The sequence below is a fragment of the Rhea pennata genome, chromosome 8 (genome assembly GCF_028389875.1).
Source record: "Rhea pennata isolate bPtePen1 chromosome 8, bPtePen1.pri, whole genome shotgun sequence".
NCBI classification, from domain to species: Eukaryota; Metazoa; Chordata; class Aves; order Rheiformes; family Rheidae; genus Rhea; species Rhea pennata.
In genome coordinates this window covers 2,491,642-2,562,515 of record NC_084670.1, presented here as the reverse complement: position 1 = coordinate 2,562,515, position 70,874 = coordinate 2,491,642, and the positions used below count along the sequence as shown (strand labels likewise).

Genomic DNA, 70,874 nt, shown 5'->3' with positions numbered 1-70,874 from the left:
CTGGTGGGAATTTGCTGTTGGGGTCAACAGGGTGGGGAGGGAGGGAGGGATAAAAGAGGCCTAATCCTGTGAGATGCTGAAACCCTTGATGTCCGAGGTCAATCTGTGTAAATGTACTTATGAATCACTTCCAGTGAATAGATTGTCCGTCCTCTTTGAGCATCTGTTTCCTCTGGCTGCACCACACAGGATGTGAGGCTAATGTTGGTTATAAAAATCTATATGCTTGTATTTCAACAGAGGGCATTTTACTCCTAGATAGTATTTAACAGCTTGTCCTTGTTTTTAGTAATACCATTTTAGTGTGTCACTCTGCAAGACTAATCTTTCTTTGATATTCTGTTTTCTTTTCTAACTGTATAAATAATAATTGCACTGAGGGATCCGGATGTTTTAAAGCAAGCACGTGATAATAAAACAATTTCCCATATAAATCTTAAAGGAGAACTTTGCTTTTAGTTTTGTTTTAAAGTATTAAGAAATGCAGAATATTTCTCATATACATGTGTAAAGTCTATTTACCTTTACAATTGGACTGTACAAAGTAATGTAAATATAACTTAGGCAGCCCAGAGTGTTTTTTTTATTCAATCATTCAAAGAAGAAATACTGAATTCTTAACCTGTGTTTTGCTATTAAAGTCTAGTGCAGAAGAAATATTAGTTTCTAATTTTTTGTAGCTAGAAGAATGCTCATTAGAAACAATCATTTCAAAAAGCCCATTTTTTTCTAGTAAAGTCTGATAAGCCAGAAGTGTCTAAAGACAATTTGCATTCAGCACATAGCCCCCCAACTAGGATTCAGATTTTTCAAATGTCTTTAGACACCTAGATCGATGCAGGTATCGTCCGTGACTTCACAGGTTAGCTGCCTACCTCCTACTGACGTTCAGGGGATGGGTGTCTGACCATCTTCACCGATTTTGGGGAAAGTTGCTGATGATTATTTGTGCCTCTAGTCCCAAAGGACATCTTTAAACCTGGTAGAGGTAAAAATGCGTTCAGAAAAACTTAATAATGGTATTTTGGAATACAAGACCCATCATGTTCGTTAACTCCTGAATGTGGGTCAGCATCTTCAGACTTTGGAAATCCACGACCGGCTGCATCCAGCGACTCCCACCCTCCCGCCCCCTCGCCTGCGGGTTGCGCCCTGGCAGCGCAGAGAGGCCGTGCTGGGCGGAGGGGACGAGAACGGCCCATCTGCACCGTTGATGGCTCTGACCATCAACGATGTTCGGATCACAACTTGTGCTTAACAGAAAGGCTGAAATCCATGCAGTGCTCCTTCTGTCAGGCATGACTTTCCCAGATGCACCGTCTGAGAAACGATGCAGGGGTGACACTTTCTTTAACCAGACAGAACCAGCTCTGGTAATTCTAATCAGTCTGAGTGTTACGATCTTTACTGTATTTGCTCCGTTTTCCCTCATTTATCTTAGCGTCTTTGCTAATAAAAGTCCAGAGCCATTGTATAATTTGCAATAGCAACATGCACGTAAAAAAGCAGTATTTTTCTTTAGCTAGCATAATACCACTTAAGTAAAACCAAAGTTTGAGTTTTGATTTTTATTTATTTATTTATTTTTATGGTTTGTAACCATAACATCAGCTAATTTTAGAAACAACTTATTTAGGTGGACGCTTGGCCGTGAGTTTGGGAGCTGCATGTAATGGTTTGTGTTGAAGTGCTGAATGCTCGGTGTTGTTGTAGTCGCTTTTCTGTCAAATGGTTTAACTAACCAGAAGGCTAAGGTAGAGGGAGCACGTTCACTCCCCGGAATGGAATTCCCTCGCACTTTCTTAGAATTTTCCTTGGGAAATAATGGGGATTATTCAGAGCTTTTTTCCAGGTGTCGTAAGACCAAGCAGAACAGAAGTATGGGTAGCCCTGAGGTCAAGTTCTTGTTTTCAGAGAAACGAGCATGTTCTCATGCCTTTTTGAGCATCATGTATTAATAAGACACAAATCCAGCATTGCTGGGTAAGGCTAGTGATCACCATCTTCGTGAGACTGCATGTCCTTAATTCTCTTCCAGTACAGCTGACATAGCAGGAGCATCCAGGTAAGATCCCTGATTAGACCCTATGTAGAAAACAATTTTATATAATACAAGTACATTGTTATCATCTTCACTGACAGGTTTAACCTAGCCCCCCCTAAAAAAGTCGGTGGAGAGACTCCTGTGGGTTTTGGTGAATTGTGTACAAGATCATGGCAGAAAACAGCGCTATAATTTTACATGTGTATTTCCAACAATCCTTCTGTCTCTGGGATTAGAGTAGAGTACCAAGTTAGCTGAAAGAATATCCAATAATGAAGTTTTATAGTAATAGCTCAGGACTCGTGCTTTCCTAGCAGCACGTTAAAGGTATATGTGCACAGGCACAGCTGAGGCACGGTACTGGGAAAAACGCTGCCCCCGCGCTTGGGGGGCAGCACAGCCAGCGACAGGCTGATGAAAGCATGTGGGTCTGCCTTAGCATGCAACGGTGATGTGTCTGGGGGGTTTGGTTGGTTGGTTTCATCAAAGATTGGACTTGGGCTAGCTTATTACTTGTGTGTTTTGTTTTGTTTTGTTTTTTTAAGTGGCAAGATATAGTATAAATTCATTGTGCTGAGGCTTAAAGACCTTGTTACTGATTTTTAAAAGATGTTTTAAAAATTAAACTTTTTCACTAGCCCTGATCTATTTGCCTTTTTTTCTTTTTAATGTTCTGTTTTATAGGTAAAGTCTTCTTCACATCCTAAGCTGTGTCTGGAATGGACGGATTTTGATGAAATATAAACAGCTAGTGTCCGTTTTGTAATATATGAAATGCTGTGGCACTGTTAACGATTTAGTGTGTTTCACTGTGTTAACTTTATTCAAAATGGTTCCTCAAATTTGGTGGGCTGTAAGGTGTTTCTTAAATGTATACCTTTTTGATCTGGTGTGGAAAAATGGCCCAATTAATTTTAGCATCATCCTCATGTATTTACAGTGACTGCTACTGACAAGTGATATGAGCAGCAGTTCCTGACAGCACTGATATCTGTGCACACTCCTTTCACTTCTTTCAAGGACAAGCATAATTGCACCGATAGACAGAAATAAACACAGAGTCAATTTTGTGGATCACTTCAAGTAGATCTTGAACTTTCTGTTTCTTTGTAGGAGGCTTTGTGTAAGTAAATCAAAGGGCAAAAACATATTTTTTCTGCCTGTTTATCTGATGCTTAAGTGAACATTTTTGTTGTACACATCTCTCCTAAGTTACGGTATAAGGTATTATAAGTTACTGAAGCTAATTGTATTCTCAGCACTAAATCTGTTTGTAATGTGCAGGTAATGAGGAAGTCTGTAGGTAAACTCATTATGAGGATCAGTCAATATGTGTTTTCCTGTAGCACTTGTAGTAATTACATTAGGTTGATAGCATTTCCCTGGCTTTCTAAAAACTTCTAAATTGAAGTAACAGGCCATTTGTTATTACTGTGTTTTTGCTTGGAGAAAGAGTGTAGGAATAAGATTTAAGGTATTTTGTTCCCATTTAAATATCAAACATCAGTTTACCCAAGACTAAACCTTTCACATTTAGTTTTATTAATCATGCTTGATGGCCAGTTAACTCGTCTGACCCCCGTACAGAGAAACTGGTGTGGTGGATATGAAAAAAGGCAAGGCAGTAGAAGAGGCTCCTGATGCTTCCCTGTGGTTGCCCATGGGTGCTGCAGCATTAGCAGTCGTTGAGGTGTCCCTGACCCCCTGGTCGCTTGAGGTGCTTGGTTCGGTTCAGCGTTAGGAAGAAGCTTCGGGGTCAGATGCGTGCACTTCTATAGCAGCTGGCATGCAAGAACCTCACATCATGTTGCTAACGTTAATAAATCTAGTTTCCCGATGCTCCTGCGGAGCGGCCTGCTGGAGCTGTGCCGTAAGTCAGCAAAAGGAGCTGAACCGTCGGGCTGTGTCTCTGTGTTCCCTTCTTCAGTCACTAGTTCGTGACTCTGCGGGAGAATACGCAGTCTAGCTTATTCCTTAAAGCCGAACAAGTTGGCTCTGTGGCTAGCTGCTCTGTCTTCTCGGGCAGTAACCACGCTTTTGGGTATGGCGTTGCTCGAGGGGATGAAGGACTGGGAGAGAAGGCAGGGCCTGCCTAGTAAAATCGCAGCACGTGGCAAGCGTTGTTTTCTGTGGCTTTCTTTCACTGCTGTGCTTCACTGTAGCATAGCAAACTGTGTCAGGCAACTTGTACTAGAAAGAGCTGCTCTTCAGGCTGCTAAGCCCCCTGCTCTGGCTGCCAGCTCCACTGACTTGTCTGCAGTCAGCAACTCTAAGTCAACTGCAGGAATGGGGTAAAAAACTGAAATCACTTTGTGGTTTTTTCATACTTGCATTTCTGTAAAGTAGGCAGCACACTGCTGCTGTGACTGATGCTTCACTGGAAGTGCAGAGTACCTCCCATCTAAAAATTAAGCCTTACAAAATATTTCTAGTTCAATATCACCAAACTGGAGCCTTATTCCTGTTGGCTCTTTATGACCAGAAATGAAAGAATTGAGACATAGGCAGAATGTTTCTGAGTTGAAATTGTCTCGTGTAATTCTGCTATCCAATAAACTGGACATATACGCAAGTGCTGTGTATATAGCTTCACAGGACTTGTAACAGCTCAGAATGAAGCAACAGGACAGAAGATTCTGCAGTCAGAGGTAGGATGGAAAAATCCTGCATTAAATATGACCTTTCTGAAGGGAAAACCTGTCCGAGCTGAGTAACCAAATTAGACTTGTGTTTGACACACTTTAGGTGCAGACCTTTCAGCTAAAGCACATAATCAATAAGTGGGAAACTTGCTGTTTGGAGATGCAAAAAGTACCTCTAAATGTGCAAAAAGGAGGACTGTGATATTTTAAACTAGATGCAAGCCATGGGATACAAGATAGATTATATTCTGCAGTTGAATTTTGTCTTCTGCTCCAATATTAGTTTTGCATGGATGGCTCTGTCAGGTTTGTATGCAGCCCAGGATTTCTGTGTGCTTATGTGGAAGGCCTGAAATTCATGTTCACTTCTTGTGATCCAAAATCCAGTGCTGTTTGTGTGGATCCTTCTCAATAGACACCAGCACAAGAAGGTTGACTCCTTCCTTGCTCGTTCTACTCGTCTCCTCCAGCGTCAGCAACGGCTTAGTTTGTACCTCCTCGTGCAGAAGCAAGAGCACTTGGCAAAGGGAGGTAATGCTCTCGGAGGGATCGTGTTTCCTATCTAGAGTTCTTCTGGGGAACGAGACATGCCACACAGATAACCTCCTTCCCCACAGCCTCCCTCCATGCGTCAGTGTGCTCCGAGCCGAGGCCACGCGGCACTAAAAACCGGGACTGTGACAATAGGAAACAGCTGCTCAGTTCAGTGCTTTCTGGCCCGAAACCCTCATCTTTCTGCTCCGACTTCTGCTGCCAAGTACAGAGGGCAAAGCTTTCAAAATCCCGCGCCGCAGTCCGAGGTGGGCCCTTGGCGTGAGGATGCGGCTCTTGCTGCTGGCACCGCGTGCCACCAGACAGGGCCCCCGCGCTCCCCTCCCCTTGCGTTGCGGCTCTTCGGTCCCATGCACCCTTTCCGCGTATCGTAATCCCGTAACCTCCTCCGTCACACCTCCTCTGTGCCAGGGTTATCTGTGTGCATCGTTTCCGCCCCAGCAGGACCCATCTGTTTGCCGTTCTTGCTTCTTCCCCATATCTGGGGTTTCCTAGCCCCTTCCCCCCTGTCTTCCCACCACACACTCTTTCTACAGCTTTGCTCCTTTTTTCTCATGCTGTTTTCCCATGCTGTTCTTTCCTTGTCACCCGTTATTATTTTTCTAGAAAGTAAGTCATGCAGAACGTCAACATCTCAACATAGGAAGCGGTCCACCCATTCCCTAATATATTTTTTTTACTCTGTTTTTATGATTTTCTTCCAGAACTATTGGCCACTTAAGTTTGAATATTCCCTGATGTTTTGAAATTGTCAGATCTGGCTCTGAAAAGTTACTGAGAGCAAGAGAGAGATGTCATCACCGCTGAACAAAATGTCTCCAAAGCTCAGCAACCCAGTACATCTGTTTTTGAGATAAATTTAAGTTGTGCTTTCTAATACTTCTTGACCAAAATGCATTTTAATATGGATGAAATACTGTCAGACTTTGGAAACTTAGGCCCAGGTCTTCAAAGGTAGATGCCAAATTCTCATTAATTTTAGTGCCTAAAGACGTGTCTTGGAACTGCATCAAAAAACTGGTAGCTGAAAACTGGATGGCGTATACTAGGACTTTGTTCAACATTTAGGTAAAATAATTGATTTAATTTTCAGAGAGAAATTTCTTTCACCATTGCAGCTGCTATGAGGCACATTACACCATTTTAGAAAAGTTCAGAAAAGCAGTCTTCAGAGAGTTCCACTCTGCACAGTTGCTGGAAACTCGATTATGAGACAGATCCAAATATGATACAGTGAAGAAGGTTCTGGGGCTGAGATAGCTCAGAGAAGAGCTGCTGCCAGAAAGTGCCATGAAAGCTATTAATGGTCACTAGACAAGCTGTTTTAAGTAGTAATTGTTGTTAAACTGGAGCAGCAAACATAGGATGATGCCTTCACGATACCTGGGTGCTGTCAGTGCGTTGAACGCCCATGTGAATCTCTCATACGTAAATGCAGCGTGTTGGGTTGCTGCAGCAGGTCCTCCTGCCTGGTGTGTTGAAGGCGAATTCGCCTCCCCGCCCTGGAAAAAACAGTGTATTTGCCTTGGTATTAGAAAGTGCTCTGTGGCTCTTCCTAGGGTTAACCTAGAGGTGATCATGATCAGAAGCAAGACCGGTGAACGCATATGGTGTATGTACCAGCAGCTCCAATATTGCTATGATCTGCTCATTTTACTCCTGGCCCTGGCACTCCTAAGAGATGCATCTGTTCCCAAACCATAGCGATTAAACCTTTTCCACGTATAGGGTATTCTAGTTATGAAGATACATTCACAGAGTCCCCAGGGAGCTTATGGTTTAATCGCTGTTTATGTGGCATAGAGTCAGTATTGTACAGGTCACATAAACCAGATGCATCCCACCTTGAGGAATTTACGGTTTCAAAGACTCCAAAGTGCGACAGTCCATCAGGATACTTGAAATTCCAGTTAATCTCTTCCTTCCACTTTGTTTTAAAACATATCTGTTTAAATATTGATTTATACAGAACTGTTCTTCCTTCATACTCCAGTGTTGCATGAGAGGTAGTGATTGACTTTGGAAAAACAGATTTTGAGGCAGCATGTGACTAAGCAGCAAGGAGTCACGGAGGGCAGCTAGAGTCCATCTGTGCACAGCAGGGCCCAAAAGGAGGTAACAGGGCAGGGAATGGGAGAAGAGGCAAGAGGAAGGCTGACTCGGTGGCAGAGCACGGGGCCTGGGAGGCACCCTGAAGGACAGCTGAGTGATAGCGCCAGCCAGAGCCACCGAGAGGCTGATGACGTTAAATGCAACGTAGGGAACGTCATTAATCTGAAGTCTAATTCAACCAAACTGAGATATGCTTGATTAGGAATTGCTAGTGAAATTGGATGGCTACTATTTTGCAGAAAAAAGACTAGGTGGCTTATGAAAGTAGTTGTTACTCTTAAAATTAACAAAATGATTCTAATTACAAGTGTAAAACTATCATCAGATCCGTTCATTCTTCAAACGGATTAATCTGAAGATCTTCTGCGGTCTCTGAACGTCTGGCACTCTTGGACAGTGGCATGTCCAGAGTCTCTGCTCTGGTTATGTTTCTCCGAGAACACTGGAGTTTTTGCTTCTTTCTGGACCGCCTTTTTCGTTCTCCTATAGAAAGGCCTTTTAAGCTATAATGGTTGGACATCTGATCCTTTCCTTTTTTTGTTGAGAGAAGAATAATGCATCTGAGACTGAAGAAAACTATCTCAGATGTTTGATACCTCGTCTCGTCTTATTTACAGACTTTTTTTTTTCTTCCTTTTTTGAGGTGGTGGGGCAAAGTGGGTAGAGATCTTTGCACTCATATTCTGACCTTCCCTGCCTTCCTGAATGGTGGTATTTTCACTTAATGTGGGTATGGAGGAGATAGTTTCATATTTTTGTCTGGGATGAAACTTGTCACCGATGGATAAACATTTGAAGTAAAATCCTGTTTCCATTGATAAAAACACAAAAGTGGCCTCACTTTGGATTGCAGCACTGTTTCATTCAGTGTTTTATCTATGTAGTATTGAGTACACGAATGTGATACTGGGCATGTGTTAAAATTTTACTAGGTTCAGAAATGTCTAAGTTGCAAAAAGGGCCTGGAATATAACACTGGATTTTTTTTAAAATAAATTTTGCAAAATATCTTTTCATCTTCACCACCATTCTATCTTGCCAGTTGTATTCTGGGGATTCATATCCTCTGTAACAGATCATACACATGAGAAGCTCAGATTGTGGCTATGTTTTATAAAGCTTTTCTGGAAAGAGATTTTTTTTTTCCATAGGAAAAAGCAGTGGTGTTTACCTTCTTTTCAGCTGAATGCAGCTGAGCAGTGCTCTCATGCTGGCAGGGATTATGGGGATAGTAGACTAAACCGTGCTTCTCCTCTGCACCAACACAAATTATACATCTGACATGGTTACAGCCTGAGCTGAGAGTAACGTTACGTGAGCAGCGATGTTCTGGCTGGGCCACAGTGCCATTTGGGCACATTGGCACTGGAGTCTGAAGTGAGCATGGAAAAAAAGCAGAAGGAAAAAAACAAACCGACCCATTGGAGAGGCCTCTGACAGCTCTGTGCAAGTTGCTAACGCTGCTCACCCTCGCTCGCTTGCTCATCATCCTCTGGGCTCTTCGTGTTTTCCAGCTGCTCATTCCTGTCAGGTAAGCGCATGATCTAGATGTGTTTTTACTGGAATCAGGAAGCCTGGCTAAAGCACCAGTCATCTTTTACTCTATGTCAAGCTGCAAGGTTTTTATAATTTAGCTTTTCTGACTTCCCCCCGCCCCAACAGCCTTTATTTAGAGACATTTGTAGGGACCACATTTCCTAGTAAGTCTCTAAGTACATCTTTGCAGGGGAGAGGAATCACGAAAGGTCTTATTCTGCTGTTGTAGGTTGGCACACAGTCCGCAGTTTGGCCTCCAGGAAGACACTGGAAGGCGAGGAGGAGGTCGGGGAGGAAATCAGCCTGTAAGAACACGTGGAGGGGTGTTTCAGCTTTTCCAGCCAAGGGACTCATGAGGGATGACCTCCGGCAGCTGGTGTTACTGTAACTTGGTAGTGCCGTCGTCCTCGCAGCCCTCCTCTCCCTGCCCGTTGGGGACAGGCACCGCGAGAGGTCCACCCCGTCCAGCGCTGCCGGTCCTGGGTCAGTTCCTCCTCCGCAGCCCAGAAGGGCTGTGTTTTGCCTTCTAAAAGCATTGCTTCCTCAGAAGCAGAGCGGAGTTCAGCCATGCCCACGTGCGGTAGCACTGTAGGTTTAGCGCTAAATCGGGGCGCTGCATCTCCGAGGGGTTCTGCCTCTGAAGGGCATCCCCAAGAAGAGAGCCGTCCGAGCAAGGCTCCCGTGCGCCCTCCGCCTTGAGGCTACTGAATGTAACTTTAGTGAAGTAAACTGACTGCTGTGCGGGCATGCAAATATAGCAGACATATAGAAGCACTTGAAAAACGATTAAAAAAAAAAGGAAAGAAAAATCAACTGATAAGGGGCTGGAAGATGGTGGAGAGGACAGCAGAGGCAGAACTCATTGAGCGAGTCTTGCTGCTTTCCTACTATAACGGGCTAAAGTAAATGGGTACAAAAGAGAAGACCATTTGTCCAAGGAGATAATAATCCATCATTTTATCATGATTCCTGCAAGAGGAAAGTAAATTACAGGAGGAGTAAAAAGGCAGTAGTTGTCTTATTTCCCCATAGTTTTGTTTCCTTCCTACAGACATTCTCCTTGTTCTCCCTGAAACCTGGTTTTGTGTTCCCACACAGAGGGCTTTGTCATTTAAAAGAAAATTAGATCAAATGCATTTTAATTTATAAACTGAGAGGCAAAATGATCAGAAAAGAAGTCAGATTATTAGAAAACAAGTTTGTCCTTTAAAATATTGCATAAGTGAAGTACAGAAAACCAATCTGCTGTGTGAACCTTTGTTTCTCAGAGGCCGCATAAGTACAACCTGTGATGTAAATGTTACTATAGTAACTAGTGTTTTTATTTAAAAGCCCAATAAATAGACATATCAAGCCCATATAACTTGTCAAAGTGTAAGTTAAACTGCAAAGCCTGCTAGTTAAAGGAACATTTTTTTTGACATTTTTGCTGCAGTTTCCCCGAGCGTACTCAGTATTTTCTTCTAGCCAAATTGCTGTTTGGCACTCCAGAAACATGCCTCACTGATGGTGACAGTACTAGTTACCTTGGGCCTCCCGTGCAGCCATGAGAAGGCGTAAGAGGGGATAAATATGCCTCCTAGTGAATTTTATGTACATCATTCCCTTCTGCCTCCCCTGAAAGCCTATCCCTATTAGCCAGAGCTACCTAGCTATAAAAAGAATTAAGAATACATCATAAAGTATCATATATTCCTCATGCTAACACACTGATTTCGCTCAACAGGAGAGAGCTCTCCTGCAAAGCTGGGTGCCTGCTCTGGTCCCCCCGTCCTCGCGCTCTCTGCCGGGCACCGCTCGGCCCCTCCTGGCCCTGGGCTGGCCACGGTCAGGGCCACCGTCGGAGCTCGCTGTCCCCCGAGGTGTCAGCTCCGTCCTGGTATCGTCTGTGTGCTGCATGCTTTGATTATAAAATGAGTACAGATTTGTGCAGATGGAGAATCATGCCTCATGAATATCAAGGATGTATTTTGCTTTTAATGAATTTATGCTCAGCTCTTCCATTTTGAAAACTCCTCTGTGTTTGCTAGTATAAACTAATGTTAGCTGTTTGCCTAAAACAAGTGTGGGTCCTTGCTGCCTGGCCCGCTGATACTCTTAGATCTCCTGTGTTGGACAGTGATGCTTTTATGACTAGCACGTTGACGTTGTTTAGGGTTGACAAAGCTTGCCAGCAGGAAGGCTGTGCTGCGTCATACTTGATGTCGCTCATCTCCTAAAGGATCGTGCTCAGAAGCATTTGGGAACATCACAAGGTGAACTGGTTCCCATGAAGAGCCTGGGGTCCACCCCTCACCTCTGCCAGCTTTGAGCTCCGTGCAAGGGGTTTTGGGGCCCTTCAGGCATTAAGTGTGTGGGATGTGTCCTGCAGGGTTCCTGCCTGCTAGGAAGGATGCAGTTTGGTGAAGGAGATGGGAAGGGAACAGCGCTGCCGAGTATGAAGTTGGGATGGCTGCCAACCAGATGTGAGCCCCAGGCAGGCTGCAAGAAAAGCCCTGAGAGAGGAGTGGAAAAATCGGGGCAAAAGGAGGAGCAAAGGGGTGTGAAGCCTGCCCGTACTCTGACCCTAGTGAAGGGGGCTCATGTAAGGCAGCCGCCCGACGAGAGCACACGCACCCAGACTGTGACCAGACCCAGACTGTGACCCGTGTGGCCAGAGCAGCCAGAAGTACCTTGTGAATTTTTTCCTTCCATCCACTCTGAACCCTCTGTTTCAATTTGTGCCCATTTTCTCTTGACCTCCCACCATGCACCACTTTGAAGAGCCTGGCCCCATCCTCTTGATAAGCTCCCTTAGATATTTGTGGACTACTTGCCTGCTTGTGAATGAGTTTGGCACTGATCTGTCCAGATGATGATGTGTCTTTCCAGCAAAAATGCCTGCAGCATGTAAGTATTTTTAATATTGTTTGTACAGGCACTTCCGACAGACTCACTTGGTAAACTGGGAGATAGTTAATAGAAGTAACAACAGAAGCTTAACAGTACAAGAGAACATAAAAATCAAGAAGTCTGATGTGTCTGTCGATTTGAATTATTAATGTGAGAAGAGAGCGTGATGCAAAAGTGGATGGTTTGTCACATATGAGTCAAACATTTTACACTTCTCTCATGAATAATTTTCAAAGTTTTTGTTACCCTCAGAGACTTATCAGTTTTGTGTAATTACTATCTATATGAGTCACTAAATTACTTCATCCTCTGTAACTATTTTCTTGCCTTAAAAGTTTCCATATAAGATGGCAGTAGTGGTTTATATCACAATCTGCACATATTTAGGGCTCTCTCCATGTTAGGACTGGAGCATTTGCACACATTTCTGCAAGCACCACAGTATGCAGTTGCACATGAGTATCCTGAGGACAACACTCCTTGCATTACCCAGACAGTGATTTCTTCACTTTGGCTGGTTTCCCTCAGGTGTTTAGTAACCACACGGCTGGACTCACCACGAAATGCTACGTCAGTCTTGCAATACTGGCGCCCTGCAGCCAGAGCGTGGGTATTGTGTGAGGGAAACAACAGTGAAAATCGCAACAGTCTCAAACCAAAGCTCTATGGAATCCTGGTTTCTTAGGGTTTTCACCTCTCTCCTGGTATCCTCCCGTTGTCTCCCATGTGCTTTTTGGAATGGAGAACGTCCTCTCATAATGCACCAGTAGAGTATCTAAAACGAGTTTCTGGGCTCCTGCTAATATTGAAGAACTTAAGAGAAAAGGTTGAGGGCTAACATAGTTATGCAGATGAGGCAATTTTTTCATTAATATGCAGTTTGACCCCAAAGCAGACTTGTTAATTATTTGTCAGTAATTTCACCCAGATTTGTTTCTCATAGGAGAAGGATTTATTCCTTTTTAGGTGCTCGTTTAGGGTGTCAGAGGTGCAGATAAGTTTTATTCTATCCTGTAGAGACACAGATTTGGGATCTCATGTCCCCAGTGGACATCTTAACTGCCAAAGGACAGTTACAGCTTAGTTGTTCCACTGCTCACAGACCACCTGGTCTTATTGCGCCATCCCTTGAGCCAAAGATACTAATTCTGTTGATTTTAAAAAAGATCAAGAGCTATTTGTGCTACATAGGGCTGTTCAAAAGTTTCTCTTGATGCTGGTATAAAAAGTTAGAGAGTGAATCAGGGTTTGACGATCCCTATTTTGCTGCTAGCATCTCTTTTGTTAATGTGATTCATTCCTCTGTGCCTCCAAGGTGAATCACTGTCAATGAGGTTTAGACCGCGCGCAGTGAGTGACTGGCCTAGAAGGTAACCGTGTGCTTGGAGAGCTGCAATTGCTTCTCAAGTTCGAAGTGACACTTTTGCTTTTAGTCCTAAAACAAAATGAATCAACAGGGGACTTCTGAATAATGGGGTGGAATTATCCTGCTCTAAATCACAGAGGTGGGTCTCCTGGATTGTCTTTACTAAATTAATACAGCTACACTTGCATCGGTCTGGAGGGAAAAGCTGGGCGCACAGCTGCTAGGCTTTTCCAGCAACAGAGATGTGATATATTTAATTATGTGGTTGTATTTGATATGTCCAGTAAGTTTAAATGCCTATTTAATTGTCCTCTCTTCTGGTTATAGGAAGACTCTACTTCTTTTGATTCTGGAACTAAAATCTTAGTTTGTAAGTGTATTTGATGCCAACTTACCAGTCAAAATACAGGACTGCAATATGTGTTTGGCTGTAGAAACCAGTGAGATGAGTCTTTCAGGAGAGGGAACATATTTTTGTACAGAACATATTTAATCACCGCCTCTGCTATTTTAAATTTATAATGCAGATTGCAGAGAGCATTTCTGTGGGTGCACAAAAAAAGTCTAGTTTTGTTGGTGTTTTTAATGGAGAAGCAAGCTTTTGGTTGGCTGATTAGATTTGGGTGCTGGAGGAGAGGTGCAGAAAAAAGAGCGTAAACTGCTCTTACAACAGCAAAAATGAATTACTTATGAAAATAGGCTCTTGGGGGGGGCAGTATCCTTCTTTGCATTAACCAAATAATGAAAATGGACTTCTTCCTTCTAGTGGTTGTTAAATGATTTAGAAAAAACTCTTCCTGATAAAAACATTCTTTCATTTATTCTTCAAGTATTCATTGTCTCTTTTTTGTTGTTGTTATTTTTATCAGAATTTTGTCTCTCCATTAAAGAGCTTCAGGGAAATTTTTGAAGTGCTGCACTTTCCCGTTAGAGAAACGTGACCCAGACATAAATGATGGGACTGAATAATTGGAGGAATCAGAGGTGGATACAGGAGCCAGAAACTGCGCTCAAGACAAAGCGAGGTCAAAAGCTGTAGAGGCTGAAGGCTATGCAGAATTGAGGCAGAAATGGGATCAATAGCTGGCTGGCAGGTTGGGGGAGAGAAGCCAAGGTATACATCAAATCAAAGGAGGAGTTAAAAGCCTGATCAGAGGCTAGTCAAAAGGTCAGAAAGCTTCTGCAATTCTGCAGGATGGGACCTGGGACAAGGAGCAGTAAGGGCTGGCACAAACGCATGCAGGCTGGTCAGTAGATGGAATGAAAGCTGACACTGGAAATGCATCCTGCAGCCAGCAGCGGCTGCTGGTATTACATAATGTAAGGTACTGGGGCAAAGCACCAGTGAGACTTGGAGCTTAATCCTGATCTGGTCTCAAGTCCCACAGCAGAGAGACTGCTGGCTGTAGCACTCGGTGCTCGTGTGGGGTCTGATGCATTGGTGCTGTTTGAGATGGCTGGACCAGCTCTAACTGAATGGAAAAGTGTCGGCAAAGATGCTGGAACCTGCTACTTTGTTTTTAAAAGAAACTTGAAGATTTGGCAAGGCTCTGGCTTTGTCCGGAGAGGAAAGCCTAAATGTCCCAAGGGAGAACGTAGGTAGGAGAGTCTGAGCAACCCACAGCACCCCAAAAAGAACAGCTTACGTTGCAGCCTGTTCTACCTCCATGGCCTGGGTCTACCCGAGGTTAAAAGAGCTCTCCTGATTGCGCTTCTTCCCTAATCACACAGGACCAGTGAGCCTGAAAGAATGTTCCCTATATGTTTGCATCACCCAAAAAATAGATCTAGCATGCCAGAGCATTAGCCTGTCTCCATACCTTAATCTGGACACGTGCTTGAATGGTTCTAATAGTTTAGTTAATAGTTAATTATATTTTTTTGCTAGTCTAAGTGCTTTATCTTTCAAAATTCAAGCTCTCCAGCCTCTGCTCAGCTCAGAAGGGTATTGCCATTCCTTTAGAATATTTTCAAAGGACAATGCTCATATTTTTTTATATATCTGGAATACAGTACTTGATTTTTCTGTAGCAGTTCCATAGTTGGTCTCTTTTGGCTGTTGAAATATAAATCAGTTAACCTGGCACAAATCAAATTGGCCATATTAAAAGCCAAAAAAAAAAAAAAAAAAAAAAGGAAAAAAAGAGAAGCATTGACATGCTATAAACCTAAAAGTGGCTTAGCTGTGCTCTGAAGTGACCAATTTAACATGATAGAACTGAAGCTGAATTTCTAACACTTTTTTCTAGCTCTTTCTGAAGCATAGTTGCTCAGTTTGCCTGAAGTTACTAGGGTTCAATTTGCTCCAGATTGCTCCATCTTAATTCAGCTCTGTAAGCCTCCAAGAAGAACTTTTGTTCTGTCGTCTTACTTAGTCACTAAGATGTTACTGTTGGGGCAGATGGTTGTAGAGCTTTCCTCACTAGAGGAGGAAAATAATTGATTTTTTTTTTTTTTTTTTTGTACTTGAGTAGGAGGCTTGCAAGTCTGCTGCAAGCCTAGAAGAGGTTTAGGTGCAGTACTACCAGGTAGCACTGTTGGCATCGCAACAAATATCCCTATGAAAGTCAGATTCTGCAGTAGATTACAGTAATTTTTATTCATGACATGTCAGAGGGCACAAAAACAAACTGCTTCAAGGCTCTTTTCTGCAGCGCTCAGTTTTTGCTCAGATGCTATCACTGTCTGCCAGCACAAGGGCTACAGTCAACATGGTTGGTGGGAGGGAAGGAATTGTTTTAATGCTGGATTATTTAAATAAACAAACAAACCTTCAAGGCTAAATAACGTTAAGTGCTTTTGTTCTGTCTGTGAAACTTCACATATTGTCACGTGTTTCTTGTTCTCAGTCAATCGCAGAGCATACGTGTTGTTCGCCAAAGTCTCTTCACGTGTTTTGGAGTAACACTCAAGACTTGATATTTCATGGTGTTCTTCCATGTGTAACTCCCCGAAAGGCTTCTAGACCTTTGTTGCTTGTATCATGCGTCGGGTGAGAAAGTCTGAGATGAAATGTGGAGGCTGACAGAAAACAGATTTTTTTTGTTTCTCTGTACTTACAAAAAGGTACTCTGCAAAAACTGCTCCACTTCCTCCGTCAAAGGGTGATGCCCCAAGAAGAGGGGATGCTGAGTCAAGGCTGGAGGAGGAGCAGAATGTCACAGGCCACTGAACTATAGGGAATTCCTCTGAATTCAGACTGGCAGAGGCCAACACCATGGGCCCAATAGGGAAGCATAAACTCTGGCAAAATGGAAAAGGTGCAAAGGCTAGGGAGCTTATTCAAAATATGGTTATAGGAGCAAAAGAGGGAAAATAGAGGGTCAGTTAGGAGACCATCCCAGATGTCTGTATACTAATGCAGAAAGTTCAGAGAAACAGGAGAAACTGAAAAGCTTGTATTGAGTCAAAATGATAACTGCACTTGCAAAACAGAAACTTTGTGAAATAATTCAGATATGGAAGGAAAGACTTACTCAGGGAGGTTTGAGGGCATGGGAAGAGTGGAGAGAAGCTTTTATCATGAGTTTGCATACATTTTTACTGAGATATGGCATATATAGGAGGTAAATTTATTGAAAGCATTTGGGCAAATATTCAAAGAAAAGATGAAGAGTCTATTATATATTGCCAAAGAAATCAGGTGGGTGAGGACTTTTTAACTAGAGCTGGTTAACATCTTGGGAGAAGACTCTTCCAGGTTGCTTTTTTCCCCCCCTATACTAAAAGAGAAGAGCTGTTAAGCATGTGAGGATGAAAGGGCACAACAGAAGACAAAAGTCTTTCAGAAAGAAGACCTCAGTAAACTCAATCACTGTGAAGATCAAGTGGAAAATAAGTCTAAAGACAAGAGTTGTCAAGGAGAGCTGGCCATTTCTTGAAAAAAAAAATACAAGAATGGCAGTTAAAGCAAACTGTCACAGTGAGAATGAAAGGTAGGAAAGTTAGTAGAGGAACAAATAATGATTTCTTCAGTAACAGGAAACTTTAGAAAATATTAGCTTGCTGGGTTAAAAACACTGGAAGTTAGGTTAAATTACTGAAGAGGACTGTAAAAGAATAGCACAAGCATGCAGGGATAAATTAGTAAGCCCAAGCACAAAATGGAGATAGAACCAGAAGGGTCACTCAAGGGGGCCAAGAAATATATAATTAGCAATGAGAAGAATTCCCGCAGGCAAGGAAACACGATAGCATCTTATCCTTAGTGATGTTTTTGATGCCGTCTGAAATGACTTTCTCCTAAGCAAGCTAGGGAAGTCCAGTCTGCATTGGTGCTGGACTGGATTGAAAGGAGCTTTCAAAAACCAGCAGCCAGCAGTTCATAGAGTGGTAGAAAATCGGTGCGGTAGTTGTTCGGGGGTGCATCGGAAATCTGGTACTAGTCAGTATCTTCAGTAAATACTGGAATGATTGAAAATTACATGTATTAAATCTTTAGATAACAAAATATTAGGAATGGTTGCAAACACTTTGGAGAGCAGAATTATTACTCAAGGTGATTTTGACAAATTGGTGAAATGATCTGAAATAAATAGGTTGTAATTCAGTAAAGACAAGTGCAAAGCACTTAACTTAGGCAGGAATAATCAACTGCGCAAACAAAAGTTATTGAGGAAGGATCTGAGGGTTAGAGATGTGCAAGCCGAGCCTGAGTCAACACAGGCATGCTGCTGGGAGGGAAGAAAAGCAAACATCATTCTGGGATGTGTAAACAGGATTGTCTTGTGCAAAATACGGGGTTATCCTTCCCCTTAAATAGGACTAGTAAGACTTTAGCTGGAGTACTGGCTCCAACTTTGGGCACTGCTCTTTGGGAAAGACACAGAGTAACAGGCACGAGTCTAAAGGACATCAGTAAACCTTACTGGGTCTCTGGAAAGGATGATTTATAAGGGAAGACTGAATAAACTGGAGCGAATCAATTCACATAAAGGAAGACCAGTGTAAGACAATAATATAACTTAATATAACTGGCACATACAAAGGGACTTCTGAAAGGAGACGATTAAGTGTCTTCTGTCTCTCCCAGATATGTGAGAATAGGGTTAAACTGCAGGAAGCAAGATTCAATTTAGATATTAAAAAGAAAAAGCTGTAAAAGTAAGTAGATTGCAGGTGCTGATTACACACATTTTTTTCTTTCAAGGACCTCCAATGCTGGACAGGGAAATGGAAGAAAACTTGTTCCTTGAGCTTCAGTCAAACCTTTGTCTTGGGATGTTTTACTCTGAACAGAAAATTATTTTCTAGTGGTTCCTCTTTGTATGTGGCCTAGCAGTGACATGACAGATTAAATAGCTTGTGATAGTTTCTGCTTACGCTAAAACCAGAATACAAAAAACGTCAGCAGCTTCCTAACCTCAGACGGGAATTGTATGTAGACAGATTTCCCAAATTGTCATACTAGAATTCAGAAATATTCTAAAAATAAAATTTATATTCAATTAGAGATGGCGGTTATTTTAATGAGGTGAGAAATCGGCTAATGCTATTCTGAGGAAATGGATCATGAATTATGGAAAGTCAGTAAACAAATTAAAGCCAGTTGGTAGGTCCAATAGTGTGATAATGTGTTCAAGCTTCTTTGCTGAGAAGAACTTGCAGAAGGTGAACAAAAATATTGTTCTTCATATTTATGAAGCAGAAATTATTTTTACGTTTGTTTGTAAATAATATTGCTGAAAAGAAAAAAAAACTCTATTGCACATTTCTGGGACTTTCCAGTGTGTTATCTTGGTTCTGAACACTTGTTGCATTTTCCGAGAAAAAAACATGAGCACAAGCAAGAGCAAAACCTCTAAATCCTCTGGCATCCCAGCACATCTTTTCTAGTTGTGCTCAGTCCTCAATTTAAATCCCTTGACATAATTTCTGGGTTTTGTTTTTTTAACTGGCAGTTCCTGTCAAATATGTGGTGGTGTTTTACGTACGCATCAGCGCTTTTCTCAAAAAGCTCTTTATTCACGAGGGCAAATGCTGAAGTGCAGAACAGTCAAACCGTGATTTTTATTATCCCCAGATATCCAGTACTGGTAGGAGATGAGCCAGCAGGCAGTGGATTTGTATGCCGTAGCAGAACCAGGTCTGCAGGAGAGCGCTGACGAGCGGACTTTGTAAAGAGCAGGGGATCCACGCGCGGGGATGCCGTGGGGGCCTCGCAAAGGGGCGCCTCGCTTCGGGCACCGTCGTGCTGAAGGGTAACCCCGCGCAGAGAGAGGCGAGCGCTAAGGTAGGACAGGAATTTAAACACGCTTGTGTGGAAGAGGGGGCAGCAGTGAGCGGCTCGAAAGGTGGGTGAAGTGGCTCGTTTAAGGCTCGAGGGAGGCACACTGGTAGCGAAGCACCTTGGGCCTACGAGAGCCCTTCCGGATTATTTAATCCAGCTCTGTTTTACTGGAGGCACCGAACTGTATAATAATTCTTCTGGCAACTTATTAAGCACTCGCTCATAAACTTTTTTTTCCTCACTCTGTTATTCCCATTAGAAGGCTGTTCCAGAACTGCATATTCTGGCCAAAACTAGACTTTAATGACTAGCCGAAATGTACTTGTGGCAGGGTTGTACCTACCTGATTTCGTGCCAGTACTGCCCGTTGCTTTGGACATAGTTCCTTCCTCTCCCTGGGGTTTGCTCCTCAGGTCTTTGCCTCTTCTCCCCCCAAAGCTGTTCTCAGTCTTGTATATTTTAGAAATCAGATTTTATCATGCCCTTTCCTTTCTTAGAGAAACTTTATATATTCCTTCTTTTTGCTCTTATTGTACTACTACTTAACAGATTTAGTAAAAATACCTGTGGTGCAGCTTGCCTTTTCATGTGCTAGCTCTTCCGTAACTCCATCTTCATGCATTAAACCCTTCCAGTGTTCTCCCTACTGTGGCTGTAGCAATCTGAGTTTCTTAAATCTCATCCTGCTTCTAACCTGGTGGTCAACATTGCTATCCTAACTGAGGAAAACGTTTAATATGGGTTTATTACAACCCTGCAATCTAATCTCTACTGTTGCTATTGGTTTTAAGGGGGTTATCTCTAATCTAATCTAATCTTACTTTTGCTGTACTTTTTTGTTTTAATATTTTTCCAAGTCTCCTTCGGCTAGGTTTCTTGCCATATCTTCAGTGACATGTGGCATGGACTGTTAGAGACAAAATACCCTTGGTGACTATTCTACTATGGACCTAATCCAAACTGGCGCTTAATAGGCATAATTGGGCATATAGCTCTGTGTTAGTGAAAAAATATAGAAGTGGTATCTTTTACTTTCACTTAGTAACTAGAGTTCTGACTTTTGTGTGAAGGTAGTTTTTAAGGTATATATGATCTATCCTTCTGGAAAAATACAGATTGCTGCAGTGTATTCATCATTCATTTCAGAACCATTTTGTACAACCTGGGGGTGTTTTTCACCTTTCCAACTTCAGACATAGTCTTTACAAATTTAATACTTGAAAAACTCTTTTTAATAATTCAAGGTCAAGTTTTAAATTTAGTTTTACTTATTAATTTTCATTGTTAAGTTCCCCAACACGGCCCAGGGTATTTTTGAAAAAAAAAATGTCGTGGCAACAGTCCATACACAGTCAGTATTAAAACATCATTATTTATAGAGGCAGGGATGAAAATAATCTCTCTACATCCAGATTGTTGATAGAAATGTGTATTCTTTTAAATTAATGGGAAATAATTATCTATGCCTTTGAATTGAACGTTTCATTAACTGAGTTACAAGCCAAGCTTCTTCTTTTCAAAAAAGAACATGATCTTTGACATTTTTTATGATACAGAAATGAATTCCAGGTGGAAATCTATGCGTTTTGAAGAAACCTCTCCACTGCTTAAGATGGTAATTCTAAAAAGAAAGTAAATTGTGTAGAATTTCTCGACAAACTCAAGTTATATTTCAGAACAGCAAATCCTCCTTGAATAGTGAACGCTAGTCGGTACCTTGTGCCCACACAGGGGTCCAGTGAAGTGAATGGAGCTGCTTATAGAGATCGTCTGAGCCTAGAAGGATTACGATACCAAGGATCGTCTCCTTGTGGAAACTGCACCCTAATGCATACTAAAGTAATGATTCAAGTTTTGTATGTGCAAATGCATGTGAGTGATTGGGTTGATAAATCAGTAACAGACTTTTATTCACTGCATGGAAAGAAGAACTGGCTTCTCCACATATCATCCCACCTGTAAAAACACTACACCTTTCTTTACAGATTGGCTTTGTAAAAGTATGATCTGTACGTATGAAAAAGTTTCTTTAGAAGCATGTAGGTATTGCTTACTTAGAACTATATACAACATTTTTTACATACAGCTGACACAGCTTAAAGAGTAAGCTCCTGTGCTTTTCAATATCTAAAAAAAATTTTTGAAAGACACAGGATAGTGAGCTAATTTCAAAATAAAGTGCTGAATTTTGTCCTTAGACAATCTTAGGACAAATCACCATTTAAAAATCAATCCAAATACAGACTCAGAAATTATCTGTAACACCACAGGTTAAGGCATTGCTGCATTGAAGATGATGGCAAAGAGTTCAGTATTTTGCTGAACATTATGTAATAGGCTATATTGTGCATTAAGTTTTTAAAAAATAAAATCAGGATATTTTACAAGTAATAGCTCTTTTAAAAGGACAATGCACCGTGGATTGTTTTGTAAAACTTGTATTTGTGTTACGTGGGATTGCAAAACTTCATTGCTTGATCAAAACTGAATTCCATGACTGGTGAACACTAAACTGTTCACACGCCTGTGTGATTAAAACAGTTAGGCATAGCAACACATTAGTGTTTGTTCGTGTACTTTATACACCTTGGAAGTCTCTGGCAGGCCATTAATACGGACATTTTCACAAATTTGAAAGAGGAGATTTTTAGGATTGAATTCTGTACTCATTTGCTAGTATGTAACTGAACAAATAGCCCAAACTGAATTGGATAGCGCCGCTTAAACAGCAACGTGCCATCTCAAAGGATTAAAAGCATCTTCATCAGGCCTTTTAAAACACTAAGTAAGATTTGTCCTTCCACGGACAAGTAGGCACGTTCGTGTTATGGAGAGTAGTTCGGCACCTTTGTGCTTAGCCACAAATCTGGAGCCGCTGGGGAAGCGCAAGGAGGAGGCCGAGGAGGAGCCTAGGAGAAAGCCAAGGAGGAGGCCCAAGAGGCAGCTAAGGAGGAGGCCCAGGAGGAGCCTAGGAGAAAGCCAAGGAGGAGGCCCAGGAGGAGCCTAGGAGAAAGCCAAGGAGGAGGCCCAGGAGGAAGCCAAGGAGGAGGCCCAGGAGGAGCCTAGGAGAAAGCCAAGGAGGAGGCCAAGGCCCAGGAGGAAGCCAAGGAGGAGGCCAAGGCCCAGGAGGAAGCCAAGGAGGAGGCCCAGGAGGAGGCCCAGGAGGCAGCCAAGGAGGAGGCCCAGGAGGCAGCCAAGGAGGAGGCCCAGGAGGAGGCCCAGGAGGAGCCTAGGAGAAAGCCAAGGAGGCAGCTAAGGAGGAGGCCCAGGAGGAAGCCAAGGAGGAGGCCCAGGAGAAAGCCAAGGAGGCAGCTCAGGAGGAAGCCAAGGAGGAGGCCCAGGAGGAGCCTAGGAGGAGGCCCCAGAGGAAGCCAAGGAGGCAGCTGAGGAGGAGGCCGAGGAGCCCCGGCGCGCTCGCTCCCAATCTCCCTCTGGGCGGTTGTGCGGCGAGGCGGCAGCGCCGCGCTCTGAGGGCGCCCCGCCGACACCTCGGCTCTGCGGAGAGGCTGCGCCTCGCCCCCGCCCCGGCCCCGAGCCCTCGCCCCGGTGCCCAGCCCCGGCCCCGAGCTCTCGGCACGGCCCCGGCCCCGGCCCCGACCCCGTCGCGGCCGCGGGCAGGCGGCGCTGAGGGACGCGCGGGGCGGGGCGCCCTGGCGACCGTTAGGGCGAGGCGGCGGCGCGGCCGGGCGGCGCCGGGGGCGGGCGGCGGCGGCGGCGGGCCGGACCGGGCCGGGCCGGGCCGGGCCGCCGGAGCCCCGGGGCGGGGCGGAGCGGAGCGGAGCGCGGCGCGGAGAGCGGAGCGGCAGCCCGCGTCTGCGCGCGTCCCGGAGCTGCCAAAAGGGAAGGAGGAAAAAAAGGAAAAAAGGCAGAAAAGCCCTAGTTTCGGCGAAACTTCCGCGGTTAATTAAGACTCTGGAGATGAAGCAAAGTAGGTCTGTGCGTTTATTTGCTGGTTTATCCGGGCTTCGCGGGGCTTCCCGCGCCCGGCGGCCGCTCACGCTCGGGCGGCGGCGGCCGGGCCGAGCCGAGCCGAGCCGGGCCGGGCCGGGCGGGCGGGGGGAGCCCCTGACCTGGCCGCCGCCGCGCGCCCGCGCGGGGAAGGGCTTGGGGAGGGGGCTGCGTGCCCGCCTCGCCCCCCGGCGCCCCCCGCGGGCACCCGAGCGGGGGCTCAAGGTGGCGGTCAGTGAAAACCGCGGAGCTTTCGCTGGAGCAAAACGCGACTCGCCCGTTAACCCCCCGCGCTATCTTTCTGCCTAACAGATCGGTTTTCTAAAGAACGAGGCAACTTCGGAGGCTAGCAGGGTGTATATAACCCCCGCCCCCCTTTCCCGTCAGATTTATTTATTTTTTCTTTCTGCTCTTCCTTTGAGGCTTCAGTGTTCAAAGCGAAAAAGGTCTCTGCGAAGGAGCAGCCCAGGACTGGCGCACGTGTGCGTCGCCGTTACAGCCCGTTCTGATGGAAAAGTGCTGTGGAAGGTCTAATCTGCTAATTATTGACGCGAATGTTTATAAATGGAGTTTATAATGAAAACACTGAAAGCCCTTAATGTGTAATCTGAAGGAGTTTTAAATGTCACGTAATTACAGGAGCTCTGCTTACACCTGCGCGTAAGGAAGAGCCGATGCACGCTTACGCGCGAGGAGTGCAGGACCTGGGAGAAACGCTGTTTGTTAACCGATGCTTTTCTCTATCCCTTGCTTAAAATCACCAGTTTTTGTGAAACTTAAGTTGAATGCGCATCGTGAGTGTGCACAAACTTAGATGCTGCCTTTGGTAGTGTTCTCTGGAAATAGAGCAGGGCAGAATGCAGCTCTCGTGCCGCTGGATCCCGCGCCTGTGATCTCTGGTGCGGGGTGGCAGAGGAGCTGTGTCGGAGCGATGTCGGGGCTCGTGAAGTGAGGGGTAGCCTCAGCGCGGGCCAGGGAGAAGTCGGCTCCAAGCTTGGGGCACTTTACCATGGAGTTTCAGAAAAGAGGCTGCACGGGCAGACTGAGAAGCTCGTTTTGTAGCAGTAATGTCTCTTTCTAAAAATGAGTGCATACTGGTGGGACAAGGGGAGCTCTGCTGCTAATTTTACCCTACTCAGCTTGTGGGGCGATGTGGAACTTGTATTGCCTCAGTTAAAGCTTTGGTGGTATTTGAAAGCAAGAATATTCAATACAGGTTGCTTTGTCGTTATTTTTCCAAACTCCGTTTACTCTAAACTCTTTATTTGTAATGTTTACTCATATACTAAATGACAAACAAATGCAATGAATTTCCATGCCCAAGAGGACTGACTAAGAACCAGAACCACAGCTCTCGCCAAAACCAACAGGATTGGGAAGTCCTCAGCGCCCTTAAAGATCAAGCCAGAAGGCGTTGTGCGTAGACATTATTACTAGAATATTTTATGCTTTATACAGATCTTTTAAATATTTAAAAACAGCTGTAGCAGAGTGCTTTCAAAACTCAGGGACGGTTTGTATGCTTACAGTATTATGTTCCCATTTCCCATTAACTAGCAGCTGTTGTTGTTTTTTTTTTCAGGAGTAAGAAAAAAAATTCACTTCCAAAGCCTGTATATATGTGAATATATTGTTTGAGGAAAAATATGAGATTCTGATAATTGAGTTTCTGTAAGTTTCTGTAGCTTCTGAAATGCGGGAAAAGCATGATTTTGGTATATTTGCTCATTGGCAAACCACTAATATATAATCTCTTATCCTGCAGCATTTGCCCGTCTAGTCCCTTTGTCCCTGTGAAAGTCGATGAGAATTTTACAGTTGAGGTTCAGGGGTGTCAGGGTGTCACTACGCAGCTGTGTCCGGGACAGGTTGTAGGGACTTGTCACTCTTAATGATCCGTGCCAGCCTCCGTTTACTGATGTTCTGGCTGAACAGCTAGACCTGCCTCGTATTACAATCCTCTTTTCACGTTAAGCATATTTTTTATGATTCAGAGGTGAGACACACAAAAACGTAAGTTGCCAAGGCAAGGAACTGAAAAAAAAGGGTGGGGAGGAGGGTGCCAGGTCCAGAAGAAAAAGGAACACTTTCAGTACATTTGTCTTGAGTCCGGTCAGCAGGTGTTTGTGGATCATCAGCCAGTTTTGTTTCCGGCTATGCTGAAAATGTTTCCCATGCTGATATGCCAATGAATTGTACAACTTCACAGCCTGCCTGAAAAAATGAACTTAATCTCATTATCCTTTTTCTTGCTTGTCATGTTTGCTGTGTTTTGAGTATAATTGAATGTTTTGCTCAAGACGAGGATTCTCCTTACTGCACTTGTTTGTTCAGTGTTTAATATGGAGAGGAATATGCTGTTAACATACAAAATTGGAAGACTTCTTGTATGCAGTAGCAGAACAGCTGGTGGTTCCAGAACGAAGTATCTTAAGGCAGGTGTGCTAAAACAGACCCAGATCTCATCCATTTGTATGGAAACCATCCCAGCCATGCATACACCTTGCTGTGTTGTTAGCTAACTTGCTGCAGGACAGAGCTGTAGTTAAAACCTTTTATAATGCCAGTATATCTGGTAGTGGGGATCTGTGGTTGCTTTATCTTCAGTCTATCCTATGTATTGAATGGGTGTAATTAACACAGAAGCTGTTGTTGACAAAATTAATTAATTGGCTCCTTCCAGGGATAGATGGGAGATGATACTTCACTGTTTCACATTCTACTTTGAAATAGCATAATGAAATATGAATTGTTTGCAAAATAGTGATTCTTTTCTTTGAATCTCTAGAAATAGTAGGGCTAAGATACCTGGATGACAACCTTTGCTTCTTGCAGTGTTGGGAGACTGAGAGATGGACTGTAACTTCAGGGACTATTTAGAGCTCTTGATGGTGGAAATTTTTCACTTGTGTTCAAAGCGAGAGCTTTAAAGTCATTTACAATAACACCTGTGACATATTGATAACCTTATAAGCCTCTGAAATATATGTTTGATTTCCCTGGACAATATATGAAAGTGATCTTGGCCAGAGTGTCTTCTAGAGAAGTGGTTGAGCTATTAACTGCAGATTTTTGTTGCATCTCTGAAAGAGGAACATGGACTGTCCTTTTCTTTTCCTTTGGTTTTCATTAAGCCACAGATTTAATATTATGAGTAGTCTATGCTTTTGTAAAGTAAGTTATTATAAATAGTTCGTATCTTCTAGTTAGAAATTTGTAGGAAAAAGATAGCTCAACTTTGATCATAGGTTTTTGCAAATAATTCTAGCCTGTAACTTTATGAAATGATAGTCCTTTTTTATGAAAAGCTTGTAACTGGCATAATTCCTCTGGCCTTCATGGCTCATATTACGAGACAGACTAGTGGAAGATGTGCAGATAAGGTTGGCCTGATAACGACTGTGCTGAGAGGTAAATTTTCATCTGAATTAGAGGCTGGGAAGCACTACCTTCAAGATTGGGAGCTTTTCTCTTTAACTACTCAAAATGTAGCTCAAAATATATTCTGATTACACCCTGAATGAATAGGAAGAAAAATGGATGGGACTGGTACATCTTGCAGACCAAAATGAAGGTGGTCAGTGCTGAAGAAATGACCTGGCTCCAGCCTCAGCTGAATTTCCAAGGGTTTTTCCTAGTGAGAGAGTTTTCAGGGAGACAACGATGCTGATGTATTGGAGCCTTACTGATAGGTTTTGTGCTGCTTTAGGTATTGAATTACTCTTACCTTCAGCTATTGCCAAGCAGTGTCAAGGTCATTGGATGATCAGAACTAAGCCTCTGGCGAGGGTGAAAGGGGGTGGAGGGAAAGGTGTGAGCCTGGTGGCTTTCCTTACTGTAGCAAATGCTCTCTGTTTTGTGTCAGTAGCCACCAGCTCCTCTGTGATGCTGCCCTGCATGCTGTGAAGGCTTGTTTGCGCTCTGCCTGGGATGAGACTGCACTCATCTACTCGAGTTGTGCTCTAACAGCAGTTGTAAATCCAGGAAGGAATTACCTGGTTTCCCTTTCTGCTCTTCTGTGTCCACCTGTGCTTTCCTCCAGGCTGTGGAGCCACCAACCATGTAGCCATTACTGAGACTTCTCTGCTGCTGTAGTCTGTATATACAGGACATTCACACATCCCCAGAAGGAAGGGCCAGTGCATTAGGTACCATCAGCACCAGTTCTTTTAGCCTCAAGGAAATTGTCACTGTTATTCAAGGAATGACAATACATTGGAGAGAGATCCCCCTCCCCCCCAATTCTTGCCCCCATGTTCTCTATCTATCTGACTTAATCTCTAAATCTTACTAACCATCTAGAAAGACAACGAGTGTCTGTATTTTACTCTCATGTCCCCTGTTTTTTCTAAAGTATAAAAATGCTTATATTTGGGTTTGGACTGAATTTGTGTGAATATAGGGCTAAAAACCAAGAAAAGCAAGCTACCTAAAAAGAATGAACAGTACTAAAACATTATTGTAATGTTTAGTGAAGTCTTCACCTTTGGAATTGGTGCTCACATTTATGCTGTACTTTGAGCATCTCATGGGCAATTTTACTAGATTTGCAGTGCCTTTCAGTAGACCAAACCCAGAAAGTGACCAACAATCATAAAGGGCCTGGAGGAGAACGGTGTTGTGTGGCTCTAATGTTGAGAGGAGGGCTGTATTGATATGTAATTGATATTCTGAGCAGTATTACTGAGTTACTTTATCAAGTGACATTTTCATTTTGTTCTTGCTTGCTGTATATAAAGAAGTGAGTATCAAATTAAGTGAATGTACCATAATTTTAACTTAAAACTAGCAAAACACATGAATTCAGTGAAACACGTTTACAAATATTTTGTAGCATAAGTACCAAATCCTAATAAAATATTAGACTGATAAATATCAGCTCTTAGTTAATCTTCTCTATGTTTTTTAGATCAGCTGTTCAAAACAAGATGTATTGGCAAATCATTCTGACCATGTTTGTGCAATTGGGTAAGTTATTATAAACATTGTTATTATATAAACTTCCAGTATACTTATTTTTAAGATGAATAGTAATCACTATTCATCTTAAGTAGTATGGTATGACAGGACAAGAGGCAATGGGCAGAAATAGAACCACAGAAGTTCTGCCTGAACGTGAGGGGGAATTTCTTCCCTGTGAGAGTGACGGAGCACTGGAACAGGTTGCCCAGAGAGGTTGAGGAGTCTCCTTCTCTGGAGACATTCAAGACCCGCCTGGATGCAGCCCTGTCTAACATGCTCTAGGTGACTATGCTGAGTGGGATGGTTGGACTAGATGATCTCTAGAGGTCCCTTCCAACCTTACTGATTCAATGATTCTATGATTCTATGATCACTATGATACAGTAGCAGTTAACATCATACTCCTGGATGGGCATCTTTTCATGACATTCACTAGAATATGCAAAGATTGTGATTTTTCATTGTGCAGAATGAAAATGGTGGCCTTCTCAGAGTTGTGCCTGTGTGTCTTGTCCCCAAAGGACAGTGATCTTAAGTATTAAGATCAGGAAACATCAGAAAAAAAGTATGTCGTGAGTCAAGGCATGTTAAAATAAGTGCCTCAGTTAAAATGTGCAAAGATCAGAAGTTTATGGGTGATTTGTTCTGTTACCCTAATAAGTCCAAAAGTGGAAGGGAAAATCCAGGTGACATAGAAATTGATTGTAAAGTTTGTGTTTAGTTCAGTGTAGCCAAGACTTCACTTTGAGTTTGAGTTCTGCTTTTGTACATAAACAGCATTCTTGCATGTGCACAGTGCTCCTGAAGGATGCTCAATTTACTGTAAATGTTGTTAAATAGAGTAACTTGTTTTTCTAATTAGGAAATGTCTATAACAATATGGTGTATGCTGTTCAAAGTCAGCTGGCATTTACTTTCCTCTCACTTTTTTGATTTAGAAATAACTATTTAAAGATTTATGATGATTAGAAAGAAAGCAAATACTATAGTGAAGTTATTTTCATATTCTGTCTTTTCACATCTTCACAAAAGGTAAAGAATTCGTCAGACAACATACATATCTTTTATCTACCTGGTATCAAATATTGTGTTGTTGATAGATACTTTTTTAAATACCTAACATAATGTAAACATTTTCTATACCATTTGATTAACAGACTTGGATGCTTTGGGGAGTTTTTTTCAGAACTGTTTGTCACTGATTGCTGGCCAGTAAGGAGGTCACTGAGAGGCCATCTCATTCTGTTTCCAACAGGCAAACAGGCAAATATCCATGACTGGCATCTTTATAGCCTTGTTAACCTAGGCATGAAATTATGGTACTATTTGAGAAGTAGAGCTGTATGCAGTGGCCTTCTGTGCATCTGTGTCATGGACAAACTGTTACATCTATAGCAGGAAGACATTCACCTCACCAAGTTGGGCACATTTGCCTTTGCCAACAGGTTGGCCAGCCTAATAAAGAGGGCATGGTTATGGAAATGATAAGTAGCTGCATACATTTTGAGTTTATAGGATTTAGTTAATCCCGTGAGATTGCCTGATGTGACGTGCAAAGGAAGAGTAAGGTCTCCATTTATAAAAGAGATGACTGGCAGGAATCTTCTTTTGCCCCCAGTTGATTCTGTAAAATTAGTAGTGTATTAGTTGTCTCTCCTGCTTCCTAGGCAGTCATGTCACTTACTCACTTGTTCTTTGAATCATGTATTATGGACTAATAGTCTGTTCGGTCAACTGAATCCTCCACATGGAGCCAGGAGATCTAATGAAGCTGATATTTACAAAGGCACAAACTCTGCCTTGTTAAACCAGAGAGGGGAAAAGAGCAGAGCCCTTCAGGAGTCTGGTAATATGAAACGTGTGTAAAGACAACAGAACACCTCAACACACTGGATAGTTACTTGTGTCTGCTTTTAATGTAACGTGCATCTACTTTTGAAAAGCTTTCGTTTTATACTTTTGTATCATTTACCTTATGCTTATGTGCTATTAGTGAAACAGTGATAGTAACAGAGAGAAATTGTTTTTTCTTATTTTAGAGATTGTAAGGCATTGAATGTGAATTAATTTCTAGATAATGAACTGTTAAAAATGTTCATGCCTTTACTGAGTAGAATGCTAAAAACAAGAAAGTACACAAATCAATCACATGCCTTTCTTTAACTAGAGCTTTAATCTTTGGATTTCATTCGGTATTTTACAGTAAACTATTTACAAAAGGGATGTGTTCGTCATTCTCAAAGTCATTATTAGCATAATTCAAGGTATGACTTACCAAAAAGAGCTACAACTGTGGTCAGAGGGATTTTATTTTGAGGAATCAGTCTGATGGAAAAGATAATGGTTTTCCTACATCTCATTTCTCAGATAATGCCCTTGGGTTGTGTAGTTACCATCAAGTCATATGTTCTTGTGAAACTGTTCTTTGTGATCTAAAAGTTACAAAGCATCTATGTCATTTACAATGGGATTATTTTTTTGTAAACAACGGAGCAATATCATAACTGTCTGGATTGCAAATCTCCCAGTACTGCAGGAAGATAGGAGACTCCTATCTGTAAAGTGCATGAACTTAGATTTAAGAGTCACTGTGTTGTGAGTTCATTTAAACCAAAATGGGTTCTTCCCCTACTGTCTTGGTGTTGGCCTATCTCAAGAGCTTGAGGAAACAAAAAGTTAGGTGCAGTGACTGTGATGGAGAAGGCTGGCATCTGTCAGGTGTGAGACACGAGTTCAGAGGGGATGTTTTTAACAGTTTTTGTCTCCAGCTTGGAGGAGGCTAGCCTCTGGATTTTGTTTAGTTTTCATTTAATGAAGTATTTCTGTATAACATCAGCCACTCCCTTTACGTTATAAAGTAATACGATCTTTTTCCTTTATTCTGTATTTGTATTTGCAGACTTTCTTCAGATGGCAATTGCCAATTGCATGGTCTATCAGATTCCTCCCAGGAACTTCTCATTACCTTGTGTGCTGCTGAATGAGACACTTTTGAGTCCTTTCTCTGCTAGAGCTGTAGAGGGCTGGTCTGATTTGAATAGAGAGCATGGAGCTGCTGAAGCCAACTCTCCTGTGATAATGACTGAAGAAAGCTTTCTCTGTTGCCTTTTGAGTGATAACAACATTGATTGCTCATTGTACAGAGCAAGCATGCAAGCAAGGATGCTTATTCCTTCAGAAATAAGCATCTCAGCTTCTCAGGAAACAGGTACGTTTTTTCAATCAAGAGCATAAGTTACTGGTTCTTCAAAAAAAAAAAAAAAAAAAAAGTTTAGGGAGTTGTTTTCAACAAAAACAGGAAACAGCATGGTAAAATCCTTCCTCGCAGAAGCCTGAAATGGAAGGTAAAGGAAAACTGTGTAGCATAGATTTAAAGGGGGAAAAAATGTTGGCTGCCTTTCTAAGGGAATGTTGAATTAAAATATATAGCACTGCATATGAGCACATAAGCCTAGATCTTCAAAGGTGTTTAGCCACTGTGGGAAATAGTTTAAATACTTCTGCAGATGAAGGCTTTAAACTCCTTCAGGAGGAGGGGAGAGACTGAGAGTAAGTGCTATCTCTTTTGCCTGGATTGAGGAGCCTTTATAAATATCTGTACACAAATTAGACTGTATTTATTTTTTTTTCCTGAGCTGTTTTCTCTTTTCATATACTCAATTTCTGAGCAACATACTGGCCCGTTGGCCTATTGCTATCAATGGCAGCAATCCCATGGCTTCAACAGAGTAGAATTTCATTTTATAAGAACCGTCTCATGGAACAAATAAATGTCTTTTGAAGACTGCCAGACTAAATTGTTCCTAAACATTTGCACACATAGTGCCCAGCCACATCTTAATAGGTATCTGTTAAATACCCTGCCTTTTGAGTGAATTTTATCCTGGCACTTCAATTGTTTTTGTTTTTAATATAGTTCAGAAATGTTTAATCCCTTTCTTTTGTTTAGATTCAAATTGGAACATTGAATGCTGGATTAAAGGAGAGCTGGACCTGTTAGTTTGTAGCCTACGGTTTTTGAAGTTGTACTTGAGAGCTGATTTGAAGGTTAATCTTTTATATGCTGTGTAAGTACAGACTATGTCAAGTTTGTCACTTAGCATCAGGAATCTGAAAGCATTTTCTAAAACGTCAGTTGGGGTCTCTCAAGCTTATAGCACAGTGGTAGCATTTGCTTCAAAAGCAGATAATGTTATATTCTTATCTAACAGTAATCTAACACAACATGGAAAGCTTATGGTTCTGCCTTTGAATAAGAAATGATTAGCATAAGGCAGTTCCTTTCCTCTGTCCTTTTCATGTTCCTTTCTTAAAATGGGTATTTTAGTTAAATCACTGTTGACTTGCTACAGTATCTTTGCTTTTAGAGCTGCTTAATTTTGAAGCTGTGATCTTGGTTCTGCCTTTTTTTTTATATACTTTTGCCCCAAATGTTATCTCCTTTAAAGTAATTGATTGTTACTTAACAGTTAATACAATGCTCAGTGCTTCTCATTATTTTGAGGCCTCTGAGAGGTAAGAAGCCACCTGTGTGGTTGTCGCTGTGGTAAATATTCTTTGGAAAGCTAATAGATAGTAATCATCCTGGCTGTGGAGTGGGCAAGTGTACATGACCTCTTTGATTTGGTCTTAAAAAGATCTATTTGATTCCACTTCAAAACTGTATGGAATTTTCTGTATTACTGACAGATTGGAAGGCATGATATTTCCTGCCTGTTGCTCAGCAGGCTTAAAAATTGTTCGCGGGCAAAGTGTCTTACAGACAGTGTGACCACACAGCCTTAATTTCCTTAGGAAACAGGCTAAGTAGAAATAGATGCCATGCTGAATTTACAGGTGACAACTTCTATTTAAGAAGCCAGAACTGGATGACAGATAACACTTACCACAAATTATTCCTGTTGTCAGGTTAGAAAACAACTGTATTATCTGGTAATTAATGTGGATTTTTAGTTGAAGAATACTTTAAACCTGAAACTAAATTTCGAGTGGGTTCCAGTTTCCGGTGTTCCTCATGAATTTCAATTCTGTAATACCATTACATGCTTTTTTTGTGGGAGAAGTAAATCTGACTTTGTCTCTGTTTCATCCACATTCTCATCTGCAAAATAGAAATATCTCACCAGTAATCCCAGTGTAGTAATCTGTGTATTGATTTTTGGTGTGCCTAATGCCTGTGGAACAAGTCTCAGCTGGATGAAGAGATTCTTTGTCTTATGAAGGGAATTCAGTAAGTATGAGGAGAGCTGACCATATAGGCTAACATGAGTCCTTGTGGCATTTCTGAATTTGATATTTTTTTTCTTTTTTTATAGATGAGGGCAAGATGCAGTACAGTCACTGACTTTCACTTCCCAGAGTTCATGTTAATGTTTTTCTTTCAGGGCCCCTGTGTTCTGGGGGAACAGCTAGCAAAACGTTTTATATTTTGGTAAAGTGACAGCTTTCCCTGTTGGCTTGCTGATACCTTAACATTTTATTCATATGAGCCAAAATACCTTGACAACATTCCCAGTTTTAAAATATGCATTCCTGGCATTTGTTACTCCCTGGGAGTCTGGAGATCATGCCAGGATTCTCACATATAAGACAGACAAGCTACAAAAATAATAACCTAGAAGAATCTACAACAAAATACTTGAGTCCTCACCAGTTTTAAGTTTTTCAGCTTTAAAAAGTATCCTTTTCATTTTACCCACTCACAATTTGCCTGCTTGTAATGATACCAAGTAGCTTTGAATAGAAAATGCTTTGCTCTGTCCTAAACAGTGCTATGACTGTTCTCTATAAGAGGGGCTCAGACAAGGATATCAAGGCTTTTGACCTTTCCTAGCGGCATCTTTGGGGGAGGAGAAAGTTTATTCTAAAATGTAATTAGATAAAATAAATTTAATTGTCTACCATAAGTGAATGATGTTCTTTCCAACTGTATATTCTAGGAACACTGTAAACAAAGCCTGATGATTAATTGTATAAACTGAAATCGGTTAGCCTTAGGGGTTGCTTTCATAGTGACACAGATAAATTCACCTGTATCAGTGAATTTTGAGCACTGATCATAACTTGCCTTTTCCAGAAACAGCGATGAATACTAATTCAAGGTTATTGCTACTTTTGAGATAATTTAGTTTAAATGACAACAAATTCTGAAGTGTAGTTGAATTGTGCACTAAACTAAAAAAAACATTTAGGAAGTTAGTGTTGACTGAAAAAACTTATTCCTACGCAGCTGATAGGTGCAAAACTTGGAGCAGAATAGAAAAGCAAGCCTTGGACCACCAGCCCATGTTGCAGCATTATTTGCTTCTGTGGTTCAGGGCATGCGTTTTTTTTTTCTTTCCCTTCTCCCCTCCTCTTCTATAGTCTCTTAATCTTCAGTCCCGTATTTTCAGCTTAAAGTCACATTGCCTTTGCACATTTGCCCTCCCCTCTCTGCCAGCCATTAAAAAGTTAGATGTAATTTGTTCTGTTGAACCTCAGTGATGGGCTCTGATAATCCATCTGCAGAAGTTCGTATGTGTAGTACCTCTCAGGTTCTTGCTTATCTCTCTGTGCTGAGGTAAAATATCTCTCAAGTTCCAGCAATATAAACTGATCAGGGACATTAATATATACGAATATATTTTCTAAACCTTCTCCCCCTGCCCTTGCCACAGTTTCTTGGCTCTGCCTGCTTTTGTGCAATGTAGAGTTCTTGTCGAACCACAATGTGTGGCTTCTCTCAGCTTGCTGCGAGTCTGATGGAAAACTCCAGTTTTTAATAGCCTGCTGCTTTTGCTTTGTTTCAAGTTTCTCCGAAGTATTTCCTTCATTCTACTGAATGAAGGCACTGCCCTCTCCTGAATTTCTGAGGGATTCATAAGCACAAGCTCATCTAAAATGAGTATTTGCAGGCTAGGAACAAGGGCTATTCTGTGACTGGGTCTGTCTGCAGCCCCAGTGAAGGTGATGGGCTACCTGTGCCATCCTGAGCTGTGGCAGTTTTTCAGAATACTTTAGCTCTCTGTTATTTTGCTTGTGTTTGGGTCACAGCACATTTAGCCCTGGCTTGGCAAATTTTTCTTGGATCTTGGAGTAAGTTGATGTAGACCCTTTCCTGAAGCTGTTTTCTTATCCCAAACGCAGTTTTGTGAGATAGTCCCTGCGTCTTTCCAGTCTGCTGAAATGCAAATACGATTTTCCTATTTCTTAGTATCTGTGTAATCTCCGAGAACAGAGTGTACCTGGCGTCTGGTAACATAGCTTAGTCTTTTCCTGTGCTTTATGCTAGTTGCCTGGAAAGGCAGTGTGGTGTTCAGAGGAGAAGCCTATGGTGTGGCAGCAAGATACTGGTAGCTTTCTGTTGCAAGTGGTGGAGGACCTGCCTGGCACAGAGCCACAGGGCTTTCTTCTAGCTACACTTGCATTCCTACGCAGGGCAGTGTGTACAGTAAACAAATAAAAAGGCTTCTGTGGTGGGAGCAGGGAGGAATAACAGCCCCATGCCTAGTTACTCCCAAACAGATGACCTTTGAGACGCAATATTAGCACAGCACGACACAGGACGGAGCTCTACGACTCTTTCCCAGCACATAGGTGATCTGGGTGCATATAAGGTCAGGTTGACTGTTAAAATTTGAACTAATCATTAGGAATGATTAGGAAAAAGGTGTGGGAGGATGGTAGCTAATCTTCCAAATAGGCCTGCTTTTACATGGTTGAAAGACACAGTTCGGGCTGATTGTGTCAGGTCAACAGCGCAGAAGGCCTGAGCTGAGCCGTGGCGGTCTCTGTTGGAGGTGGCACCTGAGCAGACGGTTATGCGGAGAGGAGCCCTCCAGCACACCGGGGTCTGTAGAGCGCGGAGGGTGCTGAAAGCTGAAAACTGAGAAATCGAGTTAGGTGTACACACTGAGAGTTTGGGTCTGAGTTTGGACCAGTTTTAAGGCCTGTGTCTAGGAAAGCAGAACACTGAAGCAGCCTCAGTAGTATTTTTGGTCTGAAATAGAGAGAACCTTGTGATGTGTGTTGGCTGCAATGTAGCTGTGGTGGAAGCACAGTGCAGAGCCCTGTTCCGTTTGGGTGGGACTCTGAGCTCTTTGGGGCTTCAGCCTGGGCTGGGTCTCAGTGTGCAGGGTGCTGAGGCTGCAGGACCTGCGCTAGCACCCGCCGCTCTTGGCCACTGTGCTTGAAGGATATAAATGTGCTTTTAAATGCTACTGTTTAAAAGCTGATAAACTTTCTTAATTTTCTGTGTGCTGCAGGTGGATAAAGGAGTTGGGGAAGATACCGAGACATTAATGATGTTTGTTTGTGGTTTTGTATTCCTGAGGCCCAAAGGGAAGCCTTACTTATTTTAATATATTTGTATATTCTTTGGATAATGTAAAGTTGTTATAAAATAAGATATTTTTCAAGTCTTCTGGGACTAGTAAAATTCACTGACTACAAATAGCCAAGCTGTTGCAATGCTAATTTAAGTAAAGAGTGTATAGTATTGTAATTTGGTATCTTCATGGAAGTGTTATTAAAAGTCTGAAAACTGTCAGTAACAACTATACTTACTAAGCCATGTGAGCAATATTGGATCTAGTTAATTAAAAATAATTGCAGATTTGTTATGGGTTGATTGTATTTTTTTGAGACTAATAAAAGTGAGCAATGATAGAAGGCAGGGGAAGTTACAGGAGTTTTTGTGAAGCTTTTTAAAGGAATGCAGGAGATGGAATTGGGACCACATCTAGGAAAGACAGAAATACTCCAAGAAATATAGAAGCTCTATGTCTGCCAAGTACAATTAGCATAAAGTTGCATACAACTCTTGTCCTCCAGTCTGTGAATACTGGCAAAAATTATTGTAGGAATGTTAGTGTTGCCTGAAGGTAGCATTAACAACTGTAAACTGCATGAGAAACTTAACCTGATGTGGGGTTGTTAGAGCAGAGCACAGGTGCTTTGAGAGAGTAGTGTCGTGGAGCGTGTTTTTGTTAGCACCTTCCAGGAGCATCCTCAAAACAAGTGGGTGGATACCTAATGTGTGTTTGATCTCTGAAGGATAAGGACAGCAATATCCATGTGTGTAGCTGTTGGATTTCCTTGCGGTTGCGTACGGTGTGGGTTACACATGCTGTTTCCCCTAAGTCATCAGTCCTTTGATTGCTTACAGTTTCCCCTCAGTTTCCAACTTCTCAAAATTGCCTCTTTTTTTTTTTTTTTTTTTTTTTTTTTTTAATATGGCAGATAATGGTAACATGGTCAGGGAACCATGCCCATTTCCCCTGTGTGTTTCGGTCAGTTGAATGTACTAAAAAACAAACAAAAAGGCAGAAACCCCTCCAAATGTGGAGTTCTCATTCCCTCCCTGAACTCGTGTTAAAATGAGTCAGCTCAACTATAAAGTTATTTCAAACTTTTACAGAAAGGTTCTTATTTTATTAACTTTAGTTTCTTCTTCTGCATTAGTAAGAAGCCCTTGTTATAGAGAAAAAGATCCAAAATTATTTCAGAATAATTCAAGATAGAATTTTATTTGTATAGCTAGTGTCAAAAGCAGGAAGACATGTGGGATGCCTTAACAGTCATGATTTGTCTTGGCTTTGCTGCTTGTGAGAAGTTTGGCCACACGGTATTCATACTATTAAAATTACTATGCTAAGGAGCACTGTGTCAGTGAATACCTGCAGCATACCCTAAAACTTTATTTATTTTTGAAAGATTCTAGGGAATATGGAACAAAAAATCACGAATAATACGGGAACTGCTAATTGCTCTCAGTATAGGAGCAGCTTTGGGCCTACTTGTGCATTGCTTATAAATTGGAAATGATTTGATTGAAGTTTGTGGAGACACAGGAATTGAAAATATATAATAGGCTAATCATGCATTGCTCTAAAGATACGTGTAACGCACACTCACTTGAAGAGAGTCTGTATACTAATGTGCATATGGGAAATGGTATGGGTCTTCTTGCTACTGTTTCTTGAAGTGACCCAAGGAAAATGACAGTATATATTTCAGAGGTATAATCTAAATGTGGTGGCTGGTATTCCAGTATGAATGCATATATTCTTTTTGTATCCTGTAAAATATGTGATATTAACAGGAGACATAATGCACAGCTGCATGTATCTGTATACACTATTTATTTTGTCATTTATTTCCTTTAAAATCTATTCAAATCATATTATTAGAAAATCTAATTAAACTCTTTATGAAACATATATTATACCCATGCTGCTATGCAATAATATGAAAGTTTCTTAGACCGTACAATTTTTTCAATTATGTGTTACGAAAGCAAAGACTTATGTTAAACAGTCCAGGAAAGAGCCCTGATGGGGGGGGGGGGGGGGGGGGGGGGAAGGAGGACAACCATCCCACCCCCTTGAAACCAGCGCTGGAGATTCAGTCAAAAATAGTCCCATGGGCTTTGCCCTGACAAGGAATCAAAGCAAAATACAGTAAGATTTACTTACGAAAATGCTTTGTGTGGGCCTATCCAAGACTAGTGCTAATATTGTGATTAAAGAATTTGCTTTCTTAGAAAAAAATCAAACTATCTAAGAAACAAACATGTTTTGCTTAAAAATAGCTGGAGTCTTAGTTTAAAATTAACTGCACAAAGTTAAGACTTTTGGAGAACATAGGTGTCTGTTTTTGTCGTCTTCTCCCTCCCCTCCCCAAGTACTGTAAGTGGTTGACAACCAGTACTAAAACGTATTCTGAATGGTGGGGTTATTTAGTCTCATGTAATTGCAAAACTGGTTTCCTTTTCACTGGAATAAGAGCTTTTGGTTATTACATAGCTTATGAAGAAATGTGAAATATATTTTTTATTTCAGTGTCTCACAACTAGGAATTAGAATGTAATTTGTACAATTTGTACAGAGAATTCCCAATTTTTGTGCAGTAGGGTAAATTTGTCTTCCTAGGACGCATCTAGCAATAGCTACCTACCACCAGGAATTGGAAACTAGACTAACCTAACTATGGATCTCATCTAGTATGGTAACACATTTGTTTTAACGCAACCCTTAGGAATACTTGCCATGAACTAGTTTTAGCTACTTTACTGGGAAAACATTTAAGGGGAGAAGAAGTAAAGCAAAAACAATTGGTTACAATTACTGCATTTTTAGGCAACTCTTTTTTTTTTTTCAGTAGTTTTTACGATAAATATACCTTATCCAGAAGGACAAACATCCTCTGTTAAAATAGTCTGTAGGCAGAATTACTTCTTTTTTTTTCTTTTTTTCTTGTAGATCAGAGATGCCGCTGGGAGAAATATCTACGAGCTCCCTAAAGGGGACTGTAATGGTTGCTCCTTGTGACTGCAGTGAGTATAACAAGTGTGAGTGCTGTGTGCCTTCTCTGAGACTTAACTACACCTACATCATGTGGCTGCAGATCATGATTGGTGCAACGCCTCTTTGGTCACCTTTAATGTTTGTCAAGCCCATAAACATAGGTAAGTATGACCTATATTTTAAAGTTTTCTAAATAGAGAACACAAGCAGTGTGTCTTTTGTGGAGAAAGAGGGCACAGGCAGAAAAGTTAAAAAAGCTTTCTGGTCCTGTTTTAGATATTTGGGACAGTGCTGTATGCATTTCTTAAGCTGTCTGATGCCTGTCTGGGCTCTAGTACAAAAACCACATTGAGAAAAGACCGGGCCATCAATGTGCTTGGGCTTTCAGTACTAATCGGGGGCTCCTTGTGCCTGGGTATCAGGTAGTGGTGGAGCTTGTCTTTCTGTTTTGCTAAGGACTTAAAATAAAAAGTGGAGAGAGGAAAAAAAAAAAGTGGAGAGTCTTGGTAAATAAGACTACCTATTCACCTAAGCAGCTGTTATCTGGATGCCTTCTCTTTTACGTGTGCAACTCCATTTTTTTTCCAAGTAGGAAAATATTCCTCTAATATTTAATCAAGTTAAAACTATAGTGACATTAAATCACAAAAACATTTGATATCTATTCCTCTCCAGTGTGTATGCACAGTTGCAGATCTTGGCAAATTTCAAAATGGCAGAGACCCTTTCAGCTGCGGACAAAAATAGAATTTTTGTAGACTTCTTAACTGATGTGTTTTGCAGACAGAATAACTGAAAAGCCTTCAGATGAGTTAGTTTTGAAGATGAGGGATTGCATTCATCATCATGCTGTTTTTAAGTTACATTACAGGAAAATTTGACAAAATTCAGAGCTGCATCTGCCAGTGTTAAGAGTCACATAATTAATTTGTTCTGCTTAGTGAGGTATATTTGTAACAGGTGTAATATTAGTAGGTGCTCTGCTAAGACTTAGCTCAACTAAAAAAATGTTTGAAAAAAAAAATATGAATGCTTTTGTCAGAGTTGTATGCTCATAAATGGTACCAACAGGACAGATCGTAGCAGAAGGAGAAAACCTGGTCTTTTTTTGTGTTATATTATAGTTAAGATGCACAAAAATGTGATGTAAAAATTACTAAGTCATGTTTTAAGTTATGAACTTCTCACAAATCATGCATTTCTCCTAGTCTTTATTAAGTTAGCTGCTTTGAAATGGTGTATCAGTTTTGGATAAGAAGTAAGAAAGTAAGATCTGACTCCATGTAATGAATTTATACAGAAAATAATAACAACTGTTTAGTACAGAGTGACATTCAGTAACACCTCTCAAATGAGACAACCTGTAAAGCAGAAAGATCAGTGAATGGCCACTTTGCATTTAATCCAGTATTGATCGGTGCATGCTCCTACTTGCATGGACCTGAGTAGAGCTGCAGGAGGTCCCGGGACAGACTGGCGTGTTGTCTGACCACATGGTTTAAATGCCTGGAGCCAGTTCTGGTTCTCCGTGGTACTGGCTGAGCACTGTGAACGTGCATTTGTTTCCTAACTCTGCTAGCTCAGTTACTGCTACCAGCCCACCTTTCCCCTGTATGGAGGCTACTGTCATTCCCAGTCACCCGTTAGAGCTAATTCTATGAGCCCTTCCCTGCCAGCTGCACTTGTTATTACCCAGGTTAGCAAAGCCGTAGAGTAGGCAGTGCAAATCCCTGAATGGAAATGGTGTTTATCTCTGGCAAGGGGTGAGGGAAGCTGTGGACATCCAGTGCAGCAGGAACCAGAAGGGAACATGTGTCCACTGCCTAAGATGCTTGGAAATACTTTCTTTTCAGATTAAGCACATGCTGTTTACTTTGCAGTAGTATTTAATAGGATATTACTCTGATATGGGAGAAGCTGAGTGCCTAGTGAGGACAAGATCAACCAAAAGATGTGGTAATTATACAGTGATATGAAAAGTTCTCAGAAACAGGTAAAAGTAGGATCCAAGTTGCCTACCTTTTATCCAGGGAAGATTGAATGTAATACTAATCATCATTCTAAATTGCCCATCCATTTCCTCTTCCAGAGAGCTCTTTTTACGCATGTGAGAACTTTCTGAAACCCTCCATTTTACTTTATCTTAATGTAGCTCTACTGGAGACCTTGTTTCATAGCCATAATCACTATAGAAAAGATGGGAATGTTTAGAAATTGTTTGTGTACAATATGAGGACGTTATCTCCTGCCTGTTAAGGCGCTGAGCAAATTGGTTTGCAGAGCACTCCATCCTTTTCAAACCTCTCTTCAGCAAAACAGGTAAGCTAGTGCTTGGCTGCCGAGTAGAATCATTGCCCAAGGCAAGAAGTTCATTCAGTTTTAAAATTAACATTACGTCAAACAGCATGGCCTGATAGCTAACTCTATAATACTCCCAGGATGCGCTTTTCTAGTGATATTACACAACAGTGCTCTCACATACATTAGCTGTAGAGCAGCTCTTAAAGGCTGAACTTAAAGGATGTGAAAGAGATTTCTGCATCAGTAAAAAACATTACAGCCAGCAGTCACAGGCAATAATCTTAGCAGTAAACTTGTCATTTAATTTGTTGGCAGTAAAGCCTGAACCTCCTTTGAACCTGCATCTAGAAATGACAGAGAAAGGTCAAGTGAAGATCTGCTGGTCTGACCCAATGCTGATGCCATATCCACTTAAGTATGAAGTAAAGTTCTCTGCAAATTCAAGTCAAAATGGCTGGCAGGTGAGTCAGCTCTGTTCTCTGTGTTTTAAGATGGAGCAGTGCAAGACTGCAAGTCTCTTCCAGAGTCCTCGATTTTTTATGTCCTCCCTGTGCCTTGGGTTGTGGCACTGGTGAGCTGAGCAGTGTGGCTGGTCCAGTGCAGCTGGGCATGGCACACTGTTTCCTTCTGAGCTGAAGTGAGCAGCAGACCTTGAAACATCATCAGAGTGTGGCAAAGCTGGCAGGCTCTGTTGTACTTGGAGAGCTGTTGCCCAAGGATGAGACCCCCATCTCCGTTTGGACTGTGGGGTACACAAACTCCCATCTTCCTTTTTGGATGAAAATCTAGATTCCATGAATTCCAAATGCAAAGCACTCTCCTTTCAGCAAAACCCAGACTCCATGAAGTGTGTATGTTTAATATTTGTAGCTTTTGCTAGTGAATTGCTTTTTTCTGTTGCAATTGTACAGCTGGCTCTAGGGTAAAAAGCAGTTTATAATTAGCAGCCCATAACAAAATCACATGTTTTCCACTAGGGTATCCAACTTCTAACATATTCAAATTTAGAGTAAATTAAAAGAAGAGAGCTTTGTTTCACCCATCTTGTAAGCTAAAGATAATAGCTTTTTTTAGACTGACAATTTGTATTGGTTCTTGATTCTTGCTTGCTTGCTCTCATGTACTTTCTCCCTCCCTCTCTCTCTCTCTTTCTCCCCCTCCCCATTCCTGAAGTGTTGTACACTAATAATGGCTTCTGATAATCCAGCAGGTGGTTCAGGTTGTCCTGGAAACCTCTTTGGCCATAGACAATGCACTACTTGATTCTTCGTATTTAGTTCAAGTGCGGTGCAAGAATCTGTATGGTCCAGGGTTCTGGAGTGACTGGAGCACACCATATAATCTGCACTCGGGAGGTAAGTTGTGTGCAGGCACCCTGAGCACTAAGTTGTCTTTTGGACTAGAATGAATTTTTACAGTGTGGTTGTGGAATGAATAGGAGTGAGCGCATGTTACGTACTGTGGGGCAGGATGCTCTATGCATGAGTTGTGCTGAAAACTCCTCTGGAAATTCTTTTCTTCTGCTGCTTCTTTTTCCATTCTTTTCCACATTTGCCTGTGATTCTGCTTTTGTCTTTGTATCAGATTTACATTTAAAGGAGTTGTGGACTAATGCATGCTGACTGCACAGTCATGTACTTGTAAGTTCCTTGCTTTGCCCTGTTGCTTGTTCACCAGGCACCTGAAGTTCAGACCCAGAAGCAGTTCTTTTTCTAACGGTTATTCCATTTTAAAAGACAGTTGGTAGTATTTGTTCTCTACTTGATACGAGAAATTTCTCCTAATGCTTTCTCTAATTTTAGTTTAATGTGAGGTTTTGTAGGTGGACTGAAGGCATGGAACGCAGGTTGGGGTTTGTAGTTTTAATATAATATTTCATGGTTTGTAATGTTGAACATGATTGATAAACTTCGCATAATATCCCCAGTCAGTCAGTCTTGATGCATGCCGCTTTAAGCATGTAATCTTATCTACCGTAAGCGATTTAGGATCCAAACAGGGCGAGTCTTCTGACGCATTGCACACGGTGAAGGCTCTGCTGGACTCAATATGGGCTCCTGTTAGTTCAGTGAGGTCCCTTATATCTGCAGAGCAGCTGCTAAAATGCATAATGCCTCTTTATTCACTGCTAGAATCTACTGGAAGACAGAGTTGTTTTTTTTTTTAATTTGTCAAATCCTTGCTCAGTCATCATGATTGCTGATTTGCTCTGTATACTACACTGTTTTGGGTCATCCTAAAGGTGTTGGGATTTTTTGCATTGTATTTTTCCATACTCTGTTTATGGTTAACTGGAAATATTTTTATCTGTGTTGTCACTGTCCTCTGAACTATCATGTGACAGTAATGAATGCCTTACCTGTGTGCATACTCACCCTTACTGTAGATAAAGTAGTCTAATGTATGTGGTTCAATCAACCACTCAAGTAACCAAACTTTGCAGAGAAGGTTGTCTTCCAACAAAGCTGAAGATACTCTAACCCTCTTGGTTACAGAGCGTGTAACACAGGGTGTCTGATTACAGACTTAGAGGCCTAACGGGCTTTTAAATTTTTTGGTTTTACATATATAAAAGATACTATAGCAAAATCATGTCTTTAACTTTTTTTTTTGTTCTGTCTCACACACACATAATCATGTTTTCAGAAAGTGTTCATGAGTGTTTTAAAACACAAACACGTATGTAAAAGAAGTACAGACTATGGGATATGTAATTATATTAAACACACATCTCATCAGCAAAATAATACCATTTTGACAAGCCTGGTGGCAGTATAAAGAAAGTAATTTCATGACTGCAGGAAGCTCAAATTGGCCTGTTTGCCCAGTGGCTAATCTTAGGATGAGCCAATTGAAGAACAGTGGAGTGTGTAATGCAGCTGGTAGCGACAGAGGAGCTGGTAACAGGGACACTGCCTTGCATTCATGAAAGCATGTTAGTGCTAGAAGAATAAGTGCTGAAATCAAGCAGTTGTGTTTTTGTACAGCCAACTAGTTTTATATTCTGATTTGTATTTAATAAGAAAATCTCTGAAGATGAGAGTATTGTAATTCTGCTCTGCTATCTGAGAGGGTCTGTATTTTGAATAGGTCCTAAAAATATCCAAGGCCGTTCCTGAATGACAGAACATAAACCTGTTCTGTTAAGGGGTTTTGTGCTGGCTTTAGGTCATCCTTCAACAAATACTTCCTTTTTAACAAGCATGTAACACATGTAGCTTCCCTAAGTACTGGACTGATTTAGGCTGAATTTATGCCTGTTTATGTGCTTTACAAAATCAGGTGAATTGCTTATTGTATTGCTGCTATTATTTGGTGTCCACTGCTCTAATGAGATTGTAGAACAAGTTTTTGAGATACAGAACTCCTGCTGACTTAAACAGAAGCTGAATTAGCAACTCCTGGAAAGCTTGATTTTCTTCAATCCTGAATAGGGAATTTTTCAAAGCATGTATTCCAGTATTACAGTAATGGTTCAGCTAGTGTATACCTTCAGCATTGTTGCAGGGCTTAAAGAGTTGGATTTTCCTGCCTCCTCCCACCTGCAAATTCAAGTATGGTTCTTCTCTCTCTTGAATTTTTTCTCATTTTCACCTGGGGACAAATATTTGTTACAGCATTCAAATAAGCTGATTTTTCAGAAGTGGATAAGCACGCTCATTTGCTTGGCCCTGACACCTTAAAAAAAGTGGGCTGAATAAAAAGTATCACTGTTAATCCTGTTTCCCAGTAATTCATGTTCAGTAGCCATATGCTTCCCTGTTTCACTTGTGCTGCTGTGCCTTTCTTTTCTTCACGGTACTCCCCAGTGATTTTCTGCTCATTTCATTCCTATTTGACTGGGTTTATTAAAGATTATCTTATCGGAGAATTTATGACCATTACTAGGGGGAGAGATTCAAGGTTTCATTTCTGCCAGTGTCCCCTATGGTCATTAATAATACCTAAGTTGGAAGCTAGAAATACAACTGGATAGCAGTGACATTTGTTACTGTCATATGATTTTATAATCCCTTTTGTTACAATTCTAATCTTATTTTTTTTCTGTTTTTGTTTCCTTCCCTGTAACAGAAGTCTTGTACTTCCCTCCTAAGATACTGACCAATGTTGGTTCTAATGTTTCATTTCATTGCATCTATAATAACAAAAACAAGAGGGTAGTGTCCAAGAAGATTGTTTGGTGGCTGAATTTAGCAGAAGAAATCCCAGAAAGTCAGTACACGCTTGTGAATGATCGTGTAAGCAAAGTTACTCTTTTCAACTTGAAAGCAACAAAACCTAGAGGAAATTTCTTCTATAACGCAGTGTACTGTTGTCATCAAAACAGGGAATGTCATCACAGATATGCTGAATTATATGTAGTAGGTAAGACTCCTGATGATTTCAAATTATAATTTGTGTGTATTTTAATAGTAAAGCCAAAATATTTCAATTTTAGACTTCAGTTATCTTTTTATTAAGCAATAGTGACTAGTGATGCATGTTTTTATATGAACAATTATATCTCTATTAATAAACTTTCAATGTGTTTTGATTAGATGTGAATATGAATATCACATGTGAAACTGATGGGTACTTAACTAAAATGACTTGCAGATGGTCTGCAAACGCAAACACATTGCTCCTGGGGAGTTCTTTGCAGTTAAGATACTACAGGTGTGTATAGCTTTTAATGCATTCTTTATGTTTGGAAAGTGTTACTCTGAAAATACTATTGCAGTAAACGAGTCTGTGTAGATATAATTATAAAATGTAGTCAGTTTCTGTAGACTGGACTCTTTCCCATCTGAGACTCCAGAGGTATTAGCTACACGTGCAAAATGGGGACGATACCCAAGTATAAAATATGGATTTTATTTACCCATTCTTTAGCACTTGTAAAACTTGTACTTTTCAATTTGGAAGTGGGTTATGTAAATGCAGTTTAAAACTAGAGCAGAAAATAATTCAACTCTGTCATGAGTGTTATTTTTTTTTTGTGGTAGTAGATCTAGATCTGACTAAACCAATATGGTTTTTAGGCTTCTCTCTTCTTTCAAGCCAATCTTTTTTTCTGCCTGAACTGTATGGGTGAGTGTCAGGTTTTTGGGCTCTTCAAGTAGATATATTTGCTTGTATCAGGCATAAAAATTCTTCTGGTCGCTCATATGTGTTAATTATAAAGAGATAAGGAAAAGAATTGTTCACAATGAGAGTGGCTAAGCATTGGAACAGTGGCCCAGGAAGGCGGTAGAATCTTTGTCCTGGGAAATTTTCAGATCTCAACTGGAGAAGACCCTGGGCAGCTTGATCTAACTCTGAATTTAACCCTACTTTGTGAAGGAGGTAAGACTTGAGACCTGTTGAAGACTCCATTTGAACCTCCATTTTTCTAGGATTCTATATCTTTTCTCTACATACAGATAGTATGTATACATATAGTGGCAGAATTCAGCACATTCTAGATGAAAAAAAATCTTATAAGGAGAGAATATTGACTCATAAAGGGAATATTGCTTTATGGAGGGAGTAGCTTTGGTGTCTAGAACAAGTCTTCATTTTCACTGTCTGATTTGTGGAGTCTCCATGCTCGGAGATAGTCAAAAGCCATCTGGACAGTGCCCTGGGCAGCCTGCTCTAGGTGACCCTGCTTGAGAGGAGGTTTGGACTAGATGATCTCCAGAGGTCCCTTCCAACCTCTACCATTCTGCGATTCTGTAATTTTCAGATGGTTTGGCCTCGCTTGTTTTCAGATGGTTGAATAGAAAGCAATTTCCAAGTCAGGACCAAATTCCAATGATATTATGACAGTGAAAAAGCTGTTAACAGAATCTTTCCAAACTAGTCTGACATAACGCATGGCAGAATGTCACCTTTTTTTCAGAAGTAGTTGAACACATCTGTACTTCAGAACTGAGAGTCCATTTGAGATCCTTGCTTGCTTATGGGCTTTCCTGTGTTTTTTTTCCTCTCTTCTTCTTCTTTTTTTTTTTTTTTTTTTTTTTTTTAAGTGGCCAAAGGATGCGAGCTAAAGAGACTCTGAAGAGAAAGCTGTTTCACCTCGGAATAGGACAGTGTTCTGTAAATGCCGTAACATCGTAACATTACAGCTGATTCTTTGCTTTCAGGCATTTTTGTTAGTCTGCAGTTAACATTTCTTCTTTTCTCTCTCCCCTACGTTAATGAAGCAGTTCTTATAACCTCCACGATTTTCTCCACAGGTCCTGGGAGCTTTAATTTTACTTGGACAGAGCAGGAGAACTGGGATAGGGTTTGGGGGCAAATGTAGTAATCAATGGTATGGTCATCCTCATCTTCAGTTGTGTGCACAAATAATGCCTGTAATAGTGTTGCTTTGCCATAAAACGAAAATAAATCCATTCGACTTATATTGAGAAAGACAACCCTTCCTGAGCAAAAAAAAGTCTTCCTTTTATTGCCCTGCTGGACTATGTTTGCAAGAGTCTTTTGGCAAACAAGCTTAAATCAGTCCCGAGGGCCCAATTCTGTAATGACACAATTTGAAAAGCTGTGCTACCTTCCTAAATGGAGGTTGATTTCAGTTCTGAACAGTCGTGGTACCAATATTAATGTTTCTCAGGCTTTGTGAACTTGAGGAATAGCTAGAATGCTTGAGATTTCAGCCTAGAGAACTGTAGGGCAGGATTGGTGCCCTCGACTGCCAAGGTAGCTTTTGTTTTGCTTGTTTTCACATGTATGTGAATATAATGAATGTACTGCTGCGTAAGGAGCTTGAAGTAAACACCTAAGTGCTCTTGCCATATTTTTTATTCCTTTTTTTTCTCTGTTCAGGCTAAAAATGTTATTTTCTAATACCAGATGATAGTCTATAAATTTATTGCAGTATTCCTGCTAGATCAAACAGAGTGTAATACAGACTGTAAATGCTTGCCAGGTGCTAATACTTAGCTAGTATTGAGATCTTTTTATTTTGCATATTATGGTCTGAAAGAATAAAAAAATAAAAATCCTGAGGGACCATGTGAATGTAATGACTGCTGAATATTTGAAGTATTAGACTTTAAAAATGTATAGTTATGAAAATACCAGTATCATTTGCCTAACAGTCTATTGCACGTTGTGAACAAAAATGCCAAATGAACCCGTACACTCCAAGCCTGAAACCAAATGAAATGCTCGTATCTGTTAGTTGTCCAAGCTGATCGTAAGGGGCTAGCATGAATGTGTTGTTGGCAGTGTCTATTTAGACGTGGGCAAGTCCTTAGGATGAAAGTTAGAAATAAATGTGTTGTATCAACATCAGACATATCAGGTTTTCCAGGAGCACGCAGCTATTCTTCCTAGGTATTGCAATTACATTTTGCAGATGTAATCCCATGCTGTACACTGATGTGGTATGATAGCTTTGCCTGTTGGTGTTTGTTTTGGCTGGCTTGTTATTGCATCTTCCTCTACAGTTAATGCTGCCGACAGTAAAAGAACAGAAATTACCATCCTGTGAAAACAGAGAATGCTAAGCTAAATCTTCAAAGTACAGGGCAGCAGTTTAATCGGTATTAGCTGTGTTGACATTAAGAGTAGAGTTTCAGCTAAATTGAATTTCTGTGATCTGGCTGAATAACTGATATACTATCTGGCCACAGTCAGCAAAAGTCTGAGCTCTCCAGGCCTGAATGCAAACTTCAGGCTTAGGAGAAATTTGAAAACTGCAGCTGACTCCATGTGGGATTTTAATGTCACTATCCAGAATTGTTTTTTAAATGAAATTCAGTCCTAGAGACTAAACTATGCATGTCTGCTTGGGCCATGTGGCTGCTTTCCTCTAGATACCTGTTGGTGATATAGTCATATTCTTAGCTGGAGTAAACCGGTGTTTTCTACTTGGTTATACTGGCTGGAGTTCTGCCTTGCTGTTTATTGCTCACATATACCATTCAAATAACATGACTGACTTACAAGTCTCTGGAGATGCCTGCTATTTTCTTACCTATTTCTTCCAGATGTAGTCTGTTATCAAAAGATTTGCGCTGGGAGTAGCCTTCCCTGTCTTGCTTTATTTAGGCTAAGAACCAAAGCTTTAAAGAGTAACATTGCAATGTTACCTATACATTCAGTGAAGACTCAAGTTTAGAGTCTGTCCCGATAATCCCACAAAAGGATCACCTAGTTCAAGTGATGCCATTTATTTACTTACTTCTGAGTTTTGTTTTACTGGTACCATGAGCAGCTTATTGTTGAAAAGTATTAACCGAATGTTTTTCTCTCTTTTAAGGAGCAAAATTTACTGTTCTGACTTCCCAAGTACTTCTCCAAAATCAGAGGTGAAAGAATGCCATTTGCAGAGGAATCTTTCTTATGAGTGCACGTTTCAGCCTATTTTTCTTTTATCTGGATATACTATGTGGATAGAATTTAAGCACTTACTGGGAACTCTTGAATCTTCACCAACTTGTGTCATCCCAGCAGATGTAGGTAGGTCAAGATTCCTGTATGTTTTTCTTCACTTGTGACTTTAGATTTCATTGTTTTCTTAAAGTATACATAAGGTACTTCTTCATAATCTTTTGAATAAATCAGACTGTGGAAATAACAAACATCAGAGCTTCAACGTTGTCTTCTGAAAAGCATTGGTTAAGTAATCTTTCCATACATTTTGCTTGGGACAGGACCATACTATAACTACAGCTAGTACCTATAGAATGAAACATCCAGTTTTGCATGTTCATCCTCTTGGTTCTTTTTTTTTTTTTTTTGCTTTCTGCCCTGCTCCACATAAATTTCCTGTTAGTAAATGAAAACTTCGGGCATTATCTCCATTAATCTTCGCATGAGCTTGTGCTGTCATTGTCTTTTATAGGAGCTACCTTTCTGGGCCGCTCATGCCTCTGCTTTCTACAGTGATGTGCTCTAGGCTACTTTTGCTGTTTCTCTCTCTAACAGAGTATCAGAGGAGTCAGCAGCTGCTGGCACCGGTTTAAACTATAGTGGTTTAAATTGAAATGAAATGTACTGAAACTTCCCTATAAATTTTTTTTTTTTTTTTAATAAAACAGGCGTTCCATAAGAAATTCTGATTTTGATATTTCAGCTTAAATTTTTTTGGTGGTTTTGTTTTGGATCAAAATTGGGATGAATTTCCCATAAGACAAACATTTACTTTCTCAAACAGCAATGCTTTTGTCTGCAGTGAATGGACAAGCCAGCCTGGATTGGTGAGTTATTTTTGTATCATAGTCTGGCTTCATTCAGAGTATCAGAGGCCACAGTATGACCTGGCACTCGCAGGGTGAAGGAAGTAAATCAGATCATTATGGTTTAATGAAAAATGTCAGTGTAGATGTTACAGGTTTGGGTTTTTTTTTTTTTTTTTCTTCTTTTTTCTTTCAATTTTCTAGTGAAGCCGCTCCCTCCAGCCAGTGTTAATGCAGAAATCACCAGGAATGTTGGGCTGCTGAATGTGAGCTGGACGAACCCTGCATTTACAAACAATGATCTTAAATTTCAGATTCGATATGCTGTGAATAGAGAAGAAATTACATGGGAGGTACTGTTCTTTCTACTCCAGATCAAAGTGTGCATATTGCAGTGTTTAACTAGTATTTGTAGAATTTATTGTACATGAGGAATCATAAGCATTTGTATTACCTGATAAAGCAGTGTTACCGATTAGGCCACTTTCCAGTCCAGTGAATCCAATGAGGATTCATTTTCAGGAGTTCTGATTGTAACAGATGCCTGAAGGTCTTTTGTTCTTGTTCTAAATACTTTGATTTCTTTTACAGTTGTATGAAATTTCAGATGCACCAACAAGGTCAGTTGTGATAAAAGTACAGACACTTTGTGTTGAGTATGTTGTTCAGGTCCGCTGCAGAGGACTGGATGGATTAGGTTACTGGAGCAATTGGAGCAGATCAGCCTATACAGTTGTAAAAGATATCAAAGGTACACATACTTTTGCAGTACACTTTGACAGTTCTAGGTCCGTCCAGTTTCAGACGGAGATATGACACTGTTTTTCTTGTAAAACTATATAACACTGCAGCTCCCCTACAAGGCCCTGAATTTTGGAGAGTTGTTACTGAAGATCCTGCAAGGAGGCAGAAGAATGTTACGCTTCTGTGGAAGGTGAGAACAACTACATTTTGGTCTTTCTGTAATGCATTTCTCACTTTGAGAGATAATTGATCCAGAGGCATTGACAAAGTTAGCTCAGATGGGAGCAGAACAGTCACATGCTGCTCTGGGAGGTAAACTTGGGCGGTCCTTGTTCATGGGGCGTTGTATGGAGCTACTTTGGGTACAACCTGTTTCATGGTACTGCCTCTTCCTAGGCTAATATTTGAGGATGACAGGAGCAGCTGGTGAAAGTTGATTATAGCGCTGTGTTACAACAGGGATGTGGTTCAGACTGTTTCATGCACTCAGCCTGCCTTTTTTTTCCTTCTGTTGCTCTTGCCTTTTTTCTTCCCCTTTCTTCTGTTTTTATACTTGTTATCTTTCCTACAGCTAGCTGACACATATGAAGTTGATTTTGTTCCCTAATCATTACCAAGGTTATATTCATATAATAGAATGAAAACTTTCCCAGTCCTGTGTAGTCACTTTGGGTGGTTGAGAGGTCAGTGGGGCTCAGCTCAGTCATTCACTGGCAGCAGGCATGTTTCTAGGCTGCAGATGACTATCCTTTGAGCTTGCTCGTGGGCTGACTTTCAGGTCCATCTGAGAGTATGGTCAGATTGTTCTTGCTCGGGTCCAGTTGCATGCACCACAGCTATGTGGAACTGCATGTGGGCCTGCAGTACAGCTGCGTGGAGCATCCCCTCTTCTGTTTGTTTATCTCATTATTCCCACAGTTTTGTAATCCCTAGTACTTGAGAAAAGCCTGCTCACATCTCTGAGAGGACTGGAAAGCTGCTTGCTTATGCACAGGGACCAGAATGCTCTCCTGAGCTGTACTAACACAGCTAAAGTGCCAGTACTGTGTTACATGTTCATGTAAGCCTACGCTTTCAGAGATGGTTAGACAAATGCTATGAAACAGACTCACAAAAACTTAAAATGCAGTTTGTTTTAATGTTCAGAAGAAAGAATAACATGAAAATAATGACTAAGTCATAATGAAAGATGCAGTCTTCGGCTGCCAAGTTCTGTTGGCCAAGATAGCTGAGCAGAATGCGCCCAAAGTCCTAACCTGCTGTCTGTACATATACCACTGCAACTACGTGCAAACAGGGCAAATCCACATTAAAAGGTTATGTACTGTGAAAGTACATCAGAGACTGGCTACTCCTGTTTGCCTGTATAGTAATGATAAGTATGCAGGCAATCCTGTGTACAAAATGGTCATTAGTTCTGGTTTTTCAATCCTGAAAAATACTAACATAAAATAATGCGTTCCACGGGAGTCTGAAAGGTGATATTTTCTGGATTTCCAGCCCTGCCCCAGCAAGACACACACACTGGAAAGATAGCAAGTGAGGGTGTCAAGTTTCAGAGAGGAGAAGAAAATAAAGTTTTTAATTGACTGCAGTGTGCTTGCTAAAAGGACAGCAGTCAGTCTGTTGAATATCTTTTTTGGGGAGTTGTGTTTTCTTAAAACTGGAAAACTGCCATCTTCTGCCCAAATAATGTTTCTTACTGAAATCAAAGATTGGGAAATTAATTAATGCCAATGTTTGCTGCAGCCACTGATGAAGAATCACTCATTGTGCAGTGTGAGCCGATATGTTATAAAGCACCAGACATCAGAAAACACGACGTGGTCAGAATATGTTGATAATGGCACTACCTGTTCATTTCCATGGACTGAACACACACATACTATTACAGTTTTAGCCATGAATTCAATTGGAGTTTCTTCAATTAATTTTAATTTAACTCTATCACAGCAAATGAGCACAGGTAAGAACACCAGTTAGTTACCATTTTGAGATGTGGAAAATGTAAGGAATTCTTGTGATGGTTTTGGATATAGCTTTCTTTGTAATAAAACTCCCTTTATTAGAAGGTGAAACTATTTAATAATGGTATCTTCAGCTGTATATGGGAAACAGCCTTTGTATCTCACCAACAGAGCTATTTGAAAAATGAAATTTCCATCCCATGAAAATTGTAATCATCTTTGGGTTGGGAAAAGAGTTGTCCTTAACGGGGATGTCTTTCTTCCACTACCAGATTATAAAATAATTAATCGAAGAAAAACAAAATCTTTCTATAGAACTGATCTCCCATCTACTTTGTCTTGGGAACACCCAACATTCCTGCTAGAGAATGTTTTGTTGTTTCCAAAATTAAATGTGGTCTTTTCTCTGGCTGCTCACCTGACATGCTGCCAGAGTGCATAGTTTTCGGAGGTTTGGCTTTACTTCCTAAGTAGTCTCTTCATTGGTTCAGTTAAACTCTGCTTTATTAATAAAATAAAGACTGTTGCTATTTCAAATATTAATTGTGTAATGTTCATATGCAAATCTGTGCTGTGGGAAACACTACCGTTACTGTAGTTTATTCATAGAACCTTCTATAAGCCTTATTATACGTAAGATAAAAATTAAAGAAATTATAAAGCACTGAAAATGTAGTTTTTCATGTGCACGTAGATTATGGTACACACCTCTCCTGCTGTCGCAGCTCTGAACTCACCTCTGCTTGAGATCATGTAATTCACAGCTGTTCTGTTGTCCTTGCTCCGTCAGTGGACGCCGTGCAGTCCCTCAGTGCCTACCCTGTGAACAGCACTTGTGTGATTTTGACTTGGACACTTTCACCTCAAGCATATGTGATAACATCTTTTGTTATCGAATGGAAAAACCTTAACAAAGAAGAGATGAAATGGGTGCGAGTTCCTCCAAATATTAGCAAGTATTATATTTATGGTGAGTTTATACTTCATATTATAACGTGTTATATTAATTGTTACAGGATAGAAACTACAGTATTACTGAGTCTTCAGATTCATTTTTTCCCCCTCTCTGTTTCTAGTCTTTTTTATGATAAGATGCAGTGGACCAATCTTTGATTATCATTAGAAGACTGACTGTTGCATTGATGATCCAGACTGAGATAGGATTGCTGAATAGTCTTGCCTCATTTTTAGAGCCCCCAAAGCTAGTCACATGCTTTTCAAGTCTTGTGGCCTTTGCTTCCACCCCCTATGTGGCCTTCATTTCTGGACAAACTTCTCTGTGGTTTAGTACCTCTGAGCCTGACTCACCTCTTCCTTGCTTTTATTTTGTTAAGATTGTAACTGAATTGATCTGTGTCAGGTTATTTGAATGTACATCTTTTTAAGTTGCCCTCTGTCAGTTACTGAGGAGAACTTTGCAAAGCCAGTGCCTCATACCCTGTGTGCATGCTATTTTGTATTTTTTTTATGCAAAATCTGACAAAGAATGAAACTCAGGTGTGTTCATTTTATGACAATGTAATAAAGTTAGTCCTTGAACCTTATTTTGGCTTTAATATTGCAGTTTCTACAATTGTTTCGTAGAGGTGTTAATCCCATGAGAAAATAATAAGGCTGATGTCTTCTTTTCAGATCACTTTATTCTGATTGAGAAGTACCAGTTCAGCCTGTATCCTGTATTTGTTGGAGGAGTTGGCAAATCCAGAGCTACGGATCAGTTTATCAAAGGTGATTTATAGGATCTTTCTCATTGTTATTTATGAAATAGGGGCTTAATAAAAGTTAGATATGGAAGAATTTTATCAGAGAAAGTGACAGTAATCATGTAATTGTAATACGACTTTAAACAGTTGGTTTAATCTGAAATCACTTTGCGAGGTTGGTGGAGCAAGGCACAGCACTAATCATACACCTAACATAATCACTCGGGTCCAGGATCCCTGTGATTCTTCGTTCTCTGACTACGGACTGTTCTCTTGTCTTGTATGCCCAGATTTCATTTCCTAATGGTAAGGACACACTGGACACCTCCCACAGAGATGGAGGAGTCACCTCAGTATTTAGAATAATTCCTTCCCTTTTGTTTGTTTGTTTGTTCTCAAAGTAAAAGTTCCTTTGTGTGCAAAAACCCATTTACTCAGTTTACTTGGGTTAACACTTTCTAATATTTCTGAATGTGTGTGTTTTTTGCAAATTATTCACAGATAAATTGTCTTATTACATTATTATCTGAATTTTGTTTATTTCCAGATGGGTCCGAAAATCAGAATAATGCCAGTCTCTATGTGGTTCTGCCAATAGTTATTTCAACCTCAGTTTTGTTGCTTGGAGTATTGATGATTTCTCACCAAAGGTAGGTTGTTCAGTGTCATACAAAACTCACAGAATGCATTTAGAAGAAGATGGTGCAGCTTAGATGATGTCTGACTGCTGAACTGGTGGACAGGGTCTCTCGGGGGAAGTCTACAAACTGTCATTTGTATTTTTGAGATACACTGTACTAAAAAGTAGCAGATCCTACGTAACCTTGACCAAGAGTTAGTGTCTTGGATGCACAGGCTTGATACAGGCAGGTACTACTGCCTTTTCAGAGCTAGTGTCCTCATTATAAAGTTGATGTGGTTTGTTCTCACTGGGAAGTATCGCTGTATCCTGTGTCACATACTCCTTACTTTTGCAGGGTGTTGTGGCCAAGTTAATGAATGGCAGGTGCTTTGTAAAGCGCTCTGTACTACTCAATTTAGTTGTTGTCACGAACTCAGGTCTGAAGTGAAAGCCAATTGAAAATCCCTCTAAGCTTTATGAAAGGTGGATTAGGGTTTTACTCAGCAAAGATTGCCTATGCCTCTCATGGTTTGCAAAATTGCTGTCTGGTATGCTACTTTTTCTTTACTTGGTCAACTATAGTTATCCAAAATGGTTGTTTTATTTTCATAGCATTCTGAAAAAATGCAGTTGCACTCAATCCTTTTCTGGTGTAAATCTCTCTGCTGCTGTAGTACAAGTATTTTTATATGACAGAGGTGAATAACAGCAATACCGAGTACATGAGAACAGTACCAACTCCAGAATTTACCTAACGTTTCAGAATGAAGAAACTGTTTTGGGAAGAAGTTCCAAACCCTAAGAATTGCTCCTGGGCACAAGGAGTTAATTTTCAAAAGGTATGGATTTCCATGGTGATGCTTTCCGTGGGTTTGACAGTTTGTTTGCTCATACTGAACTCTACCTGTTGGTTAGGCTAGAATCTACCTGAATTACTGCACAGAACGACTTGGAGCCTCTGAAGTTAGCAATGCAACAGTTCTTCCAGCTCTAGAAAGCTAATACTCAGAAATGGGCCAGGGCCTTAGACCAGCATCCCTTTTGAATGTAGAGGATGTTTATATTTCAGGACAGTTAGTAGAGCCAGTTGTAGAGTCAAAAGATGTCCCATAGGTGTAACACTTGTGTACACCAGCGAGTGCCGCTGGTGTGTGTCAAGGGCCAAATTCTTTCCTGGGATAAACTGCCTCTCTGGCTCGTGGATCAGGAGCTGTGATGAGCTCTGACAAATCAGAGCCTTTATCTGGACTTCCCAGTTTGCACCAACAGATGATATTTCATTTGGTCGCAGAATTTGATGTTGTGTAATCATTGACACAGTAATCTAAATTCAGGCCTATTATTTCTAAAAGGAAAAGCATCTAATGACAAAAGGTTTTTCAAGTATTTAATTTTCATTCCCAGTGAAGGCTTCTTTTCTCATCTTTTATTTTATTTCATTTCATTTAAACAGAGAATGGAGATTCTTTGAAGTCTAATCATGGTCACTGCCTGCTGAACCATTGGGCCAGCTCCCAGGCTTCCTATACAGAATTGTTAGAAGATCTTTCTATTTATATTCAGAAGACAGGAAGCACAGATACAATACAATGCTGATTTGTTTAAAAATAACGAATTCTGGAAGTAGCTCTGTCAAAAAAATCTAAAACGCCCTCACAAAAATTAGGGGCCAGTGCCATATTACAGACCAGAAAACGATTTGCGCTTGCATAGGCAGAAGCACTTCAAATTTGGAGTTTAAACTTTCAGTTACTGCCCTGCTGACTAAGGCTGTGACTAGCAAAGGGCTGAATCCTTTCAAGGCTTGGCCTTCAAAGGGAATTGAAAGAGCCTAGCCCTTCCCAGGATGCAGCCGTGGAAGCAGAGACATCAGACTGGTTTGGGATTTATCCAGCTGAGTACAAGATCTGCCCAGCTATAGACTTCACTTGAAAGGGTTTCTTTTTGTTGTTAGTGGTAGGGTTTTTTTTTCCTTCTTAGTATTTGTTTGTTCTACTTGACCTCTAACTTGGGAGTTTCCACTGACTCCAGGCGCATCAAGGAGGTCAAATCTTGTATTTGCAAAAGTATGCGGCTGTCCCATTAAGGTCTTTTGACCTGTTTACATTCATCTGGAGAAGTAGCACCTTGTTGCTTTTGTCTGCTTTTTTCTGAAAAAGCTGATTTGTATGTTATTTATATGGCTTCTTCATTTGTTATCATTTAAATATGCAACCATGTCAGTGTAGATATCTGAATAATCTCTAATGTTTGATTCGTGTTTGAAAACACAAGCCTGAAATCTTCAGACAAAATCTAGTTTTGGTGGTGTTATGGCAGTTTCTGCTTACTGTAATACCCACTTAGTAGACTGTCTTATTTATTACTTAAAATTTTTGTGGCTTTTTAGCATGCTGAAATATTTCTCAGATGTACAACGCTATAATTTAAATGTTAAATGAAGCTCTTGGTAATTAATCTGCTGGGGAAGATGCAGCCATGGCCTGAGGGGTGAGTGTTTTCTGTCCTTGTGGCAGCAGTCCCATTTGCTGTTGTGAGCAGAGCATGGAGGGAGTCCTTTCAGTGAGTCTGCACCTCTGGCCTGGCTAGACAGCTAAGTGCGTTTTCCTTGTGCAGGCTGTTAAATCCCAGACCAGTCTGATATTTCTGCTTCCACAGCTGCGCCCTGGAAAGGGATGGGCTCTTTTGAACATAGCTGTTAATGGCGGGACTATAAGCTGCACTGGAGCATATGTATTTGTGTATTTGATCTGTTCATCTGTAGAAAAGGGAGCTCCTGACAATCTTCACTATCCCCCATTGCAAATGTGCATGAAACTTGCATGTTGGATTTGGTATGTTGGACGCGATTCTCCTCACCGACTGGTAGAAGTGAAATAAGTCTGTTGAAGTTGTGAAGTTTTCACTAGCAATAAAGTCATGCCTGAGCCGACACCCCGGTGATACTGCTCCATATTCATATGCCTTGTTGAATCCATAATTGATGGAAAAGAAATGATGCATGCAAGTATGAAAGAAATTGAAGTTTGACATGATTTTTGACAGCTTGTTATGTAGTAGAAAGCATGCCTCCCTGGTACCTTGTACTAATCTTACTGAAAAATGTTGCTTAATGTTAACTGCACTGAAGGCACAGCTGGTCGGTGCCTGTCCTCAGATGAGCATGATCATCTCTCTCTCACTTCGTGAGAGTCCGAGGCCAGAACACGTTTTTTGAAACAGTGTGTTTAGGGCCAGATTCTGCTTTTGTATGTGAGCATGCGACAGCATTTGTATGGCAATTTTCCTTAGTTGTAATAATCGCTGATTACAGAAATCTCCTATATATCGCTACTGGAAACTTCTAATGTCTTTGTGAAGGTGTTTGATGTAGAACTTGTGTTTTGTCTTGGTAGTTATTAATATTCAATCCTTGAGTCAACATCTGATGATTAGTTTGTATATTCAATATAGCACATTTGGTATTTGGTACTCCGAAACTGCATTTGTAAAGTATTATTTTACCATGATTGTATTACTCATAGTAGCAAGAGGTTAAAATTATAATCTAAAATAGGCAAGTCTTGCATCTAGGCAGCAGTCCTACAAACTTTTACATGTATGCATAATGTCAAGATAATGAAAATTCCTATTTGCTCAATAAAGTAGTTTTTTTTTTTTTTTTTAAAAAAAAAAATAAGGTGTAGGTCCTAATGTTATAGGAAATTAGTATAAATCCTGCAAAGATTCATGCATATAACCCCGTGGACTTCAGTAGGGTAAATTTGCAGCATGTAAAGTTGAATGTTTGTACAAGTCAATCTGATCTTGGGAGAATTAGGCCAATAGAGTATTTTGAAATCTGTCCTTAGCAATCAAGTGCAAATTAATTTTGACTCTTAACATGTCTCAGACAGTGATAACTGGCTGATGACTTGGAGGTAATCTGCTGTTTATGAGACCTCCTGGCAAGGCTTGTGGCTACAGCAAATATGAGTTGAAATCTGGGCTGAAGAGGAGAGCGTAATATACTGAACAGGAAAACAAAATATAATATTGCTTGAAATTTGTTACATGTTTGCATCTTGTTTCCTCTGGTAAGCAGAATTTGTGAACTGGTGACCTAAAGCTGTGACTGCTCTCCTGAATTTTATGGAATTACTTTGCCTCTTATTAAACAAAATTTGTGCCCAAATTATACTGTATATTGTGCAAATATTTACAGCGTATTCACTCAGTATACTCTATAATTACTGATATGATACAGTTTTACATTTTCTCAGGAGATTGGATTATGCATTGTATTTGATTAAATACTAAATATGTTTTAATAAGTGATGTGTCTGATTGGCAGATGCTGACTGTTGCCAAAAACATACCTGTTTTTGAATGGGATATATTTAATCTTTGCAGGCAATATTATTGACATGTTTTCTGTGGCAACTATATGCATTTATAAGAGCAGGTGGTGTGGGCTGAGAGGTGGAAGCAAGCAGTTTTGGAAGGGATATAAGCGATCTCTATTCAAGTGCCAGCTTCAGCTAAGTCAGACGCCAGGTGTAGGAGGATAGGTATTTCTGCAGGGAACTTGATTTCTTTGGTTATTCCTGAGCTGCCTGCTGTGTGTCTTCCTCTTGAAAATGCCAGTGTGGGCAATATACACTGAACGGGCTTTCAGCCCGCTTTGTCACAGCAAAGCCTGTGTTCCTGCCTGAAGTCACAGCTAACCTGCCAGAGAGGAAGAAGCTTTCATTAGGCAATATAAATTATTATTATTTGCTATATATAGTATGGTAGCTGTCCACAGGTTATTTCAATATCTGCTTAATTGTATATTTAGTTGTTCATATTATTTTGAGGACCAGGAGAGATTCCAATGTACAAGTTGGCTTTAGCTTGGGAGGTAATGGACTTGTTTGGGGGACGTCCCCAAAAAGCTAAAAATCCATTTGCAAGTTCTGCCACGTGAGGGCCGTAGACATTACTAGTAGCTAGCCTAGACTAAAAGTAGTAGCCTAAGATAGGTAAGTTTGGATCTTCTTTCTGTAATTGCATACTAGTTTTAAGTATTTTGACATGTTCCTAGTTGTTTTGGCAACTTTCCTGCTGTAAAATATGGTTTCCTAATATACACAAAATCTGTGGGTTTATCTGTTTAAATTTGTCTTGAATTCATTAGGCATTATGTTTTTCAAGTGAAGCATTCTTTGTAGCTAGGAGTTCCAGTATGTTGTCAGTTCATACTGTTGTATATTTTACAAGCATATACATAGACATATAGCAGAGAATACTTTTTGGCAAAATAAATGTATTTTTGTTTCGCAGCTCAAACATACAGCCATTATTCAGATGGGAATACACTAAAAACACTATAGCTGAATTTCACCCTGAATAATGTAATCTTAACAGGAAGGGTTATTTTAATTGACATGTAAGTGATTTAGACTTACATAATCTGAATAAAATGCCCAAAAAAGGAAGAGGTATGAGACTTCTGTCTTGCAAAGCACACGCATTTTTAACAGTATGTGCGTGTTTATTAGTGTTGAAATGAATGGGACCACTCAGCTGCTTTTGTTTCAGCTTAAGTGGCACGCTGTCTTGGCTGGCGTGTTGAGCGCTTCACCGAACGCTTGCTTTGCAGCGCTTGACACAAACACAGGTTCTCGCTTTCTTTCCCCTCACTCTTCACTTACGCGTGCATACACACATGCAGGAAATACATTTTAGGTGATTTTTCTCAAATACATGCTCTTTGTTAAAACAATTAGGTTTTTTTTGTCTGTGATTCTTAAAATCAGTAGCTTCATACTGATGATGAGCATTAAAATATATCTTTTCTTCTAGCCTGAAACTTTTGAGCATCTTTTTGTCAAGCACCCTGAAGCAATGTCGTTTGAGCCTCTTCTTCTGGAACCAGAAATAGTCCTGGAAGACATCAGTGTTACTAAAGCATTGAAAAAAGAAGACGCACAAGATTTTTTAGTAATTGATTCAATGTTTACAAAGATTCAAGACTCTGAACGTGACTCTGCTTGTTCTAGCAGCCATTTCAATAGCAACAGCCTCTCTGAGAGCTCCCATGATGACAAAGTCAGTGGAGAAATTACCCGGCAGTCCGATATCAAATATGCTACTATTATCAGTAACTCCAAATCAAGTGGGCTTTACGAACAGAAAAAGAATCTCAGCAGTGCCTTTGATAGATGCTTCCTGGCTGAAGATTCCTTAGTTACAGGTGCTTTCTCAAGTAGTTCTTGGGAGATGGGAAATCAGGCGTTTCTGATACTACCTGATCAACATGGCAGTCAGCCCAGCAAGACTCTCTCTCTTTCCCTTATTTCTTCAGAGGGATTTTCAGAACCTTCAGACCAGGATGATGCTTTTGCAGATGGTGACAGTCCTGAGCGGAGCCTATATTACCTAGGGATAACATCATTTGAAAAAAGAGAAAATGACATTTTTTTAACAGAAAGTTCAGGAGTCATGTGTCAGTTTCATACAACTGATCTGCTCAAAGATATGGGTTTTCTTCAGAATACATCCCCTAATTTAAATGCTTTTATCGAAAGTAGCCTTAAGTACAAAGCCATTGTGCCATATGTGCCACAGTTTCAGATGACTGCTGCCAAAGTACAAGAGACCGCAGAGAACAAATGTTAAGTCATCACACCAATTTGATACTGTTTATATTTTTTTAAGTGTTGATGTGCTCCCCTATTGTTTCCTCCCCTGGCTTCTGTCTGGAACTTTCCTGTTTTGAAGTTGGGTAACTAAGTCTGCATCTGAGTGCCAAGATTTTAGTAGGAAGAAATTCCATTTTTTTGGCCCAACTTTCAAAAGCAGAGCCTTTGTTTAGAAGCTTAGTTGTGTTCAAATTAGCCTCTGGTGCCAAATTGCAGTTGTTGCTGCCTGTTATGTGTACTCTTGAGCTCTCCAGTGAAGAATTGTACTTGGACTTGGACTTTGTACAGCAGATATTCAGGTGAGAGGACTGGATGCGATCTAAATGCAGTTGTTGCTAATGCTCAGTCCCCAGGCTCTGTCCTAGGCTGTGGTCTTTAAAAGCTTGGTAGCTTTAAATGCCCTCCTTAGCCATAGGTGGCTGCAGCAAACAAGCACAGCTGCACAGGGCTGGGATGCAGCAGAGCTCAGCAGCACTATCCAGATGTCTTCAGTGCATGACAACAGCCTTTTTCCTCCAGCTGGAGAGATGTACAGGAGCTGAGGTGGTTGTGGGCCTTGGTGTGGAGGTTTCCAGATGCTCCTAAATGGCTGGGAAAGATTCAACCAACATACACTGAAGAAACACAGATCCCTTTTTCATGTATTTGCTAAATGCAAAGGTGAAATACGCTCTTAAATTCTCTTTGTTGATTGCATCCAATTCTGTAGCAGTGGGCTTTAGTTATCTTAGCTAAACGCGATCAAGGTGCAAGGGTGAGCACTGGGTGTATGTCACCAATATAGACCCATTCATGTTCCTCTCCATTTACGAGTGAACTCTCTCTTCTCTTTAAATACCTGGGCAAACAGTGTTGAAAAGAGCTTGCTCATGTTTAAGAATATATGTGGATCCTAAGTGCAAGATGGAAAAGAGTAGCCCAATAGTATTAAGGAGAAGACTGAAGTACTGTGCGCACACGTGTTGATGGCGGGAATATCAGAAGGTGTCATTTCACTGAGGATGACTTGTGACGAGCACTAGAGACCGAGTTGATCTGGGTATGGTGCAGCCACTGTACGCTCAGACTGCCGGTTCCAAGACAGCAGTACCCAGCTGAACCATGGGTAGCAGATGGATGCACTGTATAAATATCAAGTACTTTTGGTAGGCTTTATTTCTTCCCCAGAACTTGAATGTATTCACTGTGTGGTTGACACCTGTGTTGAATTGGCCTTGTTTAAGGGGAGGAGGGATCCACATTAAAAAAACAGTCAGAATCATGGATTTCGATTGTTGAAAGGGAGGCTTGGACCAATGAAGGTGAAGTTATGACTGTTTTCCTGTTGTCTCTTTTGAGGTAAAATAAAATATCCATCATCAAAGAGCTTTAAGAGAAGCTGAGAGATCAGAAACAAGTGCTGAACAGTGCATCAGTACATAAAACACTCCCTGAAGAAGTGACTGTTTTAGTAGCTAGAGATTTACTGTAGTGCAAGAAGAGGAAGAGAATCAAAATTCCTGTGGCTGTGTTAATTGTGGGGTGTTATCCAGGTAAAATGGTGCACTTGGAAGTAAAAGTTCCACATTTTTGGAACTGCTGTTAAACATGAGATGCTAGCAGAAATGGTACCGCAATAAGATTAACATCTTTTCCAAACCCATTTCAGAAGAATCCACAGTAGAAAAGGCAGTAATTTGATCCAAGTACAGTCTAATGGTTACCTTGATGCAAAAGAATCCTGTATTTTAATCTTAGCTGAACAAGTCTGTCTGCGTGGACTTGGGGAAGTCTCTTCATTTTCATAAGCCCTGCTCTACTCAGCTGAAAAGCTTCAGATACGAGGAAAATTAGATCTTGCATCTCGGCTCAATTTTCTGAGGTTAAATAAAAATACATGCTTGTTAGCAAGCCAAATATATATTTTCTATTTTATAGTTAGAAAATATTTTTATATGCATACTTTTTCAAGGAACTATTTTGAAGGGCTAAGAAAGAATGCTCACATAGATGAAAATACTGTGTACTCCAAGGTTAAATTCACTTAAAACAAAGTTAAATTCACTTAAAAATTATTTAGGCAATTTAAAACAAACAGAAAACAGCAACAACAGTAACTGGTAGGAGCAGCATATAAATAATATACTAGTGATAAGTTATATGGAGGAAAAGGGACCAGAGCAAGTCTGTACATGCACTTTGAATCTAAGGCAAGCTTTACTAAAAACCCACCGCATCCACTACTTTTTTTCAAATAAGCTGCTAACTTCAAATATTTCTGTTTCTGGAAGCTGAATGACATTAAAAAACTTTATGTCCTTGTTTAAAAAAAAGCTATATATGGAAAGAAGAGAGTTGAAACATGTCTTGCATTAGTAACTAAAACTCCTTGTCACTTGAAGTGAGGGAAGGCTACTGGGAAAAATCTGCAAAGCCTTGAAAGCGTTCTTGTTGAATTCAGCGGACTTGCGATGCAGATGCCCTGAAGCATGACTTTTGCTTGCTCTGTTGGAATAACGTGTTCATTGAAAGACAGCAACAGGAGCAAAGCTGAGATCAGCAGCTAGGTGAATGCCAAACTTAGGATGCACGAGAGATCGCTGCTGCTGGCACGTGGACTTCATGTGGTGCAACCTCCAGGCTCCTACGAGAAGTCCAGGAGCTCACTCAGGTGTTCCATTCTGTCTTTCCTGATGTTTGTTCTACCAGATTCAGTGTCCCCTAGATAAGTTTGAAGAGGCAGCGGGATTTGTATAGTTCTGCTGCAGATCCTTCCCAGCTAACACCTGTGAGAGACACCCCCCCCCCCCCCCCCGGTGGTGTAGTTGAATTTTGGGTGGAAGTGAAGGACGAGATTCCAGCGTATCAGCTTTCTCCTCCTGTTAACCTGGGATAGAGAAGTAATGTGAATGCTTGAGATCCAGTTTTGTAGCAGCTGCCACAGTATAATTCTATCACCTTATGTTAGGAAGAGAGATTCCCCTCCCAGGACCCCAACAGGAGACCTTGTTGCTCTTGACAAGAGAAAGGATAGTGCACTTCCATGTGTAGACTGGAAAAGTAAATTCTTGAGAAGATAGTGTATTATTAGGAATTTCATTAAGTATGTGATTTTAAAAAATTCTTCGGTAAAGCTTTCTGGTTGCATTTGAAGATACTTTTTTCTCAGAAAACAAAAAACCAACATTGATTTATTACTGACTGCTGATACAAGGTCCTCATCCAGTAACTTTGCAAGGACAGGAGTAGTGTAAGCATGGTAACCCCCAGCTGGTTGAATCAGAGATTTCAGAGAGTTTGAAGGCTTTCCTGGACTGAAGCCACGGTCCACCAGGGACTTGCCCCATGAAGCTGGACTCCGACGTGCCTCAGTAGTCGCGTCAGGAGAGCGTTTCTGGAATTGCGATGATCCCTGCCCCTGTACGCTCCACGAGCTCCTTTGCCCTGCCCGTGCAACGCTCTGAACACCGAGCGTGGAGCCTTACCAGGTGGATGTTGCTTGGCTAGTCTTGCTGCTCAGGGCTTCGTACATTCAAACACAAGTGCAGAACATCTAGTTTCAGTGGATGTTGATGGGATTTCTGGACATCGCCATCATCTGGAGTCTGGCCTGTCCTCCTGGAGTGCCTCTCTGCAGGCCCAGTAATTTTTTTCCTAAGGGCTATATCAAGTAGCGCTTCTCAAAAAACCCCCATTGGTTTGGTATTTGCAGAATTTCCTGCTGTGCCTATAGGAAATACTGCAGAAACTAGCTGATCTCCTCCGCTGCAGCAAAGCGAAAAGATTTTCTGTACAACCAAGTGGTTGAATCCCTTAATGCATGTATGTGTTTTTTAAAGCAGCCTCCAAGCCATGTCTCCGATTTCCTAAGTTTCTGGTCGCGCAGGTAACCCTGGGTCCTTTCTGGGCTGAAGGGCAGGGCAGCTGTACAAGTTTATTCAATAAATGCTTCCCCAACTGACTCTCAGTATGGCATCTTCATCTTTATCAAATGGACATTCAATCCCACTCTTCATCTTTCTTTACTTTTGTATAAAGCCAAAATCTGTATATTCTGAACCCACCATCTGCTGCCTTCTGTCTCTGCTCTAATCTTGTGCTATAATTATAGCTTGAGCTTGTACTGTGTGCAGAAGAAATTAAGAGTTAGTGTCATTTACTGCGTGCATTTCTCACTGTTATTTTTCCCTCAACTTTAGGTCAATTTGTTTAACAAAAATGAATACTCTCCATGCTACAGTAGATAAGAATAATTTATTTCTGTGTTTACAGGGGTCTCCTAATCATTCTTAGGTGGGGCTTTATGCAGGAGTAAAATCTTTGCTTAGTCCTGTGTGTGAGAAAGAGGGGCAGGTACGGTGCCGGGGCGAGATAATTTTGTGAGTGCGAAGCCGCTGGTCTTCCTCTCAGCAGTGAGCCTTGGTCGTCGGCGCGACGAGGCTGAATTCCCCTCTGGTGTACGGGAGACGCGCTCCACCCGCGACAGGAGGCTTGCTTGTGCCAGGAGGGAGTTTCAGTGTTGGTTCTTAAGTGCAGGTGCGTTATTACTAAGTATACAGGAACTTTTAAGTGCAATACAGAAATTTCATTTGCAAGCACAACCCTCTTCTATGCCATGACTTTTTTGAATGAAAGATAGTAAAATTTAAATATGCTATTTTACGTTCGGAGCTAAATTCATTAGAGGAGAAAAACTCCAGAAGAAACGGAAATTCTGTATTAGTCTCCTGGGGAAAATTTGGCTGATGTAGTTCCTCAGCCATCGGCCCCATGAGCTAAGGGCAGCCCTGAGCTTTGGGCAGGGAGAGCCCGGGGCTCCTGCCCGGGGCTCGGTGCGTGGGGAGCGGGGACTGGCCCGCGGTGACGGGCTGGGTGGTGGCCGCAGAAGCACGTTTCGGAGGGGTCCTGAGGGAGCCGCACCCCAGGCTCACCTGAGGCTGCGATTGGCCTCGGAAATAATCCAGCGGGGTTCCTAATAGCTGCTGACAGCGAAACTGTTACTGCTTCCCTGTAAGCGTACCTCAGCCTTTGCCGAGGATAACTCGGTGTTAATTCCCTTCGGGTGCCATAGCCAGCAGGGTTGGTCATTTTGCAGAGATTTTTTCGCTGTGGCTACGTAGCCACCAGGAGAGGCCTTTCCAACTTAAACTGGGCAAGCAATTGGGAGGAGCCACCTGCAGCCTCTGAAGTATGCAATGTTGCAAATTAATTCCAAATAACATTCGAGAGTACGGCTCAGTTATCTCCAAAAAACAATCAAATGTGTCGTTCCTCCTTTTACTGGTCATTTGCAGCTGAAGTTAAATGCCCGTATATTTTTTAGTGCAAATGATGTTTAAAGCAGCAAGAAATTGTTTTTCATAGGTTTTATATATTTGTAGATTGTTGGTCTGTTTGCCTTGGGGTCATTGATTTGTCTAATCAGTCTTGTTTCCGAATGGATGCAGTAAAATGGGTTTTGTGTTTTTCTTTTTCCTTTGCATAAACTGTGAACTCTCTCTCTCTCTTTTTTTTTTTTTTTGTGGCTTTCACTTCTGGAACATTTATAGCAAATATTTCCCACTGATTAGAGTGTAACTTCAAATGCTGCTTTCTAACAATGTCAGAGCAATTTTGTATTTATTTTTGTGAATAAAATGTTTATTGTTGATGTTAATGTTGAATAAGTGTTTGTCTGCCCAACTGTGCGGCGTCTTTGCTTAGCCTGGGAGGCAGCGGTTTGCGGGAGAGAGTCAGGTGCTTCCTGATGAACTCCATCGCTGCGGTCTCACTGAAACGGGAACAGTCGTTACAGTTTCCCTTTCGCAGTTTACGGCAACGGGAGCTCGGTGTGGCCGCGCGCTGCAGAACGCTTTCTTACGGGGTGCCTCTCCGAAGGCAGCGCGCTGCTGGCCTGCAGTGCCCCACGCCGGACAGCCCCTGGCAGCCCCGGTGCTGCGGCGGGATAGGAGTCCCCAGGCGGCAGCGCCGGGGAGCGGGGATCAGAGGAAACCAGGGCAGGTCTCCCTGGCTTGGGCTCGTTTGCTGCATTCCTTCATTTCGTGTCCGTGTCTGTAGTTACAGGACTAACTCGTAAAGATCAAATTTGTTGCTGTTGTCTCTGTTCCTGCTGCTGCTTCCATTCAGACTGTTTGCTCTTTTTTAATATCCAGTCTGTTTGTTACCTTTCCACCCGGTCTTGGCAGATCTGGAGAACTGCTTGGGTTTGCCTGATTTGTTTTAACTTTTGCTGGAAAAAGCTCTTGGAAACCTTTCAATGACTCTGCATTTTGCACCATCCGTGCGCAAGGGCAGAAGCCACAGAAACGTTGGCCTGCAGCGCCCCGAGCCCGGAGCTTTTTGACCTTCGGGCAGGCAGAGCGCGGGCCGGCTCAGGCGCTCCTGCGCTTAGCGCGTTAAGGTTTTCTCACACCTCTGCTGGGCAGCAGGGCACAGCCGGGGCTGGATTGTCAAAACACCCTCAGTTACTGGCACGGGATCGTTGCGATCCTCGTGCCTGAGCCCCGTCCCTGCCCGGGCCTCTTCCCGACGGCTTGGTTCACGCTGTGGATGCGTTTTGGTTTCAGTGAGGCGGAGCTGCAGAAAATGGCCTTTTGCTTTTCTGGCGGACTCAGCGCGGACTGTGGCAGACTGGAGATCGTTGTGGCGGGAGCTGCCTTGTGCCTCGGGCCCCGAAGGGCAGAGCCAGGCGCTGAGGCTGTTGCCCTGCTGCTGCGGGCCGGGCAGGGGGCACACGCTGCTGCTGAGCGTTGTGCACCTTTCTCTCACCTGTTCCCAGTGTCTCACCCAAACTGTCCTGGGAGAGTCCTGTGCGTGCCTGGAGGAGAGGGCCAAGGCGAAACGCCGTTTTCGTGGCACACGTGCTGCTCTGCACGGCCGGAGGGGCTGTGTGCGCGCTTCGGGGACTGCTGCTCGCCGCCACGTGTCCTGGGCTTGAACCCTTCCTTCACGTACCCACGTGGTGACGGGGCAGTAGAATTAACCTGCTCCGTGTTTTAGCATCTCCTTCCCTGAACTGAATTAAATACTGCTCTGGGGCGAGACACTGCAAGTTGTCTTTTTTTAAAACCGGCTGTGAACAGCTGAGGATCAACTTCCCCCTCCTGCACAGCACGAACGCAGATTTCATCCAATTTGCCACAGAAATGGCAAAACAAAGCCCTTAATCGCCCCGAACAGCCAGCTACGTCCCGCGACGAGCCTGGGAGAGCGCTGGCGCCAGCGGGACAGGTCGCTCGCTCACCAGAGGTTTGTCCGCCCGCCCGCGGCAGATACGTGCGTGGAGATCCATTGCCATCTGCCGGCCGCCTCGCGGCGCGGGGCCGAACGCGAAAGCCGCCCCGCGCGTGATTTCGCTGTACGAAGCGGCGGTCGTTCCCTTTTCCCTAGGGAGAGGGGAGCGCGCTGCGCGGTCTCGTACCGCTCCGCGGGGACGAGAATTCCCGTCGTTACTGTGGGACGCCCAGGACGCCTGGGGAGGCCCACGGGAGCGGCAGCCCCACGCTGGACTTCTCCACCCTGCGGAAACGGTGGTGTCTCTTTAGCCAGTTCTGCATTTTTAAAGGATTGCACGTTTTTGGAAACGTAAGTTGATGCAAATGTGATTTGTAGCTGGATACTGGCAGAGACGAGGGACCAACAGAGGCAAGATATAGAGCCACAGCAAGTTTCTTTTTCTTTTTTTTTTATATATAGCTTCCGTCTCCCACCGTTAGCTCTGTAGTGCACAGGTGCCCAGGGACGGTGTCCCGCTAGCAAGTGGCAGCTCTTTCTGTGCCTGCTGCACACGGGCAAATTCTTCAGTCGTTCTCCCCTCTCCAAATTTAAACCACAGGTGCTGCGCAGAGCCTGTGGCTCTCCAGGTTGCCTTGTCCTCCCTTGCAGCTCACGCCTGGACCCTCTGGGAGAGGTTGCGCAGGAGGCCTGGAGACAGAGCTGCGTAGGGGATGTGACCTCGCAGTGTTCTGCCGCGTACGCGGTGCTGTGGCGGTCAGCGCAGGACTTGCAGCGAGTTGTTGAGGGTGCTCTATCCAGGCCAGGCAGATCCTGCTTCCCAGCTCTGGGCTGACAGTGGCTTTGGTGCGAGTTCGAAAGCACCTTGGCATCGTGGCGTTGAGGCAAAATCCTCTCTCTGCACTACAGCGAGGTGCTCTGTGGGCTTGGCGGAGTGGCA

The 70,874-nt window shown here is 41.6% G+C and overlaps 1 protein-coding gene across 1 annotated transcript; it reads left to right on the top strand.

The window, feature by feature from the left end:
- The first annotated feature begins 28,236 nt into the window (after window positions 1-28,236).
- Window positions 28,237-62,714, top strand: LEPR (leptin receptor). The gene is made up of 18 exons (XM_062581186.1): window positions 28,237-28,289; window positions 31,183-31,491; window positions 32,233-32,350; window positions 39,524-39,729; window positions 42,185-42,330; window positions 43,080-43,224; window positions 45,941-46,234; window positions 46,408-46,525; window positions 50,103-50,302; window positions 51,226-51,374; window positions 51,613-51,772; window positions 51,873-51,955; window positions 53,515-53,731; window positions 54,523-54,702; window positions 55,365-55,460; window positions 55,983-56,085; window positions 56,821-56,896; window positions 61,884-62,714. Exons 1-18 carry the CDS (start codon window positions 28,250-28,252, stop codon window positions 62,697-62,699), a joined length of 3,456 nt encoding a protein of 1,151 aa, XP_062437170.1. The 5' UTR covers window positions 28,237-28,249; the 3' UTR covers window positions 62,700-62,714.
- Window positions 62,715-70,874: the final 8,160 nt, after the last annotated feature.

Coding starts and splice junctions, on each gene's coding strand:
- LEPR (XM_062581186.1), top strand. CDS start 28,250: ATGTATTGGCAAATCATTCTGACCATGTTTGTGCAATTGG. Junction 32,351..39,523: donor GTTAATCTTTTATATGCTGT/GTAAGTACAGAC, acceptor TTTTTCTTGTAG/ATCAGAGATGCCGCTGGGAG. Junction 51,956..53,514: donor ATGTTACGCTTCTGTGGAAG/GTGAGAACAACT, acceptor TGTTTGCTGCAG/CCACTGATGAAGAATCACTC.